This window comes from Eurypyga helias, unplaced genomic scaffold (genome assembly GCF_000690775.1).
Source record: "Eurypyga helias isolate BGI_N326 unplaced genomic scaffold, ASM69077v1 scaffold23026, whole genome shotgun sequence".
Taxonomy (NCBI): domain Eukaryota; kingdom Metazoa; phylum Chordata; class Aves; order Eurypygiformes; family Eurypygidae; genus Eurypyga; species Eurypyga helias.
In genome coordinates this window covers 1-51,146 of record NW_010257560.1, presented here as the reverse complement: position 1 = coordinate 51,146, position 51,146 = coordinate 1, and the positions used below count along the sequence as shown (strand labels likewise).

General features: G+C 39.0%; 1 protein-coding gene across 1 annotated transcript; it reads left to right on the top strand.

The window, feature by feature from the left end:
• The first annotated feature begins 9,258 nt into the window (after nucleotides 1–9,258).
• On the top strand, nucleotides 9,259–48,394 carry GAS2 (growth arrest-specific 2). The gene is made up of 4 exons (XM_010154068.1): nucleotides 9,259–9,400; nucleotides 18,074–18,198; nucleotides 37,657–37,798; nucleotides 48,327–48,394. The coding sequence occupies exons 1-4, from the start codon at nucleotides 9,259–9,261 to the stop codon at nucleotides 48,392–48,394; spliced, it is 477 nt and encodes a 158-aa protein (XP_010152370.1).
• The last annotated feature ends 2,752 nt before the right edge of the window (nucleotides 48,395–51,146 follow it).

Here is a 51,146-nt window from a genome sequence, read left to right as displayed (position 1 = left end):
GGCGGGATGGGTGGGGGGGTTGGCGGATGCCAGGAGCCATCCTTCCAGGTTCCTGCTTGCCTCTTCAGGCTCTAGATTCAAACCTCAGGAGGGCAGAGTGTGACTTCAGGAGGGCTCTGTTTCTTCACTAGTGCTTCCCTCTCTAGGGTTGCTGTCAGTATCCCGCCGCGATGGCGCGTGGCAGCTCCCACTGGCTCCACCGGCTTTGCGTGCTCCTGGGGGAGAAGGGCTCTTGGGGCACCAGGAAGGACGCATTGCAGGCTCCCTAGTGCAGTTCCAGCACGCTTCTGATATTACTTTGAAATTAAAAAGGAACAAAAAAAAGTAGTCTTCAGTTCCCATGTACATTAAATTATGAATGGTTTCTTCGCTGTGGAGTAGATGCTGTGCCAAATGTAATGGTTTTATGACGGTTTTGTGATGTGGATGGTGATTTAATAGGAAATTAGCTAAATTCATATCATATGGTACCATAGGACATCTGATCAGCATTATGCTGTGGTACCCTATTTGGAACTGCAAAACCAAACCTAGATGGAGGTGGTGAGGTGAGGAAGAGTCAGTATTACCCTCGAGTTTCTAGCTCTTACTGACTTAAGGCTACTAACTTATTTAGTCACTTTATTTATTTTACTCTCAGTCTTATTTAAATTGGCATACTTACTATGCAAAGTACCTCTTCAACTCCACTTTACACCTCTCAGTTAAGCTTCACACTAATTTCAGGACAGGATTTGGAAACGGAGCTTCGTAATTAAAAGCAAAGCTGATGATTGGGAGTCAGCTTCTATTACTGTCTGCGTGGTGTGCTTGCAGCAAGAGACACGCTTAATGTGCCTTGTAAGATGCAACATGTCTGTTTAAATCTGTATTTCCTTTTCTAGTTGGTGGAGGCTGAAACTTCTATTTTGTACTAATTTTTAATGGCTATTCTGCTTAGACAAGCAGAAAAACCTAGAATAAGAGCCAGGCAAAGAGAAGTCAACTTGAAAGTTTTTGGACCGTGTTAGGAATTGGAGTCAGTTTCCAGAAGTTATAATTTTATGAGCAAGTAGATATTGAACATTCCTAAAGTTTTGTTTTGATCTATGTGAGAAGGACTTTTTGCTTTCCTTTTGGTAGAGGATACATTATCAAGGCAACAAAATTGTTTCTACTAGGCATAGTCCTGAAAATGTCTAGGCTTCCAATGATTAACTCAGATTTTTAAGTGCGGGTAACGTTGTTTTGGTCTGGCCTTAGACCAAGGGCCTTACAGGTCTGAAGTATGGGTAAGCTGTTGTGCCAGGTTCTCTATCCTTCACTCATAGTACTGCACACATTTGTAACACATATATTCATAACATAAAGGACAAAGGCTTCTTGTGATTAAAGTTTACTTTATCAGTGTAGATCACATTTTGATGTAAGCCCTTAAAAATTCTAATTGATTAATGAGTTTCAGATGGTGGTTCCCCTCCAGTGCCCCTCCCCCTGCTCCTAACATATACAGTATGCTCCAAGTTAATCTGGGAAAGCTCCAGAAACCTTGGGCTAAATTGGTTGTGGTATAGTTTATAAGGATAATAAAATAACTAGAAAAACTGAATTTCCTTACAAATGTATGCTTTCTGCATTTGTGAGCATATGTTTTATCTGCCTGTTTATGGTAGCGAGAAAACTAACTTTATAGATACATGTATTCAGGATGATGCAGACAAGAATGAGCTGTTGTTTCTTACGGAAGGAAAAGCTCTGTAATAGATCTTGAAGAAGAGTGGTGATGTAGTAGCAGAATCACTTCAAGTGATTTTATGTATGTAGAAGAGCAGAATGAGAGTGATTACTGGTCTGTAGTCAACTGGAAATTGCAGGTGGTAAATATTGACTGAGTAATATCTAACAGTGAGTGACAGCTCTCTCCGCTTTTTTCCTACTGCTTTGTTTAGTCCATTTTGAGAACTTCAAGTAAGGGAGCTTTCACAGTTTCACTTAGGGAAGTTATGCTGCTGTCTAGCAGATCTCACCATAGGGAACAGTTTCCTGACAGTAAAAATATCAGTTACAGAAGTTGTTAGTTACCTTTGTGCCTCTCAAAGGAAGACATTCATGTATCTTTTTTTCCCCCCTTTCTGCATATATGTGTGTGTATACACATATGTACGTGTACAGGTGAGGTGGTGGAAAAACAAGAGTAGCCCTTAGGCTGTGGACTAATCGTGTACTCTCCAGATCTGAAAAGTGTGCCAACACCGAGGCAGGAAAACTGGAATCAGTTTTCATATGTAAATGTATTTATGCTTGGACGTGCTATGTGTCTAAAACTGGCACTGGCTTGTGTGAAAGTGGTGATTGCAAGTATGGGTCCCCAGTTGTGGGCAGCCTCACTCGTTCTGGCACAAATGTGTGTTTTGTTGCTGCAACTTAACCTGTTCATGAACATTGAATCCTTTTTTTTTAAGCCTCTCTTGCACCCAGCTTGCAGTTACAGTAAGTGAACACAGTCCACTTAACTCCAGTAAAGTTTCAAAAGTTCTGTTCTTTTCCATCTGCTTGAGGTGATTAGAACTAGCAGGGAGATCCAGCAGAGACCCTTGCCAGATACTCATGAGCTCTGTTCTGGCTTTTGATCCTCTGTCTCCTCTCTTTCCAGGATGGCTGCTTTCCAACAGCATTACCTTCTCTCTAAGACAGCAGGAGATTGTCTGCAGTTATAGCCGATACCCCTCTGTCAAAGCCAATGTGCAGTCTAGTGCTCAAGTTCCAGTTCCTTCAGAGGAAACTATTGCTGCTCTTAGGTCTAAGTTGCTGTCTGCTCTCTCTACCTCTGGCGGTAAAGCTATTGCACTGTTGCGTGATCTTTTATTTCTTCTACAACTGATAGTTAATGCTTCCTCAGTCATTACAAGAGACCTTATTTCACAAGCTTAAAGCCTGCATATTTAATTCTATGAAGATTTTATGAAATAAGCTTTGAACCCAGTGTCCAAGGTAGAGTTATGCTAGCTTCTGTTCAAGTTGTTGCAGCTTTATAGAGCAACTAGGCCACTGAATTGGCTTATGTGCAAGTCTTCAGCCCCCGATAACTCCGTTCTGGCTGCCAGCTGAACAGAGCCAGTTGACTAGCTTGCCTGCTAGGTGATAGTACCTGGGTGGGCCAAAACCGGTATCTGTTGCCCAGTGTCATAGTTGAACTGATACGGTACAAAGGGAACATCATGTGGGGCCTTTGCATCAGACATAATTTGATGAATCTCTAAACACAGTTTTGTATTTGCTTTATTATTTTTTTTCCCCTCTATAGACACTATTAACATATTTCTGTTCTTTAACTGAATACAAATACAAAGAAAAATGCTTGCTTTGCTGGATGCTTAATTTCTAATTCTTGAACCAAGTCATAAACAGCGAGTGACGCATGAGCCAGACTTCTTCATCCCTGACCTGGAAGGATTGTATCTAGGAACAAGTTAAAAAAAGGAGTGGTTCAAGCCTCTTTCTGTTTGAGAACTAATGCACATACTGTAGTTAGGAATAAGGCTGAAGCGACAATGAAACTCCTGTAATCCAGAGAGCACTACATAGTCAGCAGCTACTCAATGTAAGCCATGATGTGTGTATGCTGGAACTGGATGGGTAATTTGGAGTAAAAACTTAGTGGTTTGGAATCATAAATTGGTTTAGGTTGGAAGGGAATGGAAACAGGTCTATTCTATGATATGACCTTAAAGACCATCCAGTTCCAACCCCCCTGCTATGGGTCAGGGACACCTTCCACTAGACCAGGTTGCTCCAAGCCTCATCCAGCCTGGACTTGAACACTTCCAGGGAGGGGGCATCCACAGCTTCTCTGGGCAACCTGTCCCAGTGCCAGGCACCCTCTCCAGGAAGAACTTCTTCCTGATATCCAATCTAAACCTCCCCACTTTCAGTTTAAACCCCTTACCCCTTGTCCTGTCACTACAGGCCCTTGTGAAAAGTCCCCCCCAGCTTCCTTGTAGCCCCTTCAGGCACTGGAAGGTGCTATAAGGTCTCCCCGGAGCCTTCTCTTCTCCAGGACGAACAAGCCCAGCTCTCTCAGCCTGTCCCCACAGCAGAGGTGTTTGTATGTTTAATTCACAGGGTGGAGCATGTGTACTTTCTGTGTACACACACACACACTTTATATGTACATTTTTACTATACAGCGTACACGATTTTTGTTGAAGAGTAATATTACCACATTTTTGGAGGTAAGGAAGGTGGTTGGAATAGGAAATGGAATTGAATCCAGATATCTGCAACTGAGAGTGCCTAATTATGCAGCCAGTTTTACTTTCTGGATTAAACAGTCTTTCCCTCCTGTGTGTTTTGAGTACAGAGTGTATCTTTCTTGAATTCTTTTGTTCTACCAGTTAACCCCAACAAAAGCCAGTGGAATTACAGAAGATTACTTGTTTGATTCTCATTGCTTTCACCTGATGATCACTGACACCGGTCAGCAGGTAGTGTAAGTTACACTGCTGGCAAAATACAAGCAGTCAGCTACAATACACAGAAAACTAAATGTACTACTGTAAAGCAAAATAAAAACTTTACTGTTTGGTAGAAGCAAGCAGAGAGAAACATAACCGTTTAGTGGGTTGAATCTGTTACATGTCACTGGGTGTACTGTAAACTATCCCACGCTGAACTCTTCAGCTAGACAATAAGTCTGAGAATTTGAGATGTCGTCCTTTTATTGAGAGAGGTGGAAAAGAAGCCTGTGCCGCATAAATATGACCTGTAACAAACCAGAATGAAAAGTAAAGACCTTTCCTTGTCTGCCTTCAGAATAGTAGGGGAAGAAAGCTGCTTGTTGAGGAACAAAGCATTGGAGGTAAGTTTTGAAAATGCTTGTGCACATCTCGCTTCAGCCTCAATGGTTTATAGAGAAGTGTAACATTCTGTAAAACATTCGACATGTTTATGTTGGCTGGTTTTAAAGGGCTGTATATATGATGATTTGATGTTGCTGTTAGAAAGTAGTGAGATTAGGAAAAGCAATTTTTTGGCTACTTTGTTCATACCTTAGGTCTGCCAAAAGGAAAGGATGAAATAGCTGTTGGAGCCTAAGAGGCTTGCCTCAGCTGTGGTGATGCATCCTTCAATGCTACTGTCTACCTCTGTGGCAAGTCCATTTCTCTGACCAAATTCCTCACTGCTAAGTCATTAAGAAACTTTTCTCCAGCTCACCAGGAAATATGTTAAGATGACAGATTTGAGTTGATGCTATCTGAGCAAAGAATCCAGAGCCTGTCCTTGTCTATAGGTAGAATTTTCCAAAGGGTCTTGAAGGAGCTCAGGACCCAACTGCTGTCGCCTTCACTAAGTTCAGCTTCTTCACAGATCCCAGCTAGTGTGTGATACAGTTTTAACAGTTAATGTATGGGCTATTACAGTTGATAAAGTAGATGAACATTTTAATGAACCGTAGGTACTTCAGCACCGAAGTGCTGTGAAGGCTTAAGTTCAGCTTAGAAGTTCAGTAGCGGTCTGTGTTTGCATAAAAGATAAATTAAGAATTTGATAGCTTCCAATACTTGCAGTTTGGTAACTGAGCCACAGTATCACTTGTAGAATTGGTGACAGGACCTACATGTAACAAATGGCACCCTGCTCCTTGAAGGCTGATTTTTATTTTTTTTTTTTTTAATTTTAAAAATCCAAGGTAGGAATTTTGTCACTCCGATTCTAACAAGAAGGTATTTTACTGACGTGTAGGGCAGGTTTTCAGAGAAGTAGTGGGGAAGGGTAAAATTAATTTATTTTAGAAGTGAAATTAAAGAAAATTTACACAAAGGTAAGGTTGGATTGTGTGTGATTCATCTGTGACTTTTCAGGGTTCTTGCTGGAGACAATCAGTATTAACTTTCTCATTCCACAGTCCTCTCTTTGCATGCCTGCTTTACAAATTAACCCATACATTATTGTTAATTTGAGGCTACTGTTTAAGCAGACCTAGTCCCAGTTTATAGATGTCTGAATCATTTTCAGCTTATAGAAGTTTTTGTCACCTGTCTCTCTGCCTTTCCTCAGAATATCATTCTTTTCTCTGGATCTTTTTTCGTACTGCTACAGTTACTACCAAACTGAAGCACCCATGCATCCTCTGAAATCAGAGCTCTTCCTTCTCCTACTTCTCTTCCTTCAATGAGTCTCAAAAGTTCTTTGAGAACTTCACACAGCCTGGTTGCTGAGTTTTATGAAACAAGAGGTAGGTCAGTATGAAATATATTTAAAGACGGCCCTGTGTTTTAGAGCCAAACTGAAGTTCACATCTCAAATCCCTGAATTCTCTGCTCTGTGTCTCCACAGAGATCAGCCTGAAGCATAAATAGACTGCAGTGCTTGTTTCACAGACTGAGTGGGAAACCCAGACTGCCTCCATGTAGCTACTCCAGAAGCCTTCCCTCCTTTTTTTTCTCTGGTCTTGAAGAAATGCAACTTTCAGACCTTAGAATTACTTCAGCCCCATCGGTGGCAGCAGCCTGTATTGTACCTGGCTAGCTGTCAGGCATATTGTAATGTGGTTGGTTATTAATTAGCTCCAAGATTCAGGGGACACTTCATATACATGGTCTTGGAAGAGATAAGGTAGGTGAACGTTTCCTGAGATGGAGGAGAAGGTTGTTGTCTCCATAATTTTCCCATTAGCACAACCCAGCTCAGCGTATGTGCCATGTGTCAAATTCCCAGCAGGGCACACCCTGCTTAGGGTCCCATGGTGAATATAGATGTGTGCATCCTTGAAACATAAAATTACAGGCTAATTTAGGTTGGAAGGGACCTCCAGGGGTGATCTAGACTAACCCCATCCTCAAAGCATAAATGTACAGTGAAATTATTTTCAGTGAAGAGGTGCAGTGTCTACCTGGTTCCTTTAGTACAATAGTGCTTCTTTTTTCAGGTCTATTTTTTCAACCTGTCAAAAGAAACAAATTGCAGGATTTCTATTTCTTAAATATTTAGACACATAGGTGTTAATAAACTGAAAAATTGATGCCAATACCCAATGTATTTTTACTTTTATTTGTGTATTATATATGAAGTGAACATTCAGGAATGAGAAATTTACTTTTTACCAATATGATTTCAGAGGTGATTCAAGAGAAGAAACTAGTTTCGGTTCTGGTTCTGTCTTATCAATGGAGCCTGTAAACTCCAGAAATCAGCCAAAAATTATTTTAAGGCTTTTTTTCTGGTAAGAAAGTATATGACAGAGGTATTTATACCTGATTTTTCCCATGTAATCTTTGAAGACAAGGTGATGTCAATTATCCATCTTGCCTCTGTTTCCCTCTGTCAAGAATGGAGCAGCGATTTGAAGCACCACATTGTGTGGTTCTGGTTAAAGTAACTTTAAACCTACTGTCATGTAACTCCTTAGCTGTTAGTATCATCTAGTCTGAGGGAATCTATTCTGAATGACATTCCAGAATGATTTTTGCAGTGCTAACAGCCTAATTCTTCACCCTCTACCCCCTTGTGCCCTGCCCCAAATGAACAGGTATGATTTGGATTTAATCAACCAGGAAGCCATAAATCCAATCTGACATTTTTACAGTGAGTTTTCAGAACAGAGCTTTTCTTAGATTATATAATTTAATCTGCCTTCAACTCTCTGCTTTCAAAGGAACTTCTGATAGATAAGGATTTTATTAGAAAAAAAGTAACATCTACTGATAATTCAGAAATGTATGTTTATCCAAAGGAATAAAATCTTTATGTCTCTTTCCCCCTCCCCAACTGAAAAAAATTGTCTCATTTCAGTAAGTGGTATATTCGTATTGAAAGGTTTGTCTATCTCAGGGTCAAGTTGAACTTGAGGATTTGAGGAGAGGTGTTCTCAACAGGAGCTCAGGCTTTTGCAAACAAGGAGTTTAGTTATGCAGGGCATGTTTTAAAATACTCCAGCAATTTTTATATAAGCATTAAACTATCCGAAATAGCATTTTGTATATTTGGAAATGTCAGTTACAGCACAGTTTTATGGAAAGACAATTGCTCTTTGCATTCAGTAAACATTTTCCTCTTTTTGGCAAAGGGATTTTTTTAGTATTCTTGCTATTCCAGAGCACAGATATAGCAAACTGTCTCTTTTTTTTAATGGTAGTTTATAAAGTCACTAATACCTCTTACCTGACTTGAAAAGTATGCAAAGGACAGAAAGAAATGGTCTTTGCAGTGTATCATAAGCTGAAGCCAACTAAATATGTAACCAACCAGCGTGGATCAGCTGGTTGACAACAGGCGAAGAACTCTTCCTTAGGGACCTCCCGCGCCCACTTAATGTCTGTCTAGTGTCACCTACGTAAGGCCTTGGGGCTGCTAGTTCGTGTGACCTGGCTTTCAGCAGGCTACAGCCTACCAGGCAGGAAAGTGCCTCCGCTCATGGCTACAAGCATTAGCGTCCAGGTCTGACTTTTTTTCAGAGAGAGAACAACCTTCTTCCTCAGCACACTTCTGCCACAGATGGGGAATTAGTCCTTCAGGAGCAGAGATACAGGTCCAGTGGGCCTAATGCCTCTGGCTGCTGCAAGGCTTCCAACACTTTGGTATTATTTAACGCACAATTGAAGTTTCAGTAAGTTGTCACTGAGGCACAGGAGTGTGTGTGTAAGAGGTGTATGTGGGAAGTGTGGGTGACCAGCACTAGCTGTTTTGCTGCTTTCGGAAGAAATAGTGCTATTCAGTAAATATATTTGGTGTGTTGTTTTTTTTTTTTAAGTATTCTGAAGCTGTAGAATAGACAGATTCCATTTGTTAACTGCATTTGTTAATTGTTAGTAAGTTTGCTGTAGTAGTGTAACTCAGTTGTTCCTGTGTTTTTCGTGGACCTCATCCAAAAATCTTCGAAGCTTTTCACTTATTGAATGGATATTGGATCAGGCACCGTAGTGAGGTGTTAGCTCTGTGCAAAATGTTTATTTTGATTTGATTTTAATCATTCCTTGCAGAATATTTGCTTATGTGTTGGCAACATGTAGCTTGGTGAGTACAAATGAAGTTGGCATTTGTCTGTGGGATTTAATTCCTTGCAGTGTGATCCATCAACAAAACTTCAGTCATTGGTTTTGTACTCGTGTTAGATCCACATCTGTTTGTCTGACATCTGATTTCTTAGAATCATTGTTACTGTCGTTATCTTCTACAATTCTAAAAAGAGAATCTGTGAAACTCAATGTGGTATAATGAAGTACTTTTTTTCTTTATCTTTTTTAAATCTATAACAAAACAGGTACAACAAGCGGATAAGCAATGTGCACTGCTCTGAGCCCGAAGGCACGTGGGCCTGGCCTCTCTGATATGCATCAATACAGTCAGTGGCTTGCCAGCAGACATGAGGCCAACTTGTTGCCAATGAAAGAGGATTTGGCCCTGTGGCTCACAAACCTACTAGGTAAGATACAAGTTAGAATGCAGATACTGGGCAGTAAGAAAACTATGCACTGTTATCTGGGACTTCACTCCATCAGACTTCTTTGTGTATCAGAACTAAGGGTAGTTATGATAAGGTAGCTATCTCCACATTGTGCAACTGTTAGCAAGGGCGGAAAAGCTATAGTTTGCCTCCACAGTGTTTCTTTGAGTAGCATAATTGTATTTTATTATTCATCTCATGTTTATTTCTCCTCAAATTTCTTTTTAAATGTTCTTTTTCATGTGTGCTTTGTACTAATATCATTAAGCTGAGTGGTGCTAATTACTGCCATCAGGTCTATCTTCCATCTTTATTGGTAGGCCTCCCAAAAAGTATGGGTGTACTGTCTTGAACAGAAGGAGCTGTTAAACAATTCTTTGCTGGCCAAGCGGTCTAGTGATTGATCATTGCTGCCCAAGGCAGCGCAGGCTCAGACTTGTGGAAGCTTTTGCACAGAGGGGTCTGACCCAGTGGCAGCAGCTGGGACCTGGGGACTTGCTGGTTGCAGCTGCACGTCTTGGTATGTGAAGCCAAAACATCTTGTTGATGAAAGAGGATGCAAACCAAAAGCCGGGAAAAAACAGATAACGTGAAGATGAGCAAATGAGAACCAGGAAGGAGAGACAGTTTTTTGGGATATACAACTCATTCAGAAGGTGGAATTTAGAAACTGCAAGCCAGGAAATAGTATGTTGTTTGCTGAGAGCAGCAGGGGAAAATGGCTTTTGTGTGATCTCTAAGTCTAAAGGAGTCTACCAAAGAAATCCATGACTTACAGAGTACCTCATCCTAAGGGAAATATGCCAGTAGTTCCTCTCATTAAACAAGGAGGAGAAAACATTTTAGAGGAGGTGATGTTTACATGAAACTTTTTGCTGATGATATTTTGAAAGACAATTTGGATGAGCGTTTCTAAATTTGTGGTGTGTGGTTTTGGAGGTTTGGGTTTTTTCCTTAGAAGTGTGTTCTGGTGGAAGATAGGCAGTGACTTGTCTTGGCACATGCTGTAGCTGAACCTTCTCGGTGATATCATAGGATCACACAGTATATCTGATGCCTTTCATCTGCATGTTCTGCACTGCTCTATTTCCTTCTTTTTTAAGAGGAAGGGTAGTATTGGTGTGTTACAAGAGGTGTAGTTGGTAAGTACGGTGTCAGCAGAATGCAAGAACACAGTGTTTTGCAGGTAGGTGATGCCTGTTTTGCAGTTGGAATAGTTATGAATCCACAACTGCAAAAGTGGCACTGGCTTTGAAATGACGTCTTTGTGTAGTACTTCCATTTAAATTAATGAGTTCTGAATATAAAATTGTCTAGGCAATGCCAGAACAAAATACAAAAATCCTGACTTTTCATTCCAATTACCACAAGATAGCAGTCCAAAAGACTGTTTCTTGAATCAGAAGCAGCACGTTCCATTAAGGATTTCATATATTTAAATGTTTTAAACAATGAAGTTTTAGAGGGCCGTTCTAAAACAAATAGGAGCTTGTTTGCAGTTCATAACAGAGTTCTCACAGTGACAAGTTTAGGAATGAGGTCACTTTTTTAGCAGGAAAGTAGCAACCAGCAGGAGGTTCTGAAATGCCAACTGTAATTAAAATTCTGATTTATTTATTTTTTTTATATGGGCACAAAATTCTACACTGCAGAACTACATGGGTACAACTTTCTTTTAATTAAGCAGCATACACACTTCATTTGCTTAATGCAGCACCCCCCACCTTCTCACACCAAGCTCTTCTATTCTCAGAGTTTGTCCTGAAGAGCTGAAATTACAGTGGTTTGATAAACAGCTTTGAATTCTTGTGTAGACATTGTTATTCAAATTAATAATTAAATCAAGTTAAAATTCACATTCAAAATAAATTAAGTGTGACTGAATTGAATTAATTAATATTCATATAAATATGTTATCTCAGAATTCAAATTTTGTTTAATTACTGTATAATTTAGGTTAATGAGAGGAGGGACATGTGATTGTGTTGCTCTAAGACAAAATAGGTACGAATTTATAGCGTGCTGTTACCTTGTTGTGAAAACCTGTGTGTACTCTCACTTTTCACCATCCAAAAGGATATTCAGGACACTTTTTTTCATTTGTTTGTTTTGTTGTTTTTTTTCCTGCATGGGAGAAATAATGTACTTTGCATTAATGGTCAGTAAATCTTAATGTGCATGCATGTGCAGATAACACAGCAGATAATACTCTGTGTATCCACACCCCAGTTTCTTCTATAACTTGTGTGGCCTGATTGTGAGTGTCTTTATGCCAGTTTCAGTGCAATAGGTTACTCAATTTATTAAAAGAATTAATATGCATTTCAGTTATTTTTTGCCATGTTTGTTCAGGTTTTGTTTCATCTGTGTTTTGTTCATTCATTTGTTCTGTGAATCAACAAAGGCACATCATTTTTTCAAATAAATGTAGGGTTTTTTTAATAGTATTTTAGTCAAGAACAGAGCTGAAGCTCTTTTGAAGTAGTTTGATCAACTGGTGTTTTTGGAAGTTTTTGTGGAGAGGCAAATATATTCTACACAGTGTTAAAATAGTGACAGTTTTGCAGTAGCAAAGCCTGGTGTGGATTCAAAATTACAAACTGGAAAACATTAGAAGGATATTGCACTTCATAATAGGAATGAAAGGTTTTGAAATAGGCTGGAAATGAGGAACAACTAGAATTTCACCTTACATGAGTGACAAACTGGAAGACTGAGATACATGGTGCATCTGGAAAATAATGCTGTAAGAATTTTTAACCCTGAGACTTGGAACATTTTATTCTAATTTAGCATGGACATTGTTTGGGTTTCTTTATGAGTGACCACTAGTACTTTCGTATGCATTTTGCTAATTACTTTTGGAACCACGTCAGAAACTCAGAGCCTCTGACAGTTTCTCATTGCAGCTCCATTGCTGAGTACGTTCTTGCTGCCTGTATTCTGGGCGCTGGAAAAAAGAGCATTGCAGGTGAAATCAATGTGTCAGATGGGATTGACTCATTCAATATTCCAGGTATAGAATTCTCAAAGCAGTACACGTTAGCATAGTGAGTGTTGGGGTTTGCATGCTGAAGAGGGAGATTGGAGCTGTGGATGTTGTGTTTCTTATACTCCTCTCCCTCTGCTAGGCTCTGGTGGCTCAGCTGAGAGATCAGAATCACAGAATGGTTTGGGTTGGAAGGGACCTTAAAGATCATCTAGTTCCAACCCCCCTGCCATGGGCAGGGACACCTTCCACTAGACCAGGTTGCTCCAAGCCTCATCCAGCCTGGCCTTGAAGACATCCAGGGATGGGGCAGCCACAGCTTCTCTGGGCAACCTGTTCCAGTGCCTCACTACCCTCTCTGTGAAGAATTTCTTCCTGACATCTAATCTAAACCTCCCTGATTTCAATTTATACCCATTACCCCTTGTCCTATCACTACAGGCTCTTGTAAAAAGTCCTCTCCCAGTACCCTTGTAGGCCCCCTTCAGATACTGGAAAGCTGCAATGAGGTCTCCTCGGAGCCTCCTCTTCTCCAGGCTGAACAAGCCCAGTTCTCGCAGCCTTTCGTTATAGGAGAGGTTCTCCAGCCCTCTGATCATCTTCGTGGCCTCCTCTGGACTCGCTCCAAGTGGTCAATATCCTTCTGATATTGAGGGCTCCACAGCTGGATGCAGCACTCCAGGTGGGGTCTCACCAGAGCAGAGCAGAGGGGCAGAATCCCCTCCCTCGACCTGCTGGCCACACTTCTCCTGATCCAGCCCAGGATACGGTTGGCCTTCTGGGCTGCCAGTGCACACGGCCGGCTCATGTTCAGTTTTTCATCAACCAGATCCTTGCAGTGGCAAAGTTAAGGAGATGTGTTGACCCAACTGTCTTGCAAATTGTGATCATCTCTCAGCCTTGTTTTTATTATGTGTAGAGCCAATGAAGCCCTTGGCAATGCTTTCACTGTTGATGCTCCAGATTTGGTAGAATATGTATATACTTATTTTAGTAGAATGCTCTTGAGGATACTGAAAACTTCTGTTTCCCTTTGAGCAAGCTTCACAGTCAAGCACAGAATTAGCACAGTTGGGTCATCATAATTTTCAAGCAGAGGAAAAATGGCAATGTGAAAGCAAATAGGGTTTGCGTTTCTGCTGTACTCTCCACTACTCTCTTGTTTTCTCTTGTGTGTCTGCAGAGGGGAAAGGACTAACGTCAGGAGGAGTGGGCCTCATCACCACTCTGTAGTTTAGGACAGGTACAGAGGGATGGCTTCTCTGTTTCTGCTCTGTCTATGGTGTAGAGCTCTGATCTTTTTTCCTGTTCTTGGAGGCCATTTACCAGCTGCAGGGAGTTATGATATTATAGCTTATTTAGCACTTGGGAGCCCAGGCATGTGCCCAGGGACACATCTTACAGGTCTATATTGTGGTCCCAGGTTTCAATACTGAGGAGCTTTCTGGGCTTCAGAAACTCTTAAGGGCTGGAGCAGGCAAGGTGCTGAGGAATTGGACAAGTAAACGTTGAATGTTGCACGAGTCATGTAAAAGTTGCTTGTGTGCAGAAGTGAAATAGGGTTGGAGAAAAGGAAGAGAGAGGTGATGATGTTAGGAGAGGCATTGAGTTGAAGACCAGACGTGGAATTTAAAGGTGCATTGAAGGAGAGCTTGAAGGGTGGCAAGTCCTCTGCAAGGAGGCTGACTTAGGTTCTGAATTAAAACAAAGTTTGCTTTAACTTGGTGATCATACTGTCTGTGAGGATTCCATAGCAGTACCTTTATTTTCAGCATCAGTGTGTTCAGCTCAAGCCAGTGGGAAATGAGAGTTTTAAATATCTGAATATGAAGATGTTAATTATACCAATACTTCTAGTGACTCTCCTGGCACTGATGCAGTTTCTCATTTTGTTGAGAGGCTTTATAATTTTCTTCAGTATCAGAATGCCTTTGGGATTGTTTATATGTCCCATTGCAAGTAACTGGTAATGTCTCAATGCTATTGAAACTATTTCCATTTCTGTCAGCTATTCTGGTATACGCAGTAGCCTTATCAGAAAAGAACCACTTTTGCAAGTGCATCAAATCATTGGTCTTTTTCCTTTATTTATTTTGGGTTTTGTTATCTTGTGTTTAAATGCCACGCAATTTGAGAGGGTCAGGAAGAGTAGTGTCACTGGTGCTTCAGTATTGTAAGGGCTCATCCTTCTACCAATGTGTTTTGAGATTCACCCAAGTGCAGTATTTCTATTTGCAATCTTGTAGCTGTGTCTTACCACCGAAGTGTACAATTAAAACAGTTGATTGAGTAGTTGTGGGCCTGGAGTCAGTGTCTTGCACTGCTGCTGTTAAGCTAAGTGTGGAAGAACTCCGTGCAATAATAGAGGATCCAACTAGTTTTTGGTACTTTGTTTTAGTTCTTGAGTCTCCCCGAGGCCTTCTGGAGGCTCTGGTTGTCTGAGGTGGCCCACAGGGAATCCTATATCTTCAGCCTCTTGGGCACACACCCTGGGTATGGTCTCATTTTAGTTACTCTTTCTTAGAGCTTCCAGTCTGGTTACGTTAGGACCCCCTTAGGACTGGGTGGCCTTACGGTTCGCTGCCTACAGTTTCCAAGTGGTAGTTGTCCAGGTATAACAGTTTGTCTTTTTAAGGGGCATCTGGTGTTTGTGGTGAAAGAGAGAGTAAGCAATGCTTAGAGTTTTGAGACAGCCTTCATATTCCTCAGGTTTTTTTCATACTTTTAGTGTTGGGTTTTTTTTATTATACTTAATGTTATTACCATTCTATAAAAACATTGCAAGTGCTTTCTTGTAATTATAGGGGGGTTATACATTTTTAATGGAGTTTAATGTTTTTTCCATACAAATATACAGAGCCTTTTTTTTTCCTCAGGCTATGAACATTACTCTCATTTGAATCAATACATTTCAACTGTTAAATATGTCAGAGTGTCTGTTTTAGCAAAGAAATGCCACCTTTTGGAGCCATAAAATACAGTGAATTGAAAGCTGACACCTAATATATTTTTCATTGGATACAGATGTTCAGTGCAAAACTCATTCTTTCAGCTTTCATAAAAGGGAACAGAACTAAAATACTCTGGCTCAGTACACAATACGCAGTGACCAAACTGCTAATGCGATTCAGCATTTAAAATAATACGAAAGCATTGTTAAACAGCAGAAGAAGGTAGAAGAATTTTTCAATGTCTGTTTACAGACAGAATACCTCTAAATAGGTTTTAGTTTTTTTTAATTATTTACCAGTGAGAAGGTAAATCTATAAATCATAGAGCAGACTAGATATGTAGAATGTGATTTTGCTTTTTACCTTTGTGAAAAATCATGCTTTCCAAAACACAATAAAAAACTTGAGTAGGTTTAAAAATATTTGAAAGACAGTTTTTCCAAAGAAAATTAGTCTACTATAAAATGCAATGCTGTATTAAAGAAAAGCAGATCCTCTAACATAGTGATTTTTTTTAAATTTAGCTTTCTCGTGGCTTTATACTTCTTGCCAAGAATGCTGATTCAACAAATGGGAAAATATGTAGGTTAGAAAGGTGGTGAAGGCTTTTGAGGTTCTGAGATGTTCAATTTTTGTATCTGTGGGCTATTATAATTTTAGTCCTGGCTTCAGCTGAGCTGGAGGCACTGCTGAAATATTGTCAGTTATGCACAAGCCACCTCTGAGTGTCTGCAGTGCTGCTACTGCTCTTTTGCCTGGAGAAGTCATTTAGGTATACGGGAGCTATAAAGTGGGCTATATGGCAGAGTGAATTAAGGGGGAATAAAAAGGGAAAAAACTTGACTTTAAACAGATATTTCTGAAGTAGAAATGTGTTAGAAAAAAAAAAGAACAGGTTTGGCTTCAACCAAAATATGTCTATTGTTGTACCTGAAGATGATTTGCTGCAAAGATCTTTGTCTTGGTCTTTGATTTTAAATGATCAAACTGAAAAGGCTCGTGTTCTTTTTGCCCAAGCGATGCTCAAGTATTTAACAGTTTTCAGGAAAGGGCCTAGAGAAATCAACTTTCCTTCAGCGTTTTTGGTAATCGTACTGCTTTTTAATACTGCTGTCTCCAGTGTTATAAATGACATTGACTATCAGATTTCAGTGTACCAGCAATATATTACATAAGTACAATTTTAATTGTTGATTATCTATTTCATTTTTGTTACTTTTGAATGTCAGTTTTCTCCTCGCTTCTGAATGAAAGGGTTATTGAAAAGCTATACTTTTTTTCTAAATCTACTTTTCCTTTTTTTTTTTACAAAAAAACCTTTGTGAACCTGTTCAAAACATTAATTTGTTTTCAGTTTCCAGACATCTAATGGAAAATAAATTTCCCCAAACTAACTAGAAAAACAAACAAAAAAAACCCCTATTTTGGTCAGGCAGCTGCTTGTGGGTCAAAAATCTGTGGCAAAACCAAAAAACCAACTAGCAATGGGCAGACTTATATTGTCCTGCTTGCAAAAAAGTGGGTCTGGATTAGCGAATCAGGGTGGGATGAAGAACCACTCACACTTTTTAAAAATGTTTTTTTAATTGACAAATGAGATGATAGTGTTATTCCTGTTCCCAAATGACATATGTAAATGTCACAAAAATAAATAATTCATGTCTTAATAGGAAGAGCAAGAATTAATCCTTGATGCTCTCTTGATATTATTAGAAGTTAAGACGGTTGAAAAATACAGCTCCTGGTCAAAAGTGTCCAAAGAAAAGGCAAACTTCCCAGTAGAAATGTGAAAATGGAAAACCCTCAATAAGAAATAGAAATATTTTTACCTGGAAATGATGTTAAGATGCTGGAAGCTTAGTTCAGGGTGGTAGATGATTCCCTTCTCATCTGGTCAGAATGCCCATCTCATCTTGGGGCTCTTGATCTCCTCTGCCAGGAGGATGTAGTGACGGTGAAATGGAAAGTTGTCTGGTCTGCTGTAGCCAGGGAGGACGATCTGTGGCAGCTGAAGTACAGCATCATGTAGCATGTTAATAGATAAACTTTGAAACAGAGTATTTTGGCTTTGTTCTTTGGTTGAAAATTTTAATCTGTGTGGCAAGTAGATATATTACAATAAATTTCACTCTCTCCCTCTTTTCTAATGTTCCTAACTTTACTTCTGAAGAAGCTTTTTCAAAGGAGCGTTGCAATCACTGTAGTATTTTGTCAACTTCTTGCAGGATCAAGTCTTAAAGTCTTTTAAAAAAGACACTCCTTTCCTTCTTGACATGGTTTTCTATTTCTGTTACAAAATAAGCTACAGTAGTATTAGCAACTCTTATATGACAGCTACCCACACACACTGGTGTAAACCATTTGCCTGCTGTACTCTGTCTTTTAAAACACTATGTTAAAAGCACTGGAATTTCATAAGCAAAATGAGATATGGGGAGTCTGATACGTTAGAATTATTTTCCAAATACCACATGCTTTCCTAAAGAAAGCATATAAAGCTTTCTTTTCCTAAAGAAAGCATGTTATTTTGCTGTATGTCTACCAGTAAAGCAGTACTGAGGTTATTCGGTGAATATTCAACATGATGGAAGTTACCCAGCTAAAGCATATTTCCAATTGTTGTCAAGTTTGCTATTGATTTTGCTTTTTACAGAAATGTGGTCTATACTATTGCACGCTTCCTGCCTGGCTAACTTTTTGTTTGCTGTTCAGGTAGAGAAATAACAGCAGAAACCTTTATGGAGAAATTGGATAATGGTGCCTTGCTTTGTCGGTTAGCTGAGACCCTGCAGGAGAAGTTTAAAGAAAACAGCTGTGATGCAAACAAGCCTGGCAAAGTAAGTGTCGGAAAATGTCCTAGCATGTATTATCTCTATCTGACTGTTTTGGTACTGAACCTTTTTGTGCAGTTAAGAGATTTCATTTGTGGATGCTCTGCAAATGGGCAGGGAGACAATTGCTCCGTGTAGAAAAATGACAATATAAAATTGGGGGAATTGGTACTTCTTGGGTAACTATTAAAGTAAGCGTGAGAGGAAGTTACTCGGAAAACAACTTGTGATGTGGAGGATAAGACATAGAACAAAATCTAGCAGTGTGATGTGGTAGCTAATAGAGAAAACATGATTTTTGTATTTATTTGCAAGGGGAATATTAAGTAGCTGTGGGAGGTGCCTGTTCCTCCATAAACAGCTCTGGGGAGGCCAGTAATAAAATTCTATAGTTAGGATTGTTGCCTTGAGTTTAAAGGTCCTGTTGGTGCACTGGAAGGGGTTCAGTACAGAGTTGCAGGGATGATGTGGGAAATGTGAACCTTCAGAAGATGCTGAAGAGCTTTGCAAAGATCAGGTTAAGATCTTGATAGACTGCAACCTCCCTCTAATTTATGGGAGAAATTCAAGAGGCCAGCATGTTTCTTTTTGGGAAAAGTTAAATGGTTGACTTACAGATTAATGAATTTACTGTGAAGCTGTTTTTGTTTTTCAAATTGAATTCAGATACATCTTTCTTGAAAGCTAAAACAGGCAGGTACACAGCAGTTAAAAAAAAAGCCCAGGAGATGAAATTCTAATATGTATCTTCTTGATGTTCTCATAACTAGTCTGCAGCAGAAATCAGGGCACAGCATAAAATTTATCAGCAGTTCCGAGAACTGACGGCCCTGTGTCAGCTGCAGCTGCATGAGTTGTTTTTCTTGGTTCCAAGCTCATAATTGTTGCAGAAGAAATTGTCTGGACGAAGGCAAGCGTGCTTTGTTTAATTATTTTTAACCTTCTGTGTCTTGAGGTGGGTGCAGGGGGGCATTGTTAGCTTGCTTTGGTTTTTTTTTCCCTAAAGCAAAAGGAAGAGAGAGCTAGGAAAAGAGATAAGAAGTAGAGAAGGAAGGAAACCTTCCACAAAGGAGGAAAAGACATCTGGAACTCATATTTCATATTTCAGATTGTAATCAGGGCTTGATTAGTAGAAGTACTGGATAACGCTGAGTTTCTCCTTATAATACGGTCCAGCTTTTCTTCACCTAAGTGATGGCCCGTTAGTGTTACGGTAGATCCCAGGTTGACGAAACACAGTAGTCTTTACGCTTGAGCCTAGGAACTAGCTGGGCAGAAAGAAGGGTTACTTGTTTTGGTTTTTTTTCCCTTAACAAACAAACAGACGGTACTGTTACTGACAAAAACTACTATAAAGCTTCAGTGAATACCCAGAAGGTAAACCTGGCTATGGAGTTCTAAAACATTACCTTTTCATATTTTGCCTGGTTGGTGTATTAGAAAATCAATTAAATCACAAAGTGCAAAGCATTTTTTTTATTTTTACAGACTGACATCTCAGAAAGCCATGCCTATTTAACATAAAATTCTCAGGAAAAAGCCATAAATTCATCAACAACTACAAAATTCTAGGGAATATTCGGAAATTCAAACTATATGTTTGTTACATGTTTAACCACTGCTTTCTGGGGATTTCTAGGATCGTTTGATGTGTGTGGGGTTTTGTGGTTTTTTTTTTTTTTTTTTTAAATCATCAGCCTTTTGTGTGATGATGGTGGCTCATTTGGAAAGATAACCCAGAATTGTACCACTGTTTGGTACTTATGGTTTTGCCACTGGGAAGAGGTAGAACTCCTTCTGTGTACCAACTTCCTCAGCTGAGAATACGGCCTTTCTTACTTCAGCTACCTGGCCCCCTTTTTCTGACTCTAAGTTACACTAGAAGCTAATTAGACATTTGTAATCCCATATGTTGTAATTAGATTTGTCAGTCTTTTATTTGTCAAACTGGTATAACAGGCAATGCAATTAAAGGGAAAAAAATTCTGCTCCACTGCTATTTTCTCAATGTATATTATTTCATACTTAGTATACTAAGAATTCAAAGAAATGGCAGAGTAATAGATTTGTGTCATTACAGGCTATTAGGGAGCTATTTATCCTTTCAGATTGTAATTCCCCATGTAGCAGTTCTAGGCAATAGGACTAGTCTACACACTGGAAAATCTGACTTGTGGTGCCAAGGAAATTCATAAGACGACTACACCGTATGAAATTTAGCATAGTAAGAATTCCACAATCCTCCCATGAATCATTATTATGCATTCTGTTAATAATACATGTGGAATTTTGAATCTTGTTTGGCTATTTCTTTGTTCACAGGAGCACAGAAAGAAACATTATTGTCTTTCACCCAGGTGCCTTGGTGACTTCACTGGCAGCTGGAAGAAGCTGCAGACTTCTATGGAGTCCAGCCTCTATCAAAAGAGATAACATGCTTTTCTATCCATATACATAACTTAATTTTTTTAGGTAGAAGCAGGCTGATACAAAATGAGTGGCTGCCAGGAGGATCAGCTTGCAGGCAGCAGCAGGTTGCAGCTGAGTGAAGGAGACAGGATAAGGCTATAGATAACGGCTAGGAGGAATCTTGGAGGAAACCCTCCGCAGTCTTGAAGATTTGGTCTGTTTTTATAGTGAAGTTTTTCCTTGTATGGGAGCTACTTCCTAGATGGCTAAGCTCCATAAAATACTTTGGTTTTAGTTTTGTCTTAGAGGAAGGTGATATATTCTGTTCTGCTTGATATGTGCTACTGATGATGAATTCGCTTTTGCAGCTCCTTGGGGCTGTCTGGCCAGCTGAGCAGCTATAGTCACACACATAAGAAGGCATTAAAACATAACTCTGCATGAACTGACTCATCTGTTGTTTACCATGATTTCTTAAGTTCATATTGCAGTAATCTACACAATGGCAGAGGTAAAATCCTATTGCAGGAGCCATTCACCCAGAAGCAGTACGTTTCTAATTGCTGTCAGTTTTGCAGTTTGTTTCTTAACAGAGTTGTATCATTGCCCTTCTTACTGGGGAGGTCTGAACCTCACCTTCTTGAGACCCCCTAGATCAGCATCAGTCTTTCTGAGTGTGGAATAAATCAGGAAAGCATAAACCAAAACATTTGTGCCTCCCACAGTACTGGGTTTTCCAAATCTGCAAGGAAAAAGGTGGTATTTATAGACACCCTTCCCTTTTTTGTCACGTGGAGACACTTATGGATGCTGGGGATATTTTCAAAAGAGTTAGGAAACTACTGGTAATACGACTTGGGAATACAGATTTAAGAAACTGAAAAGGAGATTAAATGTGTGTGATGTAAAAGTAAAGTCGTCTTTCTTTAAGAGTCAGAGGAAGGCAATGAAGGAGTAACTTTTCATGAGTGAAGGAGGTCGGTGGCATAGCTTTTGATGAGTGATTGAGTGGGTTAGAATCCTTCAGTGTGGAAAGAGGCCGCATGGGAGCATATGATGGAACCTGCAACATCAGGAATTGCGTGGTAGATGTTCAGTCTTTTCTGTACAAATACTGTGGGACATCAAATGAAGCGAGTAGCAGACAAACAAAAGGTGATCTTGTTTATGAACTGATTGGAAATTTCTTGTGAATGAATGTTAATGTTTACCTAGGTTCAAGAAAGAGTAGAATAAGCAATGGAAGGGAGATTTCTTGGAAGGCTGAATTCATAGAATCACAGAATGGTTTGGGATGGAAGGGACCTTAAAGATCATCCAGTTCCAACCCCCCTGCCATGGGCAGGGACACCTTCCACTAGACCAGGTTGCTCCAATCCTCATCCAGCCTGGCCTTGGACGCTTCCAGGGATGGGGCATCCACCGCTTCTCTGGGCAACCTGTCCCAGTGCCTCACCACCCTCTCTGGGAAGAACTTCTTCCTGATATCCAATCTAAACCTCCCCACTTTCAATTTAAACCCATTACCCCTTGTCCTGTCCCTACAGGCCCTTGTAAAAAGTCCTCTCCCAGCCTCCTTGTAGCCCCTTTAGGTACTGGAACCTTGTCTAGATGAGGAAGTCCCCACAGCTGAAAATCATTGGAGCCTGAGAAGGTATCGAGAGGTGTAATGTTTGATATGGTGTTAGTCTGCCCTAGATGCTTACCTACAGCCAGTCTGGGTTGGATGAACCTTGGCTGACCCAGTAGTGTCACTCATGTTCTGTCTGTTGTTGCTTGTCGGGGCTGCATACCTTGCTGGTTGTGCAGGTGGGCATGAGCAAATCTATACTTTCACAGGGGTCAAAACGAAAAGAGATTATTTTAAATTTAATAATTACTTTTTGTTCTTTATAAAGAGGCCTTTTTAGGACTGAATCCCTACAGCTAAAAATGAGCACTCAAGTCACACTCTGCTTTTGTACCTGTTATCCAGGGGAGTAATGTGTGGTTGAGAGCACTGGAGTTTGGCAGCCTCTGGTGCCATTTACGCAGCCTCTGCTCATTGCCCTTCTGAGCTTAATGCCATAATAGACACTTTTGGATATGATAACAAATACTCGGAATGCATCTTCCGTGAATATAGCTCCGTAAGCCTGTGGTGTTTGTTTTGTTAATCATTTAGTAATAACTTACTGAAAGCATTTCAGTTTATAAAGGGGAAACATTTAACTGTGAATCATTTCAAAGGCTGTTAGATGCTAGGTTCTTCTGCAAATCCCAGAAGACAGTGTTCTTCATTGTTAAGCAGCTAAACCATGCTTCACAACCTGATGATACTGAAAATGTTCATGTTGTGTCTGATTCTTTGCTTCAGAGAGAAAAAGAAGAGTTTTAAATGAAAATGGAAATTTTACACAGGGAGGGCAGTATTAGAACTGGTGTGACTGCTGTATTTTAAAGAAGTCATTTTTTCCCCTTTTTGGAGATTTACGGTCATAAATAAATCTAAACATATGCGTTTACAAAATGACAAGGAGATGACTGATATCAATCTTAATAAATGCTCAAGGCTTGCATAGTAGTAAGTTGTTGGAACTACCTGTGCTGCTGCTGCTAATGATCCACTGTCTAGAAACTACAGACTTATTATTATAGCAGGAGTTATTCCATAAAAGTGATTCATGTCACAGCATGCCATTTTGTAATTTTCTCCCATTGGCTTGGATTTCATCTCCATGCTCTCCTGGCAGTATTTTACTTTTCCTGACAGATAGTTAATTTGAGAATTTCACAGCTGTAGAAACAAATTCAAAGCATCAAGGCATGTGCAGTGTGCACAGAGCCCACATTTGCTTGGGCTTAGTTTAGTAAACCCATTAATTAGGAATTTAAGGTAAACATAAATAAATTGTGTTAATAGTTATCACCATTTTATTGGGCAGGGCATAATAGTTTGCCCACCATCCTTGAAGCTGCCTATGTATTTGTGAACATTCCACTGAAAACTGTTTTCATGGCAAATGAATGAAAATGGGTTGAAGCTGAAGCATCCTTTTTCTGAGTTCTCAGAGGTTAATCAGATTAATCTTGACACAAATCTCTTCGAAATACTTTTGAATAATGAATTGGAATCTAATATTTAACCCCATTTTCAGGGAGCCAGAACCTAGATTTGGTTTCACCTATGAAAGAAATAGCAGTAAGTACAAAATAAATCCAGATGCAAATATTTCTTAAGTGCTAGAATGTTTAATTCAAAGTTGAATTTAACTTCATTCTTCCAATGAGAGCTGATTTAATAAGATAAAACTGAATGTGCAGTGAAATAAAGCTGTTGTGTAGAGAAGGGTGAGTACTTTTTCTCCTTGGATGTGCATGTGCTTTTCCATTGAAACTGTCTGTGAAAACAGTAACATAGACACACACACATTCATGTAATTCCTAACGTTAAGAGATTATGTCCACATCTTACCCATAGCTCTGGTTTCTCAAGCATACTTTGCAGCTGATCCATATCCAAACCTTTAATTTGTTCCAGCAAATAAGCAGGCCTGATACTTGGTGGGTGTAGGTCACTGTGACAGCATTGGCTTCTCGGAGTAACGGAGGTTGGCGTAAGGTGAGGTTTTGGCCTAGTGAGAGCACTTTGAGAGTCACATAATGCATTTTGAGAGTTACAGTTAAGAAATCTAAACCAAGATTTGGGTTGGAAGTGTTTTGCCCTTCATTATGCTCTAATATTGAAGTTGGATCTCAGAGGAGAAACAATTCAGCAGTTACACAACTGAAAATTCATAGTTTGTTTTAAATTTCAAGATGTTTATGTTTCTGAAGAGAATTATGTATATATGTCCAAGTAGAGGCAGAATTCTGTAAACTAAAGTACTTGAAAAGCCAGGGAATTGACTTGAATTGTGTCAATATTGAAAGAAGGGACTAGTGGCAAAAGAACAAGATTATAAACTGCAGGCCAAGTTAATTTCCCTTCTCAGCTGTAAGCTTATTGTTTACTTTTGGGAGAATACATCTCTCTGCTTTAATTTTCCACATCTGTAACCTGGGAATGCTGTTCACTGTACAATAGTGGCTTGATTTGTGAACATTGTCAGGTGCTTTGATCTCTTCTGCTAAGCAGTATTGCTACCCCATTTGGAGAGCTGTGATTAGTATTAGGTAGTTCCCATTATGAAAACAAACTTATATTTGACTCTATTTACAAGAAACATGGAAACTCATGGTCCTCTAAACGTATACAGGAGACAGATCTTTGCTTGGGGATCTGGTGCTTCAAAGACCTTTGTGTCTGCTCTGCAGTGGGACCACAAGCAAATGCTGTGAGCCTAGTAGTCCCAAAGTAGAGTATCTGGATCAGTAGTTCAGGATTTGACTCGCCTCCCGAACCTGGGAGAGTCAGGATTGAGTAACAGCTCTGGGATTTATGCTCTAACAATGTATAAGAGCAAGAACTGTGTGTATGCTCGTGCTATCTTTTAAATAATTTCTTTGCTTAAAGAGAATTATGTGAATGGAGAAATTATCAGAATTCTGCAAAAAAAAGGCCAAAACAAATAAATAATTTCTTCTTCAAGTAAACAAATGATTGAGATGTTATGCAATGAAACTTAGTAAATTTATAATTTCCTGTCATTTGGTCAATTTGAAATATAATAATACTTTCTGAAGTTCCTGCATCAATGTATTCTCAAATAAGATTAAGACTAACAGATTTCTAAACAGCGTGAGATATGTGTAATTGCTATGCATGGAGAACATCCACAGGTACAACAGAAGGAATTGCTTCTTGTGGTGTGGTGGTTTTTTGTTTGTTTGTTTTGTTTGGTAGTTGGGGTTTTTTATTTGGAAAGTGTATAGATTTTTATTCCTGAAGGTGTATTTCAACTTCAGATGGAAAGGGCTAAGAATAAATTTTCTCTTTGGACAGTCACTTCTATTTTTGTCTGCTTTGAAGTATCTTCCTTTGAAGCATGTGAATCTTAGTCCTCTTAGACCCTGATGGCCAAACTGAAAATCTGATCTAATTACCATGGCGGTTCTATCTACCAAATCCGACTCTCCGGCTGAGAATTGCATGAACGTGATTAGGCTAGGAACAGATTCTTTGTGGTCGGGGGCAGCAAGTTGCTTGTCTGCACACTTGTACTTTCTGGAGACTTTTATTTTTCAATAAAAGCTTCTGGAGCCAATTTCTAATAATTTACAGTATAGACATGTCCGTCAGTTGCTTCGGGGAGAAAAAAATAGTAGAGCATTGTCTTTTTGTATATTAATCTTTATTGTGGCAGGCTGATGTTGATATGAGAGGAAAAGAATAATCTTGTGAAATGACTCACGAGTGCTAATCCATCTGGAAGAAATCATTTCCACAAGACTGTAAAGCTGTTGGTTAGAGAATTCCTTGTACCTTTCTCAGACATGTCAAGAGCTTACTGAGCTCGTCTTCAACTGGATTGCTACCAGGTTTCTTGCAGATACCCTAAGATTTGCCTGCAGCAGATCATGTGGGCAAGACTTGTATGCCTCAGCAAATAATTCTTACAACTAGGGCTTTTCGGCTTGCAGGAGGATTGCATAGTAGGACAGAGTTCTTTTTCTTCCTAGACCATAAAAGAGGATTTCTGATCAAATTTAGGATATTCCATGATTCTGTACTTTCCACCTTCCAGGTGGATATGTGGAAGAACTTTTTATAAGCTTTTAGGTGCACTTGAAGCCATGCACTGTGTTGGGGCAGAGCTACACAGTCTTGGAAGGACCACAGAGGCATCTCTCTCCGGATCGTTCTTCCTGCCGATGCTTCCTGTCCCTTGGGAAAGCAGGGTTTGTTCCCTCGTTCGGCTGGAGCACATTTAATTTCTGTGTGAACTGGCCTTTGACTTGTCAGGGAATCCGAGGTAGGGATTCTCCTGCATACCCCTCTCTCTGCTCCAGTTTGACGTTGCAGAAATAATCAGAATTTGCATCTCGGCATAGTTGTCATGGAAAAAGCAGTGCAGAATTAAGCAGTTAACTGTCTGTTAGATCTTGCTTTGGAAAACGTCTTAATGGTTCAGACTGCAAATCAGGTCAAGAGGAGAACCAAACTTTCATTTCTAATACTATCATTTAACTAGAAGACATCTCAAGTTTTTTTGATTAACATTGGTTTTGTATGGGATACTAATATTTAGACACTTGATAATGTTTGTATTAAAACTGGAAGTTTTCATAACATCTTTGCCATTACTTCAGTGCAGGCACTGCAAATGGGGATGGCACATTTTTCTGAGAGAACTATATAAACAGCCATTTTTAGACTTGCTGCATTTTGCCTTTTTCATGAAATACATTGTAACAATCCTGTTGTTTATTCTGTTAAGTCTTTAAAGCAAACTGCAAAAATGTTTTTAACAGATCTTTCTATGGAGACTATAAGGAATGGTCTGGAACAGAAAAGTAAGATTAAGGACTTGAATGGAAATTAGCATATATTTTAAAAGCTTGAGAAAATACAATTTAGATGAACTATCTTCAGCTTAATTGTGCAATTCTTAGGTTAAGGTAGTAGTTTTTAGCGAGCAATGAATAAGCAACAACTAGAGAGTCTAGTCTGTTCACTAATAGTGAGTCTTGAATTTACAATAATGAGCCAAAATTTCTGAAACAATGGGAACAGTGAATACACAGCCATAAGCAATGATTGCAATGCAGAAGGAGAAAACAGAAGTCACTTTCAGGCATAGACACCACTTTATAGATATCATCATTATGTCTAATTTGTTTATTTAAATAAACATGTATTCCCACTTGGGCTTGTATGTGTAAATTGGCCCCAAATGCTTCAAGTATACAGTGAAGCTTTGTTCGCAACTTCAGAGGTTGATTTAAGGATGGTTTGGAAATTTGGCTGTATAGATTAACATTCCAACATGTTTTTCAAATCATGGACATTTTAAAATTCTACGCCAGCCTAGAATTCCCAGGGGTCTAGCAGTTTCCTTGTGGTTTCTAATTGGAAAACTCACAGAAAATCAGATTCTTTATCATAAAGGCAAAGATGCAATTTTTCTGACAAAGGAACATACAGGGCTTTGGAGAATCAGACTTACCTGCAGTGAGCTACATGTGAAATTCTTTCTGAATGTTTCAGCATCTGCATAAAAACTGTATCTTAAACATCTGGAAATCCAAAACACGAACAGATAAAGCATCTGAAAAAGTTCTGTCTTCCTTTAGACTGTGTAGATCTTTACCACAGCCTTCCTTTGACACTTGGCTTGTGTTAGGTGAAGCACCATTTGGAACTAATCTTGAAGGAAGAGCTGGGAACCTCCCACCCTGCCTTGCACTTCAAAAGGTCCCCAAGTGTGAGACTGATCACTGAGGGGAAAAACAGGAGGAAGACGAAGAAGACGCATGACTGTCATACAGCAGCATACCCAGCGTTATAATTACTACATCAAGGAATTTGAATGGCTTCTTACATTTGTTATTCAGAGTGTCAGTGAAAGGTTATCCACTATAATTCCATAGATTGAAGAAATATGTTGGTTATTTGAACTGTATTACACCACACTATAAGTGAAATTATGGAAGCGTCTTTTCATATGAAATTTTAGAACCTATAATGTTTTTTAGTGGACTTCAGGTATTCCAACTGGAATCTTCTAAGCATTGTCCTTAGCTTGGGTTCTTCTGGAATGATTAAAAGGGGAAAAAGTGGTTTTGAAATTTCTGAGACTAAAATGAATTGGGTTTTTTTTTTGCCAAAATTTAATTTTCTTCATATTTAACTTTATTTTGAGAGAACCATATCCCCTTCAAGAAAGTGATACTTGATAAGATATGATTGTGAGTTAATAAGATGCTTTGTGAAACCTATCCTTTGAAAATCCACTCAGATTTGAGCAGTTTATATCTCATGGAAGCATTGTTTGTGCATGTAGTTGCCATGTTCATTCACAGGTTCTGCTGTACAACAATGAAAGGGCCACAAACAACTTACTCATGCAATCCTCCTGTTTCATTAAATTAGAATATAAATGAGGGAAATTCAGAAACTAGGATTCTTCAACTTCAAGTAACTCTATAGTAGTTCAGTTCCGGCTTCTTTGGTTGAGATGGGAGAAAGCTTACAGTCACATATCAAGCATAAAGTCTAATTGACCTCTGAAAAAGCAATATGAGAACTGCCCAATTCTGTTCTGATATTATCTAAAAAGCCTATTATGAAATTTCAATTTTAAAAATCCTCATCTAAATGTAAATTCTGGAAACAGAGCTCTAAGGACAAAGTACAGAGCATTTACTAAATGGGAATGAACTGCAGAATCCCAAGCTTTGGCCCTGGCATTTGTTTTCATGAACACAACAAGGTGGTCTTTGCCATGACTTGCTTTAGAGTCTGTCTTCGTTTCTCTGTTTATAAAATTTTAATAAACATCTCTTCTTTATTTTGACTGTAGTTTCATTCTTTCATTTTAATTAATGCTAGCCTGTCCCTTTAATGCTATTTTAGCATTAGAAAAAAAAATCAACCACCTTTGAGTTTCATGTTTGGCCTCCTCCCATTTTCAGATTGTAGAAGGAATGGCTTTTAATTTGTGGTGTGTACATGGCTGGAGTTTGTAAATTGCTTATACAAGATCTCTGAAAGGGTATTAATGAAGTGGACTTGTCAGTAGGCATATCTGTGTCACACAGTGAGATGTCCGGAGATTCTGAAAGTCAATTTATAGATCCTTCCCAAGACTCTGGACCACAGTGACTTAATCCCATCCTCAATTACACAAATTGAGTGGGCAAGAACAGGGACTGACATCTGTTTAAATGGGCTCTTTGTTGTCAGCTTCCATTAGTTGTGCCTCACCTCCCACCCTGTGCAAGGTTCCTGGTTGTTGGTCTCTGCGTTATCCAGCTGCCCAATAGCCAGCCTCTCATAGCTGGCTTGCTGATTCATTTACGTCCCATATGTTTCCTCCTCTAGTTTCTCTTTCCAGACATTTCCAGGTAATTCAGTTGCTGAATACCAGTTGAATCTTAACAGAAACTCATTGCATGTCATATTTGAGTGAGGCTTTTCTTTCAGTTAGATGTCACTTATTCTGGCAAGCATCGTGATTTTGCCTCCATATGTTGAAATGGACATGTCCCTTGATTATATTTAAATTAGTCATTAGTCAAATAATCAAATGTGCTTAAACTGGTGAATGAAGCTTCTGAAAAGCTTGCCAGTTTTTGACATTATTTACTTCTGGGTATTCCAGTTGTCTTGTATGTGAATTGAATCATCTCTTGTATTCCTTGGCTTTCTAACATACTGGTAGAGGCAGGAGTTGCAGTGTTCTGTTAGATTAGATTTTCACAACCATTTATTAATTTGATCTTTTTTGGAATGATAACCAATGTTTTTACCTTTTGCTGTGACCAGTAAGCTGTGTCCTGGCTTTGTTCTTCTAAAAGTGCTCTGTCCATAAGCAAAATCTTAACTTTTTAAACTATATTGTTGTTAAATTCAGTTTATTTTCTATCTGTGCTTATAGAATCACCAAATGTTTTGGGTTGGAAGGGACTCTAAAGACCATCCAGCTCCAACCCCCCTGCCATGGGCAGAGACACTTTACACCAGACCAGGTTGCTCCAAGCCTCGTCCATCCTGGCCTTAAACACTCCCAGGGATAGGACATCCACAACTTCTCTGGGCACTCTGTTCCAGTGCCTCATCACCCTCTCTGGGAAGAATTTCTTCCTGTTATCCATCCTTGCTCTTAAGAAGTTAAAACTAACACTATGTAGAAGAAGTGGGACAATGCATTCTACTTTGATACTAATAGCATGGCTAAACCATTCACTTAGTTATGTATTTATTTAACATTGTAGTCTGAATGTTGATATAAAACCTTGATGATGTTAATTATTTTTATTGGCATATTATAAATCTGTTAGGTATTCCAAAGCAATCGTATTTGCTTTCTTAAAATCTAGGAAGTTGATAATGAGTGATTTTTGGCTTTTGATAATCTCTTCAGTGATTACATAGGGTAAAAATCTGGTCAGCACATGATCTTTAAGCTTGAAATCCAACCTGCTATTCCGTTAAAATGACATCTCCCTACAGTACTTAATATGATAGTGCAAAGACTGTATTTCACTGAAGGACAGTGTTTTGCCAGTTCTTAACTGAATTGCCTAGGGATGCTTTCTTTGTAAGTGCAATGTCATTTTTCATTAATCTGGAAGCTGTTCCTGGTTCCATGTCTGTTGAAGAGTTTGGCAATTTTTATTGATATCTCCTAAGCCTTCAAAATTTCCTTGTTGAGTGTTGAGGTTTGGAGGTGGGTGTTTTGGCGTTTTTTTTCCTTTTTCCTGGATTTTTAACTTTTAGTGTGGCTTTGGGAGGGCTGGGGGGATTTTTTTTTTTAGGTTTTCTTTTTTCTTTTGCAGTGGGAAATGCTTAATTTTAAATTCTATGTATCTATTTCCATATTCAGAGTTCCTTCTCTCCATTTTGCATACTCATTTAGCACATTCTTTTAATTGTTTGTCCGGTTGGTATATTTGGAAAGTGTTGTCTCCCATAGAAAATGGAGGAGAGGAAAACAAAGGTGGGCCCAACTTGACAAGGAGTACTTGGCTTCTTTTCCTTGTAGGTATTATAGTTTCACTTTGGTCTAGTTTATACTTGTCCATGCTTTATGGCTATTCATTAGACCTGAATTTTGACACTGCAGAGCAGTCTAAGGTACAATTAATTTTCCTCTGCTGAAATGAGTGTCTGGGACACCACTTCTGTGATTTATAATTGGTATCTGAAACATTTTAGGTTTGAGTTCCTGAAGAAGAGCAACTGAATAATTGATAGGGGTATTCTCACTTTGTGGTGAGGTGAATTCTGATAGCTTAGTAAGAATAAGTTTTGTACCAATGAGCTTCAGTTTACTTATGTTAAAAAAAAATAATAAAAGAAAAGGAGAAAAATGGTATTTATAGAGAAGATTGCAGACAAAGTTCTCTTTTTGTATTCCCTATCCTAAAGAGCTAATTCAGATTTTATAAGGGGAAGGAGGGCTTTTCAAAGAATGCCTGAGGAAAATGAGGGAAGAATTGAAGAAGGGAGAGAATAGCTCTGTGGCCAATAGCAAAGTTAAAGGCAAAATTGTAAAAGGTTCTGAAATAGGTGCATGTTCTGTCTAGGTGATATATTTGGACTTCAGTATGAATTTGTGCTTAGGCAATGCTCAACAGTTACATAAGAGACACCACTGTAGTCAGATACTGTATTCTCCATAGTATAAGTTTTCCTCCCTTTTTGTTTAATCTAGGTCATTAGGAGATAAAAGCAAACTTTTACTTAGAGTTCCCAGCCAATGGTAACCTTCTTCCATAACAAACAAAATTGCTAATCTTTTTCCTTTTATTCCTTTAAGTGCAAGTGGCACTTCAAAAAGTTGTGAAATCATCTATTCAAAGAGCAGGGTATGATTGGGGATCTTCAGCATATGGCTCAAGTCTGCTATTAAAAAAAAAGTGTTTTAACATGTATTTGTGGACCCTCATTTTGGAAAAACAGTAAAAAAAAAAAATTTTTCCATATGATTTCAGAGCATCGGTGTAAGAGAGTCCCTTTTGGGTTTAGAAGTGAACCTGACAGCATTTTTCCAGAATTGCATCATATGTTTCACTCACACTTTCACATCCTGCATTAAACCACATGCATGCACATCAACAAGACAAGATTGTAAAAGGAGTGTAGCTGGGGAACTGTTTTCATGATATTTGATAGGAGTAATTGCGGCCACTGCTGTTTCAAAGCATCTGCGGTTATACTACACTATGTCAACAAAAGTCACTTTTGCCATATGGAAACCTAATTACTTCAAAATGATCTGTTAGAAAGCACTTTTGAGATAGTCAGGACATTTATACAAATCAGTAAAAAATATTTGTGCATGAAACTTTTCTTAAATAAGAGCTTTCATGTGTTAGAGGCTGAACATTACAGTGATGGTTTTGGAAATATTAAAAAAGTAGACTTCTATTTAAAAGGTGGTAGGGAAATTTACTAGGTGATAAGAAAATGTGAGTATTTCCCTATGATTTGTGTAATAAACCTGATGGTGCTATTGTTGAATGGAGAGGAGTTTGGGGTTTTTTTGCTGTTCTCTTCAGCAAGACCCTAATATTATGGGAAATGGGATGAAATATGGAATGCTGCATTTTAGTGAGATCATGTGATGCCAGGGGTATGTAGCTGTGTAGTATTTGTTCCATAAAATAACCTAAAGGTATTTTCTTTCCCTCCCCCTTCAATAATGTAGGTTTTTTCCATTCTCTATTCCAGGACATGCCTTGTTTTTACATTTGTGTGTTTGTCACTTCGGAGTTGTTCAGGGCACCCATTAATCAGACATTTTTTTCTGTCACTATGAAACTAGAGAATATCACATTTGATTAGTGAAGTGTCATAGTTCTGTACCTGGACTCTTATTATTTGCTGTCATTAGCTGTTACTACAAAAATGTCCTTCTAAAAGACAGTGTAATCTTTATAATAATAGAAGAAATGTTGTGAGCCCCATGAACGTCTAAGTGCCATAGTGAAGTTAGGCTGACTGATGTGTTTAAAGGTCTGTCTTACCTGTCAAGGCACAGAAGCGGGATTTATGGATGGGCTGTTACGTACATGAAGCTTTAGATGGTTTATTTGCTGACTCTAACTGCATAGATTTCTGACACATAAACCATCTGTTCTGAATTGCTTTTCTTGAGAGCATTTCTATATTCCGTCATTATGATCTACCTAAATCAGAACACATAAAATATTTAGAACCAGATTTATTCACTTCTTGTTAGTAGTGGGGAGCAGCAGTGACCCAGGGGAAAACCCGACTTCCCTGCCTTCCTGCCAGGCATTGCAATACCTTCCTGACAGCCCCTTGTAAGAAGGGCAGTGTGGCTTCTCCTGGCTATCTACTCACTCCTGTGTTTGTGCTGCTGAGGGCCTCTGTGCCAGGGAGCAGCTCCTGCTCCCCAGGACCAGTGCTGCAGATCTGCTCATGCCCTCTGGGCTCAGGGCCCAGTAGAGCAGATTGCTTGTGGCCACTCTGGGCCCAAGTCTCCTCTGAGTGGCAGATGGCAGCCACCAGTCATTTGGCACCATAAGTTTTTTTGGGGGGTGGGAGGGTGGGGTGCAGGTGTGTGTTTCCTAGTTCAAATTCCCTGAAAGAATATGAGGGTTTTATCACGGATTTCCAGAACAGCATTTAATACCCTTAGTATGACATGAAGGAATATAGGCTGGTTATCAGGAAAGTGGCAGGACAAAGTAGTTTAAAGCCATAGAATCAGCTGGGCTGCAATTGGAGAACTGAGTGGAAGGAGACAAACCTGCTATGATTTTACTTGTAATGCCCTGCTGAGCTGTTTCTGGGCTTAAAAACAATTTTTGTCTTGGTAGTTTTCTGCAAAGGAGAGCCTGAGAGCTACGTTAACATACAGACACTGTGGAAAATTCAGAGATGAGAGCTGTGGAGGGAACTAGGAGATGACATGATTTGATGCTTCAGGTCTGCTTTCACATGGAAAGTAATTGTAGCTTTATCCCCTTTTCATGCTGTCTGAAGTAGCTTATGCACAAGTCTGCAAGTGCCAGGAATACTGGAGTTGGCTTCTGTCATCTTGTTCCTGTCACAGTGCTGCTAATCCAGTATAAGGTCATCCAGGATTTGTGCTTTACATTGGATGTACTCATTCAAAAATTCTGAAGAGTACAGTTTTGTCAGATGTAATTTGGTCTCCTTATGTTGACCTGTTTACTCAGTTGGTTCACCATCTATGTGTCACTTCAGATACTGTGGTCCAAGCAGAGATGTCATGGAAAAAGAATTTCATTCCGTTTGATTTTAATGGTGTTAAATCAATTTATAGCTGCTGGTAATTTGGATCTGTGAGAATTCTGTGTCAAGTATGTTGTAGGTACAGTAAACATTTTCGTGTAGTCGTATTAAGGTATGGTGCTATGAAATGGCACCTCTTTGAATCTACTGACAAGTTAGATTATAAACTAGCCACTATTTCTGAAGGGAGTGGTTCTACTGAAATATGAAAAGATGGAATAGTTGCTGCCAGGAGCTGAGAGAACAAGAATACCTTAGTAGGTGTGCCCAGCCTCACCTGGGACCCCAGGCTACACTCCCTGCCCCAGGCCCACGAGCTCCCTCTCCCCTCAGCCCCACTTCTTGCCTGAGCCCCGCTGGGGACAGGCCTCCTCCAGCCTTGTTCCTGCTGTCTGGGCTTTGTGGCTGGAGCCTCAGCCTCTGCTGTAGCTTTAGCCTTGTGTCCTGCTGTTTCTGACGTGTCTTCCTGGACAGACACTAGACCTGACTTGTCACCTCATCTTGTCACAGGACAGCCAGCCAAAGCTGTTATGTTGTGGGTGCTGTGGGATGGCAGTGTTGGCTGTGAGGGCTGACATCACTTGTGCTGGAGTCACCACTGGCTCCTGGCTTATCTTCCCTCATGCTGCTCCCTGCCTGTTTCCCATCTTCATGCTGCCGTTTAGTAGAAAAATATGAAGCAAAAGGCTTGTTTTGACAGCTTTTCTCTGAATGGAGACTGGACTAGTTGGCCTTCCTTCAGCAGGCTGCAAGAGAATTTTGTCTGACTTCTTTTAACAGAAGTGGGTGCTCTTTTAAGACTATTAAACTTGTCCAATTAAAATCTTCTGGGAAAGATTATAGCGGGGACAGAGATGGAGAAATCACAGAATCATAGAATGGTTTGGGTTGGAAGGGACCTTAAAGACCATCCAGTTCCAACCCCCCTGCCATGGGCAGGGACACCTTCCACTAGACCAGGTTGCTCCAAGCCTCATCCAGCCTGGCCTTGGACTCTTCCAGGGATGGGGCATCCACAGCTTCTCTGGGCAACCTGTCCCAGTGCTCCCCACCCTCTCCAGGAAGAACTTCTTCCTGATATCCAATCTAAACCTCCTCACTTTCAATTTAACCCCGTTCCCCCTTGTCCTGTCACTACAGGCCCTTGTAAAAAGTCCCCCCCAGCTTCCTTGTAGCCCCTTCAGGTACTGGAAGGCTGCAATAAGGTCTCCCCAGAGCCTTCTCTGCATTACTTCCTAAATGCTGTAAGTCACAAGGGGAAATTCAAGGTGTGAAGTAGGCTATAGACTAAAATGAGAATTTGCCTCTGGGTAGAGATACTTACTGTTTCTTTGGAGAAATTAGTGTGATATGAAAAGGATGCTGGTCTAGAAATGTGTCTAGTGCTTGTAGCCCTGGTCTGTAAGAAATGGAGCTCTCTTTTTTTTCCTCTCTCCCTCTCCCTCCTGAAAAATGGAGAGGGGTTTACAATAATTATTACCAACTTAACTGTAGTCTGTTCTGTAAGGTTGTTACATATCTACAGCCCCTTGGAAGAATTCTGGTGTCATTGGGTTTTACTTATACTGGATTTATTGAATAGATATGTGTCCTTTCCTATTTTCTTCCTTCTTCTCCTCCTAATCCCAGGATGGGTCCAGGAGGTGATGTGGTGTCTATGGCACAAGATTTATTTGGATTTTTCTTTGAAAAACTGGTCTGTGGTTTCTGAGAATACAATGTAGAAGAGTCCTAATATCTCCTTTTAAATATTTGAAACATAAGCATAATTTTTACAAAATAAGGAAATGTAAGTAAGTGCAATGGAAATAAATAACATGAGGAATGAGCTAGATGATGATCTGAGGAATAGGTCCAAACACTTAGAGTGTGTGTGTATGTCTAAAGCGATTGAAAAGCTCCCATTGACATACTGATAGAATAAGCCGAATGGTGTTTATCAGTGTATCTATTCTATTTGCAGTTTATTTGGTTTAGCAGGTATATAGAGGTGAGTAGTTCTGTGCATGTAGATGTATTCTGCAGTTAAATTGCTGCTATCCTATGTCTAATGTAAAATCATACACAAATTCTTTCTAAACTGTGTTTAAATACTGACATTAGTATGCTACCAGCACCCTTTGTAAGGGGAAGCCTGCTACTGTGTGGGTTTTTTTTTCCTTCTCCACATTTCCAGGAATTATTTTGGACTCCTAAAAATGGAATTTTGGACATAGATCTAGGAACTAGTAGAGACACCATTTTCAGTTTTCTACCTCTTGGCTCACTTGCCGCTGAACAACTATTGACTCCAGGACAGAAGCAAATAAGTCATAAATCAACACAACAGGAAAGCAGCACATTCAAATCGACATGGGCTCTGAATTCTTCCATGGTTTAGAGATTTCTAAAGTTACACAGTAACAATGTTTCATTGCTTCTTCATTTTGCTATCAATGATGGCTATTTATCATTTGAGGGAAAAACATCCCTTCAGTGAGAACAAAATGCTGAAGTGTTCTTTGTATGTGTCTCAGTAAATGTATCAATACAGGCAAAAAGTTTGCTGTGCTAATTACTCTGTTTAGTTCAGATATTGATAAGCTATATTGTTAGTAGCTCCTTTGATATCGACATTGTGTAACTGAAATTACTCTGGCACAAAGAGAGGCTGGCTCTGTGTTAAACCTTGAGCTTGTAGTTACTAGATTACATTTCTATGTAGTCCTCAAAACCTATTGCTTTACACTATGATTCCCTCCTAACATTGATCTTAAACTAGTTCACCCTTAATGTTGCACAAGTTCTCTTCCTAGTTTGAGTGTCTGGGTTTTTTAGGTGTGTGGGTTTTTTTTTTTTCCTTGGGTTTTTTTCTCTCTCCATTCAGTGAACTGGACCAAACACTAAATCCCAAAATTGTAGTTTTTAATACTGCTAAATGTTGCTAATGCCAATGCTGATTCAGCTCTGAACTTCACATCCTGTAGCTAATCCTGATGCTTTTGAAAAAAAACGTTGTGGTTGACAACTTTGTGCCATTAACTTCATTCATCTCTTCTTTGTTTGGAATCCTTTAATGGACAAGGAAATATGTTGGTGGCTCTGTAGTCATCCATCTACACAAACCTTGCATAGTGATTTCAGATTATTAAATACTATGCTCTCAGGATCGTTTAGCTAACTAGGTAACTTCTGTTTTTCAGACCTTACCAGTACGGAAGATTCCATGCAAAGCCAATGCTCCATCAGGGTCTTTTTTTGCACGAGACAACACAGCAAATTTCTTATCCTGGTGCAGAGATGTAGGGGTGGACGATACCTGCCTGTTTGAGTCAGAAGGTTTGGGTATGTATCTGTTTATACAGTAGCTGGCAATTCTAATTAACTTTTCTTGTGTGTTTTGCTTTGCAAGAAAGAACGGCTCTCTTAATAGGTCCTGAATCCAAATCTGAGCTGTGTCTGGCTCTGTTAATTTTGCCTCTCATCTCAAGCATGAACAAATAAAGTGCACGTCACTTAAAAATCATTTAAGTCAATTTTAAGAAGAGCCTCAACTAGACAAAAATCTTGCTATAATTTCTTGCACACAGAAGACTTTTCACCCTACACACACCTTTTTGATCCTGAATGTGTTCCTTAGTTCGGTGAATAAGATGGTCCTTTTCTTTTTAGGGAGGGTAGGATACAAGTGCATTCTCAGTTTTGGCTGCAGACATTTAGCTGTTTGTGCAGATTCCATGGCTTGCTGAGGAGGCAAGAAAACACAAAATCTTTCTCACATCCTACACTGACATTTTTTCCAGCTGATTCTCTTGTACAGCTCTGCACAAAAACTATCCAACATGAGTGCTTCAGGGTGCTCCATCAAAAGAATGTAACTGACTAGGAAATCGGTATTGTAATAGTACATATTCTTCATTATTTTAACTCTTCTCTCTTCAAAGGAAAACTTACAAATCTTACCTTGAAATTTTCAGCTAAACATCATGAAGAGAATCAAAAGTTTGTTTGTTATCTGAGCTCAGATAAAAGTCTAAACCAGTTGTGAAGATAGACAGCTCAGCTTCTATGGGAGACAGATGAACACACAGTACTGAATCAAGAAGCTTCTATGTTCTGTTGCTCAAAAGGTCTTTGAGTGCCCAGCTGAAGTTCTTACCTGTGTTGCAGGTGATCTATTCCCCTCCTTTTATAGTCTTGCTCTTCTAGCACAACTATTCCTGAAACAATGTTTTTCATTGTTCTGTTCTTTTATCCCATGAGCATTTTTGATTAAATAACTTTATATCTTCAGAGGAAAACGTTTGGCAAAGAAGAAACTAATAACACAAAGGTGACAAATAGTAAGGAGGATATATGTATCCTCCAAAATGTGTTTAGTTAATTAAATGCTTAAAATGAAATCTTTATTGGACATGGTAAATCATGTGGATAATGAACAATAACTGTATTTTTGAAGACTTGGAATTATGGAGAAGTTGGACATTGTCTAGGACAAAGAAACTTGCAAACACAAGAAGGAAGGAGACACAGACCTCCAATGTCTGAGATAAGCAGAAGAACCTGTGGTTAATCCCACACTTAAGCGAATTTAGACTTCGTACTGCTATGGTAAACTCAGCACTTTGCCATTGTTCCGATAATAGGTTAACTAATTAATTTAAGAGCGTGTATATAAGGAATTTTCTTGTGCACTAACAATGAACAAACAATTTTCTTGTTTGCTAACAAACCAGATCTTGTTTAGAGATGGAATTGGCATAGCTGAAATAGCAACAATCCTCGGATAAGTTAGTTTTTTACACAGACAGTGCTTTGCTCACTACAGTGTAACACTGAGCGCAGATGTGCCTGGGAAGTTGATGTTCAAGGTGAATTCCTTTCTGAAAAGTGGAGTGAAACATGCCCAGATACACGGTGCACAAACCAGGTATGGTTGTATTAGATTTGTTGGATTAGTGACTGATTTTTGTTCACTGGTTGAAAACTAGGTTCTGTTGTTTTCCTTCTGTGAGTGTTACTCATAGAATACACATGTTCAAGTGACTTAGGGTGCTGGTGATAGGATTAGGTCTTGATAATATTTTGATCTATTTTTTTGAACTTGAGAGAGGGATAGTGAGCATGACATTTCTAAAAACACAAAACCAGAAGCTACTGTTCTCCTTTGGTTTGACCTAGAATTCTAAAAAGTTTTGATTTCACTTGGAAGTTTTTCTAATCCACTAGAAGTAACAATGAATCATAATAGTTGCCAATCTGAAGCTTTTAGGTTCCTCTCTCTCCCACAAATCACTTTTCTGTGGCATAGGAAATAAAAATCCAGCAGAGGTAAGTGTATCAAAGCTTCTGCTCAAAGTGGTGAGAAATGTGTGTGAATGACATCCAAGTATTCATACTGCCTCATGGAAGTCTGCTGTATTTTTGATAATAAATAATTATGGTGAAATGATGGCTACAGACATAATTGGTATTTATGTTTGGTTGTGGTGGTGTTTGTTTTTTGTGGGGTTTTTTTTTTTTTTCTCTCCATGGCTAATAAACTGTATTGATACTGCTAGTCATAAAGCAACTATTTTCTCTTTATACTGAGGTACCTTGCTATGTTAATGTTGTTAATTGATTTGAATTTATCCTTCTTTTTTTACTATATTTGGCCTGCCTTATTTATGTAAGTACTGTACTATTTAATTAGATGCACATAGTGATATTTTCGTGTCACATAAAACACTTGAGGCTTTTGTCTGGTAGATTTCTTTTCTAACATTATGAGAGTAATTTTTAAGATTTATTGCACTGAAACATTTGAATGATAGACTTACGACACCACTGATTTAAAAAAAAAACAGTATGTATTCAGAGATGAGCAAAATTAGATGTATACTAGCTAAGAAATTAATTAATTGCTGTTCTTTCTAATTAAAAATATGTTCTCATCCTGGTGAGTTCTGAAGTTGTGGAAATGCAAATATAACTGCACACCAATGCATCCAACACTCCCACTGTGTTAGCACCCAGATTGGAGTCACATGAAGGTATTCCTCACTGGAATGGAACTGTGTCAGGCACTGTAGCAGACAGGTGCAGTCCATGCCTGAGGAGCTAGCAGGCGAGTGATGCTGATAGGAATCTTGAGTGTTCCTAGAAGCTTGGTTCTGCAAAGTGTTAACGTTCTAGGGCTGATCCAGATGGACGGGTGAGTAATCTACTCATTCACTTTGTGTCCTTGTTCATCACTTGTGGACTGCATTAATTATATGAAGTTGAGCAGGCTTCAGTTCCCTTCTTGAATTTGGGGTATCCAGCTGAGCTGAACAAGGAAACAGGAGCAAAGAATTTCTTCAAAATAAATAAATAAAAAAAGGTGGTATTTGTTATGCTGGTAGAGATGTTTATGCCTTCTAATCCATGGAGTTACTTTAAAGATCCTTTAAAGAGATCAATACAGGACTCAGAAGTTGGAAAACAGTGCACTTGTACTACTAACTTGTAGTTGGTAGTCTATAATATGATATATTTTGTTTTGTTGAATGTTATGATGCTTTAACATAATTTAAAGTACAAATAACTTGGAAATACAGTTTTCTGTAAAGATTTAATATACAGCCAGAGCTGACTGGTAGCAGTGTATATGAATTTTGCCCTTTGCACCTCTTAACGCAGAGACATGGCACTACGTTGTGAGTTAAGTCTCTGTAGAGAAAAGGGGGATGCTGTCCCTGTTGTGTAAGCTGCAGAAAAGACCTAGCATCTGTAGATAATGCAGCAACCACAATATGTGGGGATAATCTTGGATGCTGCAAGATAGAGGGAGACTCTTCATGCTCCGTGCACTCATCAAGAAATTTAACCTGCTTTTCTTAATTCTTATTTTTATAGTTAGTGTATTTAAAGAAGGAATTAGCTTTTTTGATACCAAAAAATGATCTGAAGTCCAAACTTCTATTATCTGGGCAAATCTTGAGAGATACTATCTTGGACTGGTGTTCTTTGATATACTGGAGATCAAAATGTGTCCCATATCTAGGACTTGGAACATAAGGCACTAACTCTTTTCAATCTAAGTAAAGTAATACTGTCTGTAACTCCTCTGTTCCCATGATACATATATTTTTAAGTTCCCCTTTGTAGGTTTTAGGGCATCAGATCTGCACGTCTATGGTAATTCAATTTATAGAAGCATTCTTGATGGTGATATTTGTAATTATGGTGCTCAAGCCTCAAGAGTGTGGTACTCGAAGAAAATTCTTCTTGGCCAAATAGTGGGAATGGTAAGATTTTCTGACTGCTTTAGTTAAGTGGACTTAAAGCTTGACTTATGAACTCTTTGTTGGTAATGTAGTGTTGTTGGATGATTATAGGTTTGGAACCAATGAATATTTTGCATCTCTTCTGTGATAAGGACTCCACCCAGCAAGAAAAGGGTTTGCCATCAAGTGTGCAGCATGCTAATGTGTGTGGTTTGTTTTGGGAGTTGTTGGATGATGTTGTATTAATGTTTTGTGCTTGTATATTCTGTAACTATGTGTATGTACACACAATATGTGACATGAGCTTCTTTTGATGCAACTTATTTATTATAGAGATTAATGGATGGGTTTCCTAAGCAAAGGCACCTAAGGTTTTAGAGGAAATAGTAGAGTAGACTTAAACATGAACGCCTCAGATCTCTATTCTGATGTGGGTTTAAAAAATTTAAAAGAAGAAAAAACCCTCAAATGTTGATAGCTTAAAAATATTTTATTCATGGGACAAATAATTTTTTAAATTAATACTCTAGTTTATCTAATACCATGTTACAAGACAGAAGTACACTTTTGACCATTCTTTCACAGTGACATATTTACAGCTTGTAATAGCACATTAAATTTTACTTGTAGTTGCATCAGAATAAGGCTCTGTCCTGTCTCTCACAATGTTTTACTAAACAACTCATACTGTCGTTGGATATGTCTCATTTTGAGGACTATAGAAGCATCTTGGACACTGTTATTACCGTTGGATTAGCATCTTAAATTAATGATTTCCGATAATTTAGTAATGTTTAGATGTTCTCTATACTCATTTTAGAGTAATCCTTTACTATCCATAGATCTATAGTATCTGAAACGTTAATTGCTTTGAGACTTCCATAACTGATAGAGCTGAAATAGGGGTTTGGAGAACACAACTCCTTGATTTAAGTATGTCACAGTATAACTGTTTGATGTAGAAGCAAGGCTATATTTGGGATACATTGAACAGACTATGTGTTGTCAAAGCAACGTTAGAAAAAACCCCAAAATACTACTGTAGGATCAGAAGAAAAAGTATTTAAGGAGAAATTGAAAGACAATAGAAAGAAGGATCAAAAGCATCAACCTTTTGAAAAACCTTCTCTAAACGTGTAAATGTGGGTAGCAATTGGAAGCCTATTATAAAAAAGAGTAAACCCTGTCAGAAAATCTCTTCATTTCTAGTGAGTTAAGAATGCTTTAGAAGCAGAAGTCATATTCTCTTTTTTTGATTCAGCTATGCCTGAGATCTTGAAAAAAAAAATTTTGTTTGGAAGAAAAACTGACTTCGCTCATAACGGTTTAAAAATGTTAGGAGCCAAGGCTTGCAGCTTGGCAGGGAGGTGCAAGGAGTTTGTCCCTGTTCCTCCTCTGCTCTCTGAGGCACTCATCCAGGCACTGGGGAAGGGAGCAGTGCGAAGCAGTGAAGGATGCAGAAATGTGATGAACAGTAGGTAGGAAAGAAATGAAGTACAAGGAGGGAGAACAAGGAGTGCGTGATCAGGAGAGGAGGACCTTTATGTAAAAGGAGGAAGAGGCAGCAACAAGATGGAAGTGGTGTGGATAAAGAAGTTTTAGCCAGAGAGGAGCAGGGATAAAAACTTGCTAGGAACTGAAGAGGAAGTACTCTTAAAAAAGAGTGGCAGGAAGTAGCTTGAAAAGATGCAGACAATGAGGACAGTAGATAAAAAGGACTTGAAATGAATGAGTTGGAAAGCAAAAGAGTCTGTAACTGTTAGCACACCTAAAATTAATTGGGCTTGTGTGCACTATTTCTAAATCTTCACACTGTGCTCTTGTCAAGCAAACACCAGTGAGATTCTCGGTCAGCGTGGATACTTTCATGCATCTTTTGCAGTAGATCTATGTAGTGTATGTCTTCTACATTTACAAGTTGCTATTTGCTTATAGTCAGATGAGTCACCTCGCTGACGTTTCACAGAGAAGGACTGGCCAATGATTCTTTAGAAATACTGTTTTCTTCCATATATGAAGGTGTGAGAAATTACAGGAAGTTGAATACAAAAATGGTATTAATGCTACAAGTACTTGGGCTATAATTAATGCTGGCTGTACTACATTGGTTAAACTATTTAATTGTTGTGATACATCTAAGAACTTTTCATGTGGTCACGGACTATTTTTTCGCTAAAAGAGTTGTGTTGTCTTTAGGATGACCTTGCTCTGCCAACACACCTGGTATGGTATGGTTCATGAAGTGAAAGAAAATGATCGGCATGTTATTTTCTCCTTACATGCCTCATTTGTTCTAAAACCTGAAGATGTTTGGAGAATGATGCAAGATGCTGAAGGATAGTATTTTGATGTTGCTACTGAATGGTGTTGTTAGAAGTGACTATGGTTCTATCACATAGCTCCCACATGCAATGGGAGGATCCATTCAGAATTTTTAATGGAATCACTAGTTGTGTTGGCTTTGATTTCATACAAAACGCAGCATTAGGAGACTTAACCGTACCCAGGAGATCAGGCAGTAAGTACTTTAGAACAGCACCGAGACAAGAGTGCTTTTCTGTGTCTAATACCTCTACCTTAATTCCATATATAAGATGGGGATTATAATACTACTGACCTCATAGAAGTGTTAGAGAAACATTAATTTTCACTTTTTTTTAAAAATTCTTCACAGCATACAGTAGCACTGTTACAGAAATTAATTGTTGACTGTAGACTTTAAATGATGTGCAGTGAATTATGTATGTGGCTGTAGGGAGAATGAAGATGGTTTCTCAAAATCATTTTTCGGCTTCCAATACTTACCATGTCTAGCAGCATATGAATTGCTGCAATTACACAGAAAGTGTTGCTTAGCAAATGTCTGCCATATAGGATATCTATAATGTAGCTATTAATATAAATTATATTAAGTAATTTAAAAAATGGTAGATGCAGTTGCCAGAGATACAAGAGAATAACATGGCTACAGGCGTTATGTTTCAACCTGAGCTTGTTACCAGTCACTTCAGAATGAGTTGCCTGTAGATCTCAAATGATATTAGTTATTGCCATATATATATATGTGCAATTACACGTTTATAAAACTGTGTACAGGTATGTAGTATAGTTAGCCCAACTCTCTCAACCTGTCCCCATAGCAGAGGGGCTCCAGCCCTCAGAGAATCTTTGTGGCCTCCTCTGTACTCGCTCCAACCAGTCAATACCCTTCGTACGTTGGGGGCCCCACAGCTGGATGTAGCACTCCAGGTGGGGTCTCACCAGATGAGTAGATGGGGAGAATCCCCTCCCTTGCCCTGCTGGCCACACTTCTCCTGATACAGCCCAGGATACGGTTGGCTTTCTGGGCTGCCAACGCACACGGCCGGCTCATGTTCAGCTTTTCATCTTCCTGTACCCCCAAGTCCTTTTCCTCAGGGCTGCTTTCTATCCATTCTCCACCCAGCCTGTCCTTGTATTTGGGACTGCCCCGACCCAGGTGCAGGACCTTGCACTTGGCCTTGTTGAACTCCATGAGGTTGGCATAGTCCCACCTCTCCAGCCTGTCAAGGTCCCTCTGGATGGCATCCCTTCTCTCCAGCGTGTTGACTGCACCACACAGCTTGGTGTCGTCAGCAAACTTGCTGAGGGTGCGCTCAATGCCATCATCCATGTTATTGTTGAAGTTGTTAAACAGTACTGGTCCCAGTACTGACCCCTTAGGAATGCTGCTTGTCACTGGTCTCCACTCAGACATTGAGCTGTTGACCACAACTCTCCAAGAAATGCTTCTGTTCTCTAGATGGAAAAAAAAAAAGCAAAGATATTAGCTTTTTTGTCAAAAAGCTTAGGATGCAGCCTTTTGAAAGTGACTGTAAATATTGGTTCTGTCAGTTACTGTGGAATAGCACCAGACAAAAAATATCTTAAAATAAGTATTCAGAAATTGAGGCACCCCAAAGTGCTACTTGTTCCAAAAGATAATGGTCTTATTTGCTCACTGAAGGTTATACTGAACTTTTGGGACCAAGATAGGTGTGGACATGCAGTCCTGTGTGATGCTGGCTTTTACTGTAACACCTGACCAGTCTGTTGTGAGGTGGTAGCTTGTTAAACTGCTGAGCTTTTGGAAAAAAATTAAAATCTTGGATTGAGAGTTTAAATTACTTGCAGTGGGTTTTGCAGTATACAGCATAACATTTGGTTGTCTCTGAAGTTCCCCCGTATATATGCTGGTATAGTCCTCAGGAATGCTAACATCTTCTTGTTAGAAGTCCTGTGTCACCATCCTCTGATCAGATGACCAGATGTTTGTTTATGTGGTTGGCTATGGCCTGCACAGCTCTTCATCCTCTAACAATGATTTCACTGTGTCACATGGATTTGATGTGAAATGCATGAAATGTGTCCAGACTTCAGGAAGAAATTCTTCCCGGAGAGGGTGGGGAGGCACTGGGACAGGTTGCCCAGAGAAGCTGTGGATGCCCCATCCCTGGAAGTGTCCAAGGCCAGGCTGGATGAGGCTTGGAGCAACATGGTCTAGTGGAAGGTGTCCCTGCCCATGGCAGGGGGGTTGAAACTAGATGATCTTTAAGGTCCCTTCCAACCCAAACCATTCTGTGATTCTATGATTATGTTGAGTCATATTTGCTAAAGGGCTTCAAATTTTTTTGGGGTAGAAGAGCTTTAAGCATTGAGAGAAAAACGTTCTACCTTTCTTAATCAAATCCTCTTCCAGTTCTGTTTGTAGATCTTTTTGCACATAATATTACTTGAGGCCCTCTTTTTCTCCTCCCTTCCAAAGTCATTCAGATGTGCAGATATGTGAATTGCAGCGCAGAAATATTGGTCTCCCTATAAGTATACAAAATCAGTTTATTCCATTTATATTTTGGGGGATGCCTTATTTCTTGAAGTCAGGTTTCATTTTGAGGCAGACCCAACTGGTTTTAAACCGAAGCAGCAGAACACATCACTAGGATTATGAATGTAACACTTCAAAACTACTGATTACTAGTAAAGGTCAACGCTTCATAAAATTACAGTATGTGATAAGGAAGAATATTGAGAATAGCTCAATATCCAAGTCTCTCTTATATTCTTAACAATAGATAGCTGAAGAATAAAAATACTTTTCCTAATGCAGTGCCGTTTTAGTTTTCATGCTCTGCAGTTTCACTTCTGGAAATGTATTTGGATGAGAGTAGGGAGGAGGAGTGTGTTCATCCCAAAGTGCTACATATGCAGCAGTAGAAGACGCTGGGACGAGCATACAGTTCATGCAATTTACCATACGTTTATTCAAGCCAGTGGAGCTGGAATTTGAAGTTGTAGAAGCTGAAGATCTGCCCCAGGGCATTAATTATTGGGAGATGTTCAATTCTGCGGAATCCCGTTCTGGGCCTCATACATGTAATATAGGACCAAGTAATGACTTTCAGAACTTTAACTAGACATTGAAATATCTTTTTCAGATATGGTATTTTTTTCTTCATGCATTTGAGTTAGGTGAGTCTTTAGATAAGCAGAATGTTTATACGCTATATGTCTTCACTGTAATTCACTAAGAACAAACCAGTTTTGTTGCTGTTTGCTTTTTTCCTGATTTATACAAAAATTCACACAATTATTTTTTGGTGCCAGTTCAATTTGAAAATAGAAATTTCCACAATAATCAAAAGATTTGTAAAACCTGAATTTTATTCACAACGTAAGGGTTTTACTGCAGTAGGTATTTCTGGAGAGAAAATGACAATGTATTGATAATTCCTTTTGATTTTTTTTTCTTCTTTTTGCTTTTCTTCTTTTTGGACTTTTGGGGAGTTGATTAAGCAAACAGACATAGGACTTCCCTCATTTATTGATTTTGGATTTTGCTGGGCTTATCTACAGAACATTACCTATCTGGATTGTGGAAAAAAACCCCAACATTATCTTGGATCATGGTGGTATTTATTAATGAGAAGTTCATGCTGTTTTACAGCTACTTCTGGAGCTTAAAAACGACAGGTCTTGTGTGGAATCCAGGCATGAAAACTTGCAAATATATGTGTGTATATGCAGAAGTGTTTTGGTTGGTTTGATGAGCTGAATTCCTGAAGTATTCTAGTTTCATATTTGCTTTAAGAGTAGATGTATTACAAATTCAGGACCAGATTTATAATGAGATACATCTTTGCTAATGCGATTTTATTATTTTTGTGATTTAAATAGGCTAAGAAAAATAGTGATCTAAAGGATTGGAATTCTCTTAGTTTGTAGAAAGAAAAGTATCACTTTAATTTATTTTTGACATTCTACTAATTTTAGTGTTCTGCCAGAGCTCTTGATTATTTTTTAATAGTTATGAACTGCTTGCAGGTTATCAGATAGCCCAAATAATTACTTAGTGGTTTAGTCTTAGAGTGGTATTTTGAAAGGCACTGAAGTATAACTAAATGGAAACTTCCTAAATTGTCTGCACTCTGAGAACCACTCCTCAATCACATCCTTTTTATTCCAGTAAAACTCCACTCCAAGCCAAAGAAAACCTAGTTTTATCTGAGTTGAGTTATAGGTGAAGATGATTAGGTTCCATTCATCACTAAGATCTTTAAATTAGCTTTTACTTATAAATGTTTTCCATCTTCATTTTGCTTTTCCAGTTCTCCACAAGCAGCCAAGAGAAGTGTGCCTTTGTTTGCTGGAACTTGGAAGGATTGCAGCAAGGTAGGCGCAAGTATTTAAAGAATGAAGAAATATTTACAGTCTTGACAGCACTGGCTGTTGAGAGGCTTACTAAATCAGCACATCTCAATCTTCTACGCTCATTAGGGTCAAGGAGAACTCTAGTCTTGATGTCGCTCAAGAATATCTTGTGGGCAGTTGTTAACAAATAATAATGAAATCTCTGTACCGTCACCTCAATGAAGGTGTTTGTTGACTATCCTCGAATTAGGAGGGGGAAGAGTTGAGAGTTTCTTCTAAATAAATCTTTGAGCTGTTTCTCTTTCTAACAGTCAGCTGTCTCTATAAACAACTGAGATTTCATTAACTTTGCTGGTAATAAATTGATCTTAACGTGACCTAAATCTTACCTAAGCAACACTGACATTTATTTAAATAAACTTAGCTCTGATTGTCACCGACAGAAGCAATATGAGAGTTAACGATCTGTGTTTTATCTATGTCAGAGATTTTAGCCAGGCTGGACCTTCAATACATTGTCGCATTATCTTTGGTGTCAAGACAACAGTGACTTTCACTAGGCAATCAAAATGACGGTAATTAGAGTTTCCCCTTTGTGCAGATGCAGATTTAACCAGCATAGCACATAAGATTAGCTGCATAATACATGAACAGCAGTGCGGCTGTCCAATCTCGCATGTAAATCAGTTGCATTCATCCATTTGTATCAAATTGAAGTGCCTTGCTGTTCAAGTAGTTTCTTTAATTTCAGAGGAATTCCTTGATGTTAGAGTCAATGTGAAGGAGACCCTATCTATTCCTAGATTGAGCTACTATTTTCATTTTATAATTCTGTTATAGGTATTCATATTTTGTGAATGCCACTCACTTGGGAAACTACTTAGGCAGAAATTTGGCTGTTGTTCAAGTTTCAGAAAAGCCCTTGCTGTCAGTGGAAGCTTGCATAAGAATAGCGTTGGCTGGAAGAGTTGATTTCCAGTTTGCAGGAATTGTCTTATCTCTAAAACTTGGATTCAAACCAGCATGGCCAAAACCCCCCCCACCTTAACTTTCCACGAATAAGAAGGTATTTTGATCTGTTGGTTTTTAGTGAAATTGGTTTTAATGAATTTTAATTTACCTGAGCAAACAAACTGTACTTTCAAGATCCCAGCTTGGAGATAGGCCTTCCAGCATCCGAAGACCCTATATCCAGGGGTAGTAGTCAGGACTGTCTGCCCCAGGTTGATTACTTGATAGTATCCAGCTTTCTCGGGGAATGCAGGTTGGTGGTTAGGCAGTGTTGGATTCTGCTAAAGTTGGTTGAGTGAGATTGATCTCATTTCGCAATGAGATTTGATTTCTCAACAAATCTTCAAGGGAATGAAGTTAGAATCTTGCCCTTCATGTTTGTCTTTTCTCTTAAGCTTTCATGCCTTAGATATTCTCTGTTCCAGGCATGAAAAGAAATACTGAACTAATAAATGAACCATGGTTTCATTTACTATGCATATATATCCCTTTGCCTTTAAAATATTTTTTAAAATTTATAATAGATGTATATTACCACATATCATTAATGCATTTTGTATATTATATTTATGTTGCTATGTTTTATTTTTATTTATAGCTTAGGGGTTAAATAACATATGTCTTTCTACTTGTTCCTGCCCTAATATCTCTTTGAAAACAAATAAAACCCATTTACAATCTCATAGGTTTCCAAGGTGCACAAAAACTCTTGAAACATCAGGTTAATATAACTGAAAAGCAAATATGTGAGGCCAATTTTGCTTGAGCTGTGGCAAATTAGGACTATATGGAAAAGGAGAACTAATAGTTGCCTCCACTAAGCATAGGAAAGACCATATTCAATTGATGTTGTTGTGCTGCTTTAAATAGGAGAGAAGTCAGACGTATGCTTGCTCTGTAAAGCAAGCTGGGTCTGTTGACAGTCTTAGGGGTCTGCTTTCCAAACAGGAGCTGCAGAGATCTTTGAGAAGGTATCTCAGTATGTTTTTTAAAGATTGAAAAGAGACACTGAATAACTTGTTACTTTCACCTTCCTGTTCTGTTTTAGAAGCAGAAAGGTATGTTCAAAGTGGCTTATTCATCACAAGGAGCCAGCTCTGAGCACACTTTGCCCAGCTAGATAGCTGCCTAGTCCTCAGAGTGTGTAACTCCCGTAAGTCAACCCAGGCCTTTCTTCATGAAAATAGGCTTGGCATTGGGTGCAAGTGGGCAGGCATGGGAATTGTTTGGGGAGATAGACTTCAGCTCTGTTCTGCTAAACCTGAACCCGTTCAGCAGATACGCTGTGGATGAGGGAGATGGTTGATCATTTGTCTATGCTTTAGCAATGCTTTTAGCATATTCTTTCCTGGTGTCTGTTTAGCCAGACTAGAGAGAGATGGATTGTATGGATGGCCTACACAGTGAGTGGAAAACTGGTGTGACCACTTGGCTCAAAGAGTGGCAGTTCAAAGCCCAGGTAGTAATAAACAGAGAATAGCCTGATAAAGTATCCTGGATTTCAGTTGTTCATGAAAAGAGAATTCTGAGGTCATCTGTGAAATTTCAGTAGCTAAAACGGGCCATTGAGTACACCAGCAGATATCATGTGGGTGGAGTGAGAACATTTATGAGAGAGGGAAGTATCCTACAGCATGGAACTGAGCATTGACGATACACAGGGCTACTGCAGTGGGTTGCACAGGTCCAACATTTTCCCAAAGTATTCTGAAGTCAGAGATTATACAATGGAAAACAGCTAAAAATTTTTTTTTGTTTGTTTGTTT

Excerpts from the sequence above, each read along its gene's own strand:
- GAS2 (XM_010154068.1), top strand. The coding sequence starts at position 9,259 with ATGTGCACTGCTCTGAGCCCGAAGGCACGTGGGCCTGGCCTCTCTGAT. Across the intron at positions 18,199-37,656 it reads ATGCAAACAAGCCTGGCAAA|ACCTTACCAGTACGGAAGAT; the intron begins GTAAGTGTCGGA and ends TCTGTTTTTCAG. Across the intron at positions 37,799-48,326 it reads GTTTGAGTCAGAAGGTTTGG|TTCTCCACAAGCAGCCAAGA; the intron begins GTATGTATCTGT and ends TTGCTTTTCCAG.